Below are 72089 nucleotides of genomic sequence, written 5' to 3' on the forward strand. Positions count from 1 at the left end.
TGTATCAACTTTTTATAATAACGACATGTGGAGATTTTGCGAAGGAAAAGAAATCGAATCATAAATATTACTGAACTTTTTGGACATCGATGTACAATTCTGCGAATGACTTTTTGTCGAGAATAGCTGTATGTGTACAATAGGTAGTAACGCTAGAATTTTTTGTTTTTAAAGGAATAGTTAATACAATTTATAAGGTAGAAACAATTTGACAATTTATTCCAATGGCTATTTTGATTTTATATTGATTTAGTTATTAACGATTTTGATTGTTACTTACTGATTTAACTAATTGTGTTTTTTTTGTTATTTCAATTATTTTTTATATCTGTTTTCCTTGTGTCTATAAAAAGTTAAAGTGTCCAATTTTTTGTGTTTCTAATGTTTTATATAGTCTTAATTTTTTTTTTGTTTCGTTCCACATTAACTATTTTTAGTCTGATACGGTTGTTACAATTTCATAGTAACTAGTTACAATTGTTTTTCGATAGGAATATAATTAATATTTTTGGTAACATTTGTCTTGATTGCATAATGCATTTTGAATTTAATATGCATGTAAGATATGCATCTTCTACTCGTATTCGTTTCTGTCAATAGTCGTAAGACTGTTATTTGCGATTTAAATACGTATTCTTATCTTAATATTGTACATAATCTGAGCCATAAACGGATTAGTGAATCTAGTCATTTTATATGTACATGAAACGTGAAATAATTTGTAAATAGTAATTTTTGTATTTATATAGACATGTATATAGGCATAAGATAACGTGTGATTAAATAATTATGTAGAGATTGAGGAACAGACAGTTTAGGAATATAGATACAGACACCCACGTACTTTTTAGTACAATAGTGAAATATATATCTGTAATATCAAGAATTTATGTTAGCTTTTATAGCAATTTTATATTAAACTGAACCAATTTAATTACAGCCACAATTAGTCATATAATGGCTTACGCAAGGGTTTTTTTTTTATATTTTCCATTATTTGTTTAGTTCGATGTATTGATTTTTAATTTTAATTTTGTTGTTGGTTACCATTGGTCCAAGACCATTGTGTCATATCTATTGTTCTAAAACAACCGAGACCACGTTTTTGTACATTTTTTCTGCAGTGAAAACTGACAGTTATTTAAACTTTTAGCTGTTAGAGAAGCAATCAAATATGTGCCTGTGATTAGAAATATTGATCGTAAGACCAAATTTATCTTCACTGCCAATATTAAATGGATATCTTAAAGAATATGCGAACAATGTAAGTCAATGTTTATACCTAAATAATGTAAACTCTTCCGCGATATTTTATATTTTTGTACATATTTAATGTAAAATCCGGATAATATACATTTATCTGCGTCTTTTCAACTATTTAGTACAAAATATCTGTTAATCTATCAGTTGTTCTTTTACATTTTGATTACAATTTATAGCACGAGATTATTTTGTAGTATTTCATTTTTTCATTTCAAACAGGCCGTAATAGCTATATGTATAAATATTCTGTCAACGCATAAATCTACATAGTAATGTAATGGTCATATAATGACTGAAGAGAAAATTGTAATTATCTTTAAATGTGTAAAATACGTAGATAAGTTCATATTAATATACTTTCAAAGGCGAACACAAACAACAATTATTTGGATCGTTGTTTTAAGTTTTGGAATGGTGTGGTTCGGATGATCCGATGTTACCAAAAAAATTTAAAACTAACAAACATCACTTCCAAAAATGTAAAATCTAATATTATAATTACCGCCTAGACAGCTGAACGGATCTCGACAAAATTTGGCACAGATGTGGAGTAGTTTGGAAGAACACTTAGGCTATCGCTTTTTATTCCGCGCCAACGGAGTCGTGGATGAAAGTTAGTTCAAAAATAAAAATAAGAGTGTAAATATTCAATTTTACGCAGTTTGTACGTTTAAAAATATTAGTTGCACCGCGTAAAAAAGGTTTTATGTCTAAGAGCATTAGTTTGAAAGAAACAAAGTCTTAATACGCATTAAAAAATTTAACCGGCTTCTAAAAAACAACCTCTTTTTAAGTATTTTTTTTAGTAACATCGGGTCAACATTTTGGTGTTTAGTCGTAAGGTGCAGTACATTGGCCTCATCTAGTTAATTTCTAAAGACATAAACTGTGATCATTGCTACAACATAGTTTTTTAAAACCTCGAACACACACCCATGGGATAAGCTCAGGGAGATGATAATTGTCATAATGATCATTATTATCTGATCTCATCACATTAAGATAATTCAGTTCAGTTTCTTGTCTATGGCACTCCCTTAGCGGATTGGGCCAACAAATTAAGATGATTCATAGACAACGTACGTCGCATAAAAAAAATCTTATCTTCTTTTTGACATTGAAATGTTCCTTATCTTTTCAATAAATATCTATAAAATTATTGGAGTATAGATAAAATTCACAAGATGAGGTCATTGTACGGCAAATATTTGCCCATTTTGGCAAATCAGAGCACGATTGAAGTTACAAATTCGAGTAGGTTAGGGCAAATACGGGTAAGGTTGCGTAGAGCACAATAGGTGGGACATATTTGCAATATTAGTAGGTCATAGGTTTTATGTTAATTTAAATAAGGTCAAATATCAAGCATGCTGTATCATGTACTTTATTAAATACTGTAAATAAATGTCACACAGACCAGTCAAACTGAATTATTTAAACATCTTGAATGATTCAGAAACCATTTGCGATAGCATTTTTGTATTACCTTAAGCTAGGAATTGGACGATAAACATTTGTGTTAGAGCACAAATTTGTACAAAAGCCTCAATTAGATCATGTTAATTTTTGCACCAAACATTGTTTATAAATGCATAAAATGAGCAATAATCATTGAGATGCCTTTATAACTTTCTTAATGTAATTATTTCGTATAGAAATCAACATGTAAATAATTATCTTAATATAATTGATTTAGGATTTAAAATTATTTAAATATTAGGATTAGGTATAATAAAAAATATACAAATTTTAGAAAAAAATTGGCTTTCGAATTGATCTCAGAAATCTAGTCTAGAATCTAGTCAAGGTAACAACAACCTTACGTTTGAATATGTAATATAAGTGAAGTTAGACTTTTAAGTTTTATTTAAGTATTACTTATGTATAAAATAAAACTGCCAAGAAACCTTATTTTACATTGCGGATATTCGTTATAAAAAAAACTTAAATTGATAAGAAAATCTAAGAACAAAACTGTCGCAATGTAAATTATTTTATGAATGTTTCTGCAATACAGTTGCGATTTGTAATTTAAAGTAGAAATAATCTGAAAACACAAGCTTACTCTTAGATTAGTCGTGAATACTAAAATTAGTAATTTTAGATGTTAAAATTGTAAAGTAAATAACGTTTTATTTTATCTTCCATGCTCTTATTAGGTTATTTAGCTATAATAATGTTACCTAATTTATTTTTCGACATGAAAACAGACTGTGAACCAAGGATTTATTTTCATATGCAGTTTTCTAAACCTGTAATCTTTTCTTGATTCTATTTTAATATTCTTATGTTTACAAAATCTTTTGTACATTTTAGCTTAAGGATTGCGTGGTTAAGGACTATAGATAAAAATAGGAGCAATAATTTATTATATTTCGTGTCGTTTCTGAATCGATGTTTAATTTGTAAAAGAAATTAAAATAGCAATGTAATTATTGTACAGTAGGAAATGTTGTGGAAAATAAAAAATAAACCAGTACTCTGACTATACATTATGTGTTTACCTTTTGGAAGAATGCGATTGTGGCATTGACCTCTATAAATGGACAGATTATAATCCAACAACCAGCACCACCGACAAAATGGAGAAAGGAGAGACAAAAATTTTACAGTGGTAGAGCCCGCTTTAACATCGCACGAATGAGCCAGCGTGCCCGGTGCAATACCACGACCACACAGAAGACAGGCATGAGGTGGAAACAATCCTGCGTTTCGTCTGATGAGTGTGGTGCGGGAGGCCCAATTTTAGTTCCTTTCCCTTTCGACGCCAATTCTTGAGAGTAAAGGATGGGAAGAAAAAGTGGATTTGACAGTGGCGGAGACGCATAGGAAGGGGAAATATCTTCTTTATGTACGTCTACAATCGTCGCGGATATCTATGGGCAGCGGTCACTTCGCTATTTCGGCGGATTCTGGTGGCCGCTTGCTCGTTTGCCGCCTTTTAATATAAAAAATGGAAAAGATCTCGAACTAATAATAGTGAAAGACATCCATTATTAACATCGCCTAATTATTCAGATCAGTGAATCGTGGAATGAGACTATCTTATATAGAACCGCTATACTTATTATTTATTATTTAACTATCAACCAGAAAGGAAACAATGAGAAATATTTGACATTTTACATAAAATGTCACGAAGATAACAAAATTTATAGTATTTTCCAGTTTTATGCAGTAAATTTATAACGCGTTTGATGTATCTTACAAGAATTAAGGTAAACATTTTTCTATAGTCGAGTTCTATCGATTTTAGATACCGGGTTTGTAGTAAATTATATTTAACATATACCTACAAATAATATCTAAGCTTTACTCTTATTATGTTAATAGAAATTGATAAAACAACTCAAATTAGTGAATATTGTACAACTATAAAAATTATCTTGTTTTAATGCTTATAGCAAAAGTACCTTTTGACAAAACTTATAGCCGTTTTGGAGTTACCTGCTAACAAATTCATCCCAACTAACTTTGTATTAATAATGTTTTATTCGCATTTACTATCTTAATAATATTATAAATGTGAAAGTTTGGAAGGATGGATGGATGTTTTTTAGAGTTTGTAGCCTAAAAGGCTGAACGGATCTCGATGAAATTTGGCATAGATGTAGAGGATAGTCTGGAAGAACACATATGCTTCTTTTTATATTTTTATATTAATACGTAACCATTAACCACGCGAACGGTGTCACGGGCGGAAGCTAGTGTAGTTATATTAGTAAGATAATATTGTTACGCGTGACGGTAGCAGCATCTACTTATAAAATTGAATAAGATTCATAATAAAATAAACTTTGTAATATGTAAAATTTGCTCTACAGTAGTTGTACGGAGACAACACGTACATCGTCATACATTTTATCATATTGAATAGTATATCTCTTCAAAGAAAAATACACGTACTATTTTAATTTACATTCTTGAATAGTCTTTACTTACCAAAAGGCTTATTTGTGTCCGCTTGCGCATTAATATTACATTTTTTATTTTAATCCAATCTCACTAATATAAATGCGAAAGTTATGGATGGATGTTTGTTAGAGTTTGTAGCCTAAACGGATCTCGATGAAATTTGGTATAGACGTAGAGGATAGTCTGGAAGAACATACCTTTTTTTAACTCAACGCGGACGTAGACGTGGTCGAAAGCTAGTCGTTTATAAATTTTATTTTTATTGCGTATTTTTTTTCACAGTTATTCCGACTTTGATAACATGGACACTGCCAGTATTCGTATAAAGTTCACACCTATGGTTAAAATAATTAATGAAAAAAAATTGATATACTCTTTAGAAATAACACCAGAAGTAGTGTATGTTGATAATGTTGATAAAATAGAATGGAAGAAAGAGAATGATTTGATTGAATATATTGTTCCAATGAAACATAGAATTGTTATTAGAAAAGCAACTTCCGAAAATAACGAAGATGAAAATAAGATATATTATTCCTGTGTTGATTTATTGCATACGAGATCTATAAATAATACTGAATTAGGTTCAGGAGATGTTTCAAGAATAATAAGTGATAATGTTATACTTAAAACAATAATACCGGATATAAGAAAAAATGAAAAATGTAAGATTACATTAACCAATAATCACAGACTGGACTTAGAGACAGAATTAGATAAGAAAGGAAATGACTTCTTTAACATAGAAAATGTGAAACAAATCCTACAAGAGAAAATAATACGCGAAACGAGTTTAATTCGTTTAAACAGAGAAACAATGAATCGGAATAAGATAAACAAGAATTGCGCCAAAAAAGGTTAATACATTTTTTTTTTATTTTCCCTAACATTTTTTGTTAAATGTGCCTTAAATCTTAAATCTGCAATCACGTATTTCATGAGACAAAAACATTTTATTTTAAATAAGTCTCAAATCTTAACACAAATTCTTATCAAATTGAATTTAAAAGCTATGTCGCATTCGTGTTTTTTTTTTTTTCAGAAAAATCTGACGACATTGAAATTCAAAATAATAGAAGACCTAGTAATGACAGTAATACGGACAAGGGTTCTGGAGGCGATAACGATGTAGCAGATTCCACTGTTGTTAAACTCCAATCAATAGCGACATTGACCAATTTGAATTCAACTTTCGATGAGAAGTCAACAATAACAACCTTTGTTGCATCTGATAATAATCCAACACCGCCGTTAAAGACTGTGTACCAAAATAACTCTTATTTCAATTCTAAAATGTATTATACTCTAACAACACAAACTTATAAGCTACAAGAGGATGTTGAAGTTGAAACAGATACAAAGACGTATAAAGAGAATCCACCAGATTTAAGAGTTGCTCAATTGAATGTTTTACCTGCGCTTAGATACAGTTATTTTAAACAAATCATGGAAAAGGAAATGTTACCTCTCCGTGTAAAGCTAAACGAATTAATAAATAAATGCATTCCTTTAGGTTTGAAGAAATCTCAATACCTCAAATCTTTCGTTTATTCTAATAGTTCAAACAAATGCAGTTTTAGGGAAAATCAGCTTGCATCAAATCGCGTTGTGTATTCAGTTGTGTTTAATAAATGAAAATGAATTGTAATTTTTTGTGCTGTTCGATCAATAAACCAATTTTTAAATACGATGATTATTTCAAACGTCAAACTTTCGTTTAGTTTAATCTAGAGTTATATTTTATCAAAACAAATGTCAATTAAAATAAGTATGAATTGTAGATTAGAGCAAAGACAATTTTATTTACAAAATTAAGGTAAATAAAACTTTGCTATCAGTAATTACAGCGAAACATGCAGTTCAATTCTAATATTTTCAGGTAATCTAAAATGGTTGTGTCGTAAAAAATCTAGGCTTAAGACAAATTATTGAATAAGAGTCATAATTCCTTTAACGACAATGAATGACGTAATGGATCAAATTATCGAGAGTTTAGCTTTCGAAATAGAAGCAGTACCTAATGAAAATAAAGGACAAATGTCTACTGGGTTAAACAGTGATCCAATAAACGTTAAAATACGAATACGGAACAAAGACCAAAATAAAATTTTAAGACAAGGAGTCATATCTATACCAAATAAAGATAATCCAATGTATAGTAGTGAAAAAATTCAGCTGAGCAACAGTGATCAAACAATTATGTCCTTTAACGTTTTAATGGAACATGAAGAATCTACGAATAAACAAAGGAAGCATAAAAGAAAGTTCAGATTTTTTAAAAGGGGTGAAGTATTCATGTATTTTCTTAATTAAATGTAAAAGTACAAAGAAATCTAATACAGCCCATGACAGATATCTTTTACATATATAATTTACCCTTTTTCTTTATAAATCTGTTAGTAATACATGTTCTGATTTTCTGTCCTTTACTCCAATAGGTAGTTGTTTAGGAAACCAGACCGAGGAAGATCATAATGACTTTCCAGAACGAGGTAACAAGAATAATAAACAGCATTTCCCGATAAAAAGCACGTCGATAAACGACATGAACAAGCGAAACTTCACTTTGACCAAAATGTATGGTAACTCTGATGCAAGCCGAATGGGAAAGCGTGCACACAAAGATATTTTAGGAGAATGTAAACCAGGTAAAAAAATGACATCAAAAAACAAATATAGTAATGTTATGGTGAATATGTTACACTTATTAATCAATATTCCATTAATAGGTGGCTGCTTAGACCCACCATACGGCGAAGACAAATATTCTTATGTACCGAAACTAATTCAAATGTCGAGAATAGATAAAAACTCGAATGAACGTAAATCCAGCGAAGTGGCATCTCAGAAACCATTAAGTAATAATACGAATATAAAAGAAATAGATGAAATAAGTTACGTTTCAGATAGGAAAGAGCAATTTCCTTACTCTACTTATGTCAAATTAACAAACACAAAACGTTCAAATTCGATTATCACTTATCCCTCAATATCATCTAATGAATCGCTTAATAAGGACAATATACAAAAACCAATTCAACACAACCATAATAATAGCAGGATTTCTCATATCTCAAATGATAATGTAGAAACATATTTTATATCGCCAAAGAAAATAAAAATTAACAGTTTACAAGAAAAAAACAGTAATTTAACTGAATCATATGCAGAAAAACATTCATTTGTAAAACCATCGTCCCAAGATCAAAATAATTTGAACGAATTTAGACCGGAAGTATTAAAAAGTAACGAAGATACATATCCAGAGGGTATTGTTGATTCTAAAATAACAATTCAGAGCAATAATAAAAGTTTTGAAAACGTCGATACTAACTTAACAACAGAATTTAGCAGCTTAGCTGATTTTAGTACCAACGCCAAAATTGCCCTGAATCTAACAAAAAATGAAGTTAATTCAAAAGGTTCGTTAACTTCATTAAATAAAACGATACACAGTGATACTCACGATACAAATTCATTAAAAGTATCTTTAAATTCCGTCACCATGTCCTCGGCAAGTTTAAAAATAGAAAATAAAGTTATCAGTGACACAGGTATTGCATATACAAATAACAGTATAGGAATAATAGAAAATAAAAACGAGATAATAAATAAAAAATCTAGCTCGGAAACATTTAAACAAGATCAGAATTTGATCTCAACAAAATTAGATAACGGAATTGAAATTACGGAACGTGAAAAAGACAATAACCATGAAGAAAACGGAGACATATTAGAACCAGAATGCCCACTTCAAAGCGAGGAAAAAATATTAATCAAAGAGATGTCCAGTATTAAGTCTTTAGGCTCAAATCTTAGTTTCAACACACAAAATGATACCAAAAAAGAGATTACTAACCTTGACAAACAATTGATTATAACAAAGGATTCTGTTTTCGATGAAAAGAGCATTAGCAAGGTATCAATCATTGATAATGATTTTGTACAAAACGAGAATATCTCAAACTTTAATCAAGAATTAATAACACCGTTAGCAGCTATTAACTCTATTTTAAATTCAGATTTATCCAATGTAGATACCAATAAAAGTATTTCTTTAACTGAAAAAAATGATGAACCTTATTTAGAACAAAACCAAGAGCAAATTTTAATAGGTGATGAAATAGATTCAATCATTATATCAAATGATAGTATTAATAACGCAAATATACAACAAGAAATCGAAACTAAAAGTTCTTCACTAACAGTTAATGATAAACATAGTTCAATACTGAGTAATGAAGTTGATAAAGCACCTATTGATAATATAGATGTTGACGATTACAACAACCTTACAAGATTGACTGATTTAAAAGAAAGTCAGGATCAGGTACAATTTTCCGATGATAAGGATTTACAAATTAGTGAAAAAACGGACACAGATAATTATTTGCCACACGATACAAATCCCGACCAAACTACCATAAGAAGCATAAAATCTGATGAAAAATCAAGCTTGGACATTGATTCTAAAGGTACAGACTTGTTAAAAGAAATAAAAAGCAGTCTTCTTGCAACTCGAAGTTTAACCGTAAGTATCAGGACAAAAAGTTGATGTTAAAGTGAACGTTTTTATAATTAGTTACTCTTTCTCTTTAATACAGCCTTTATTTCCATATAGAGTCTTCTACAAAGTACCTTTGCGATTTCACTACTTTTTATTGTTACAGAGTATGGAGAGAAATTTAAATAGATATAATACCTTGAAAAACCATCTTAACTCTGAACCTAAAGACTTCGATTCAGGAAGTGCTCCAATTACCAAGGCCAGTAGCCTTGGTAATTCTGTAAACACCGATATTACTGCAAATAGTAAAAGTAACGAACGCATAGAAATGTCTACTGCAGTTAATAACAATTTAGAAAAAGATAGTTTTAATGCGAAAAGTAAGATTGAATCAAATATTTCTCTAACCATTAACGAGCATGTAAAGACGCCTCCGCCAAGGGAACTTCAGCTTGTTAGTGATAAAAGTGAAATTCAATCCCAATTAAGTATAGACGATCCGACAAAGTTAAATGAAAACGAAAATCTGATAAACTTAAACAAAATATTATCAACAAATGAAGCTAAAATACAAAATTCAGATAAAACATTTGTAGAACTCGACGAAGAAAAAATCAATAACGATGAAAAATCTTTAATAGCAAAGTCATCAACAGAATCAGGATTAAAAGTCTCAAAAGATGGGGTAAGTTCAGTAAGCAATCTGGACACTTCAAGGGACAATCAATCGAATGGTTTGCGTCAAACATCAAACACGCTCGTCGACGATGATGCAAATAAAAAAGACAAACGTGATTTAATTCTTTCTTTATCAAAAGATAGTAATTTGAAAGATACGATTTATCTTAATATGGCATTCCAAAGCTTTCATACTGAAAAAGACGGAAACGTTATAAGAACAATAGAAACAACGAACAACGATGTAGAACGTTATGGAGACGATAATATTTTAAAATTTACGACAGTAGCGAGATTAGACGATATTCCAATATCAATACCTATAGACAAGGAAAAAAAGTTACTATTACAAATTACTAAGACTAAAGAAAATGAAGATCCAAATGTACAAGTAACAAAACAGGAATCTATTTTATTTAAACAGGACCCAAAACATAAACTAGTTGTATTTGATGAAGGTATCATTTTAATATTATTGGTTTGTTATATCACTCCTTGAAATGCCCATCACTAGCTATATATATCAGTAGGTTTAGTATCTAAAAGTGATGGGGAAATAATCTCATTTTTAGTTTTCGCAGCATTATCTTAGTGCGTGATTTCATTATATTTGCTTTGGTGATTTTCACATCGTTTATATAATTCGTGTTGTTTTAGATAACGATGATACATTTGCAAACAGCGATTTAGATAAGAAAAATTTAAGAGGCAGCATAAAAAAATACAACACAAATAATACGGAACATGAACGAAATTTACAACTAACTTTAGATAGAGTGTACAACCAGAAACTGTTGCCTTTACACAATAAAATTAAAGATTTAAAAAGTGTTATAGATGGATTACTGAATCAACAATTGGTTATCAAAGATAAGTTAAATAATGATAAACGAAAACGGTTACATACGATGCCTAATAGTTATAAAACATGCTGTTGTATGGAACAGGTATTATTGAAACACAAAATGTGACTAAGAAACTTAAATAAATACATTAACATAGTACGCAGCTGGATCTAACATTGTAAAGTTTCAATAAAATGGTCATTTATCTCGTGGATATGTTTGGACAACAATAGTATCTCAATACTCATTCTGAACTACTTATCTACTAATATGTAAATGTTGTCATAGTATTATAAATACAGTATTAACATTTATAATAATTCGTGTTTCATTTTGTAAAGAGATTTTGAACAGTAACGACTCATTTAAATATATTGTATGAGGAAATTCTGAACAGCGATGTTTATCCCCCATGAACCTAAAAATAGGCGAACAGCTGAAAGATAAGACAGTCGCGTATAGGATTGTAATAGAATGCGTTGTTTTTTTGCTGTGAATTGTTAACGTGATCGAAGTGGAATACAGTAGACGAAATTTGTAGTGGTACCAAATAGATGAATAAACCTTAAAAATTTCAAACATAAGTTGATCTATGTAAGGAGTGTAGAAGAGGGAGGAAATTATTTGTCTCATCATTTTTATAAATAATGCTTTTTAATGATGACAAGCATATTTTTATTATTATATTTCTTAACTACACTTCTTTATCACAACAATTATAAATTAGAAGCGCAGTAATACACGGTGACGACGGTCGGCTGTATGTGTTAGATTAAATTTAATTGTAAAAAGTGAAAAATGAGGTAAAATCGTGAGATTTTTAATATATGATATAAAGGTTTAATTATAAAACGATAAAATGAATCAAATCGGCTCAGTGAGTGAGATTGTTGAGAAGAAAAAAGAAAATGCAGCAACCTTTGATCATGCTATGCATGTTGCAGGTTAGTATTAATATTTTACTAACAGGGATCAATTTGAAGAAACTATATAACTTTATTTAAATGAACCATTGTTATTATCGTCATTGTTTTAGCGTTTAAATCATTTTGACAAATGAATAAGATATTATAGAAATAACCTTATTCTGACGCATCAATTATTTTTTTAGGTCTCGGCTGGTACAACATCAAGTACTGTTTAGTATTGGCACTGTTTCTCATAGCAGCGATAGTGGAACCAGTTGGGTACTCCTACATATTGCCAGCATCTAAATGCGATTTAAACATAACAGATGGTCAACGAGGATTTCTGGCTTCTGTCCCTTACATAGGTATGTCACATATCTTGTATAATATGCTATGCCAAATTTCTTCCAGATCAATTCAGCCTTCTAGGCTACAAATTCTCCATCCATCCAAACTTTCACATTTACAATTTTATAATATTAGTAAGAGTAGTAAGTAATGTAATATTAGACTACCCCAATATTATACCAATTAAATTGTATCACATTTTATCCAAAATTCAGAGATAACGAGATAAAAAGAAAAAGTGTAGTAACAAAAAAAACTAACCGATTTATTGCACCACAATAATTAATTACAACACGTACGTGTACAGTTTTCTAGCAAAGGCGGACATAACGCAAGTCATATATTAGTGATCGAGTGATTATTGTCAATTTTGATACATTGTAGTCTTCTTTTTGTCAAAGAGAGTGAAAGGGATCTCATTATGTATTTACACGTAGAACTAAAAATGCCAAAAAATTATAGGGATAGTACGTAGGGACCTAGGCCGTTAAAGGATTTATTTGAAAAAGCCCTGAACACGTAGCTAATTATTTGTTCTCCAAAGTGTTTATGCCCACTTTCAAGCAATAAGTAAGGAACGATAATATAAGATACCATAATTCCATCTCCACAGATCTTGTAAGAAATTCAAAGATGTTTGTGAAATTTATGAAACAGTAATATATTGTATTAAATCATTGCTGCAGGTATTGTACTAACATCATTTCCATGGGGTTACTTAGTGGACACTCGAGGCAGGAAGAAATCACTGATCTTTAGTTCTCTGGCAGCAGGCGTGTTTATAGTACTCTCTGCGTTTATGCCAAACTTCATTAGTTTTGCTGCTTGTAAATTCTTGTCGGCGTTATGGTAAGGTATTACAATTATTGTAATTTATTAACTACAAGCTGTCGCCCGTAAACTTCTTTAGCGCAAACTTAAAAGAAATTGTCGTCTATTAAATTCCCCCATCCGTTTACCTTCTACGAGCTACACTCCAGTTGAATGCGGTCCACCCGTTACGGAGTTAGCGGTCCGGTCACTATTTTAACAGCACGGAATTAAAAAAATAAGTAGCCTATCAATATGCCCGTCCATGTCAGCAAACCTTCAGTGAAAGTGCCGTCGAAATTGGCTAAGCCGTTTTGAAGATTCTTGTTGTCAACTTTGTTATAAACTTCGTAAATGGTTTTAATTTTATCGATTGTTAGACAATTTATGAAGTCTTATTTGTATTACAGTACAGCATGTCCAGCATCAGCACCGTACACATTTATAGGAGAGCTCGTCCCCCTGAAGTACAGAGACATCACTTTATCTGTCACCAACGCAATGCAGATATTGGGATCGGTTATAGTACCTTGTATGTGTTTTTTATATTATCATCTTGCATTAGCATCTTGCAGATTACAATTTGTACTTTCACTTTCAAAATAATCATAACAATTTTACATTACTTTCCAGTGTTTGCCTGGGCCGTCCTACCTTTAGAATTTAGGGTGGATTTTGGAGCTTACGAATTTCGACCGTGGAGGGTACTAACAATGATGTACGGCTCTTTATTCATCATAGCAGCTGTTTTATTATTATGCGGACCTGAAAGTCCAAAATATCTTATATCTCAAGGCAGATATGATGAAACTCTGGATCTGTTAAAGATGATATACTCGAAAAATAAAAGGAAATCGCCTGACGAATTTCCGGTAAGTCATTCTAGTTTTAAATAGCATTTTTTTTAATTTAACCTTTGCATGATAAAACTTTACTTACGTATGGTTTGCAGTAAATTATATTACCTTAACAATTATTAACAAGGTAAAATGCATTTAATTTTATACTACAAGTTATATATACTGCAATGTTTAGATATTTTCAGATAAAGACACTTAAGATTGAAGAAACTGTTCAAAAAGAAAAACTTGGATTATTTACGTCACTGAAAGTACAATCATTGCCACTCTTTAAACCGCCTTATTTAAAATGGATGGCTCTGAACAGTTCTATCTTCTTTGGATTACTTGCGACGTAAGAATTTTGTTTCCAGATTTTATATTTCATTTCATTTTTGGAGTAGGAAAACTATTTTGATACACAGTGCCCATAAATTAATCATTATCGTTGAAAGCGTCATTTTCAATTTATATAAAAACTAGCTTTCGCCCTTGACACTGTGCGTGTGGTATTGGAAAAAACAAAAGTGAAAAGCCTATGTGTTCTTCCAGACTATGTTCTACATCTATGCTAAATTTCATCGAAATCCGTTCAGCCGTTTAGGCTACAAACTCTAAAAAACATCCATTCATCCATCCATCTAAACTTTCACGTTTATAATTTTAGTAAGATTAGTAAGATCTAATATTAGTAAGAAGTAAGATATAAGATTAGTAAGATAAATGTTTACATCTCTGAAAGCATTTGCGTCATGCTATAGAATTTACAGTAATTAAATTTACAATGTGTGTTCTTTTTAGAATAAATGGTCTTTATATATGGGTACCTGATATTTTAAATCGCGTACTAATGGGTGATAGCGAAGGAGCCACCGCATGTGATGTTATCGCTCAAAGACTCAACACTGTACGTATTATTTTAACTGTATTCAATGAAATCTTGGTAGGAATTAATACCATGTGTATTCTAAAGTAAAATGCGACAACACATGTAGATTTCTTAAAATGGTCACTTAAACTACGGCTATCAAGTGTCCAATCTTCTACAACTTTCAATTCCTGTTTTCTTCCACCGAGTTCTCCCTTTTTTACTTATCTGCTTGCTTATCTGTCATAATGTTCTGAATATTTATGAATAGTGATACTTTTTTTCTTAAGAATGGAATAATAATACTACGGATCACGTAATGTAAATTGATACGAGGCTTTAAGACAGATTACTTCGTGTGTTCAACTCCTTTAAATTAGTACTCGCTTTAATTCTTCTCTTTTTTGTAGACGGCAGACGATTTTCTCGAATGTTATGATTCTCTGGACACAAGCACCTTTCTTATCAACTCTGTGGCGAATTTAGCTTGTGCCGTCATCGCTATCGTAGTCAGTAGTACAGTCAAAATCATCGGCAAGAAGAACCTTCTTATCTCGGTGTTTTTGATTATCGGTCTCTTCTGTGTACTAGTTAATGTGGTGACGCAAGACATTTTGTTTGTTATATTCCTGTCTGCGATGCCTGTGCTAGGTTTAGCGATTGGACCAGTTAATGCATACGCTGTAGAAATATTTCCAACACATTTAAGGTAAGTAGTATGTTTAACACATATAACTAGATAATTACTATTAGTAACTTTGTATCGATTTCACATGAAGTAGGCGGCTTTGCCGTTGCTTCATAGAGGAAGAAAAACTACCTAAACAAATCTCTTTACTGACACAGAAATATATTTACCATTTAACTTACAAATGTAATTAAATCCCGCTATATACAGTCAGTTAGTTTAACTGTACGGTTAAAGCGTTGCCTACATACGTACAGTTAGAACTTAGTGTATTTGGACTTAAATAAACTACTGGCCCATAGAAATGAAATAAGGAAATTTTATCTTTATACGAGAAGCTCATGATAATTCTCATTTGCAGAGGTATGGCAGTCAGCTTATCGATGATGATGGGTCGATTGGGCTCAGTATTAGGAGCTAATATCGCTGGGATTATGTTGAACGCTGCCTGTGAAGTTACATTCTATTTCTTTGGAGGATTACTAATGTGTATGTAGTTCAGAAACAATATGTTTTTTGTTTGTTTATTGTATTTTTTTAATTACGTATATTTTTTTCCAGTTTGTGGTTTGCTATCGTTCCTGATGCCCTCGTCTAAAGCAAAACAGACCAAAGAAATGATTATAACAAAATTGTGAATAAATTCTTAGCGAAGCAAATTGAATAGTGATTTATCGCTAATGATAGTGTAATGTAAAAATAGTCAAGTAACATAAAAAAATGTATCCGAATAAAATTTATTTTTATACTCAATCTACTTTTTGTCTCATCATCCTATACAATTAAAATTCCATACGTCATAATCCTTACAATAGTATAAATCCATGTTCTTTATTTAAAGTTAGTTAGTTTGCAAATATACTACTAATTCTGATAAGAGCAGTTTAAAATCTAACAAAGAAAAGCATGTATTATACAGTGAAGTATGTTTTAAAATAAACTTCGGATATTATTAAAAGGTTAGGTAGGCAGCTATTATTATTTTTTTATAGCATAAGGTGGCAAACGAGCAAGCGGCCACCTGGATCCGCCAAAATGGCAAAGCGACCGCTGCCCATAGACATCCCGCAATTGCAGATGCGTTGCCTACCCTTATACGACGAAGGAGGAGACGCATATAAAGAGGATATTTCCCCTGCATATGCATCTCCTCCACCGTCAAATCCACTTCCCCTTCCCATCCTCTCCTTATAAGAAAAGGGTGGTAAAGGGAAAGGAACTTAAATTAGGCCTCCGGCACCACATTCATCAGACGAAACACGGAATTGCTACCATTTCACGCCTGTCTTCTGTGTGGTCGTGGATGTTAAAGCGGGCACTACCACTTTTAAAATTTTTAAAATAAAATTTAACTATTATTAGTCAAAAGTAGATAGATTAAAAACATTACTCAAATGGGATTGTAAATACAAACACAAAGAAAACGGCAAAAGAAATACCATGAAAGTAAAACAATATGAAACATTACGCATGTAAAATTGCAATGTGACTGTGATTCTATAACCGTAAAATTTGACAGCCGTCACACATGAATTGGAACACATTGTTGTCTCCTAAAATGCAAAGAAAATGTGAAGGACGACAATATCTTTTCTAACATTACGATAGTGGAAAGATTTGTATTTTTATAATCAACTAACTGTTGCCCGCGACTTCGTCCACGCAATATTAAGAGAAGAAGTAGCCTATATATGCCCGTCTATGTATCTATGAAATCGACCCAGTCATTTCGGAGATTACGTGAAACAAATGCACCTTACGGATAGACATACAGACAGACAAAAAAAAATTTAAATGCGATTCTAGTTTTTAACAACGCAAATACATCATCTTCCCGAAATGTGAAATTTTTCTTTTGATATGACAAACAGACACTCCAATTTTATTATATCTATACTAATGTTATAAATAGGATAACTTCGTTTGTTTCATTGTAATGAATGAACTCAAAAACTACTGGTCCAATTTCAAAAATACTTTCACCATTAAAAAGCTACATTATTAATGTATTTTACTTTTGATTTTTTTTTAACCCGCGCGGACCAAACCGCGAGCGACAGCTAGTCATTTAATACTTCTTACTTTATACTTAATTCTACAGTCCAAACGTGTTCTTTAAAATGTAAAAAATGTTACAAGATAAAAACCATGTATAGTTTGTCTTGTAATACGTTTCAGCGAATAATCGTACTTTCGCGAATAACTTTGGAAAACGATTAACATGTAAATACATGTATTAAATATGTCTTAGTAAAAAAAAATTTCATTTTATGTTTTATTTAGTAAAATTAGAAATCCTCTTGGTATGGGCTTAAAACTAGATTTTTTTAAGGAACAACAAGTAATTAATATTGTAAGTGATGAGCGACGTATTAATTAGTCCTATGTAAAAATATTACATACTAGCTTTCGCCCGCGACTCAGTCAGCGTGGAATTGAAAAAAAACAAAAGTGAGTTTTCCAGACTATCCTCTACGTCTATCCCAAATTTCATCGATATTCGTTCAGTTGTTTAGGCTACAAACTCTAACAAACATCCAAACTTTCGCATTTATAATATTAGTAAAGAAGTAAGATACCAGTAAGATTTATGTATGTATTTTGTAAATATTGATTATATTTCCATGGTTTACTACCGTAACATATTTGACAATGAAAAATTACATACAATATTACCTGTGCGCGGAAGGTTTGTCTTCCTTACCACTAACACTGACCGCATTCAGCGCTCATCTGTTCCTTTTAACACGTGACGTCACGAAGCCATCGGCAGAGATTCTACGCACTAGTATCGCAATGTTTTTTAGATTATGCTTATTACATTACACTAGTTGATAAAGAAATCTACAATATCGATACCAAAAACTGCTAGTCATTATTTCATAATAATGAGATACTGTTCGGTGTAATATAGTTTTTACATTTTTTTATATTTTATCGCGCATATCTTTGCTGGCGTCCAAAGCACCATACCAAAGTTCCATCACATTCTGTCTCGTAGAAACTCGTAAGGGACAAATGTACAAAGCATAAACACTTAATACCACATTAATATACAAACACTAAAAATCACGAGTCTATAAAGTGCCAAATACCATCGTAACCTCGATGGTTGGTATTCCACAACGACGAGGTTTTCATGTACCCTCCTACCTCGTACAGCCGAGGTGTGGTATATTCTGTCCTCAGTGGTATTTCCGAGCAGTTACGACGTATGCCTACAAAAAATGAGCGTACTACTCCCTTAAAGGCCGGCAGTGCTACTAGAGTTCCCTTGGCGTTGCGGATGTTTATAAGCGATGGATCCATCAATATCAAGCGACCCGCTGCTTGTTTGCCCGATTTTCCATTAAAAAAATCAACTTAACTAATATGATTCCAAAGAGATTAAACATAATCATATTAGTGCTATGCAACAGTGAAATCCCCAACCGATGGTGAAGGCTAGGTCTAGAGGGGGGAGGTGGAAAGCTACCAATAATATGGCCTCATTGGAAGTATGTTTCATACCTAATCTTACTAGTTAATATTATAAATGTGAAATTTTCGATGGATGGATGTTTGTTAGAGTTTATAGCCTAAACGGCTGAACGGATTTCGATGAAATCTGACATAGACGTAGAAGATAGTCTGAAAGAACACATAGGCTATCCACTTTTGATTTTTTTTCAATTCCACGCGGCCGGAGTCGCGGGATAGCTAGTTTTAAATACAGTTGTGTTATCTCTAGGGCAACAGCCCCCCTTCTGACTGTTCTAAGCAAAGTTCTCGTTATCTCAGTTAATTCATTAACTGAGATAACAAGAACATTGTCGTATGGAAATTTATTTTAATCATAAATTAGCATGACGTTTTACATCTTTAAACTGAACACGAATGAAATAAGCATAGCCTTATTAAATCGATGACAATGTTGGCGAGGTTACTGTTATAAGGTGTAGGGAGTTTGAAGCTTAGAAAGTCCAGTAGTGGACGTCTTTCAGATTAAACCTAACCTTGATTAATTTATCTATTTCTATTAAAAAATATTGCTCAACAAGGAAAGAAAATGATTATTGAGTTTTTGAATTAACGTGTCTAAATTATATGATATGATAAATTAACTTTATAGCTTATTATCTTTGTGTATTTTATCAAAACATTTATAAATTAGCAGCGCAGAAGTATACACTAGCGACGGTCGTGTGTATCATAGATTAACAATTATTATTAACAGTGGATAATTAATTTGTTGTGATTTTTTTTTATAAATGTTCGAGATATTTAGAAAACGAAACGATGAATGGAAATCAAGTTGATACAGTGAGTGAGATTGTTGAAACGAAAAATGAAAATGCAGCTAATTTGGATCACGCTTTACATATCGCAGGTTTGGACACATGTTTTAATGTTGAATCATTCATTTATATCTATTGTTTTTTTAATTCTATACTATATTAAATTATATCTATTTTAATTATGTACTTTCACGTTTATCTAAAGTAAATTTAAATAATGTAACTTTCATATACATAGAAAGGTCATTACGTTATGTTTTTGTATCTACTTAAGTTGTTAAGTTGTTAGTATCTTTGCTATTGTTTCTGTATCCCAATATAATTAGTTATTTACGAAAATTACAATTTATTTTTCTATGTCAGTCAGCAAATCTGATGTACGAATTGCATTCCCTCTCTGTGAATTTATGACCATATGACAAATCGATAAAACAAAGCAACTTTGTACAAATATCAAAATGAACACGTTCGAATCGCCAAGATTTCTTAATAATTTTCTCTGTTTTACGATGAGTACACCAAATAATTACCTAGCTATTAAATATTTTTTTTAGGTAGCATAATTAACATTAACCGCGAAATACGAAATGGAATAAAAAAATGCTTATCATAAACAGTAGTATATGTAGTAACCAGTTTTAATTTTAAGTTTAGGTAAAAAAAATGATAGATTTGAAAGAACGTAAAGTATCTATGTTTTGTGAAGATATCAATAATGTGGTCAAAGACCGATAAATGTGTTGTTTAATTTTTTTTATTATAATTAACTTACTTATTTATGTTATATAAACAATATTATTGTAGAGAAGAACTAGATTTACATACTCTAGTCCCTGAGATAAGCTTGATCAAACAACATCGTCGGTTTTATTATATTGTGTAGATAGATATCTAGCTTGTCTTTGTTTCTTGTAAACTGGAATGCTTCTAGGTCTCGGCTGGTACAATATCAAATACTGTTTAGTGTTGGCACTGTTCCTCATAGCAGCGATAGTAGAACCAGTTGGGTACTCCTACATATTGCCAGCATCTAAATGCGATTTGAACATAACGGATGGACAGCGAGGGTTTCTAGCCTCGGTACCATACATAGGTAAGTTTTTTTTTACTAGCAGGTGCTGTGCACACCTTAGGTTCTTAAATTAAAGTAAACTAAATGTCGTTAGGACCCTACGTTATAGTCATATTTTTAGACATCACGGAGTTTAAATCATTTTAAGATTAAAATATACTTACTAAAGGTTTACTATGTATTGGAATTGTACATCTATTACATGTAACCACAGATGATAAAATAATTTCTTCCTCTGAAAAAGCCAAAGAAACAAGATTAGAATGGAAAAAACATAGATAATGTTAAAAGTTAAATAACATAGTTACTATAGGCCATCTATACTTAAATAAATATACTTTCATAACAACGCAGTATTTAATTTTTTTTAAATACATCACTTTAAATGTTCTGTTTCTTATTATTATAGGTATAGTACTGACGTCATTTCCATGGGGCTACGTAGTGGACACTCGGGGAAGGAAGAAAGCACTGATCTTCAGTTCGTTGGCGGCTGGCTTTTTTGTGGTCCTCTCAGCGTTCATGCCAAACTTCATTAGTTTTACTATCTGCAAATTATTGGCGGCATTATGGTAAGGTATCAAAATTAATATATTTTTATTACATCAATGTAAACCGATTTTCGTGATAATTGTTAGCTCATAAATTTTGGACATTCTAAAATATTTCTAATGAATACGTATTACATTTTTATTTCCTGATTTGCTACGTTTTATCTTATCTACAATTTGGCTTGTCATTTTTTTTTACTTTATCATAAAAATCAGCAGTAGCTGGAACTATCCAATTATTTCCTGTTTTTATCATTCTTATGACTAATCTAAATAATCCTTATGGAGCAAGAGGATATGGATCGGCATTAGCTCAGGGCCCTTCACTTGTAATTTACTGATCGTAAGTTCGAATCCCGCCATGTACAGATGTGATGTTCGATTTTAGTATTTCATATAATTTACTCGACGTTCTTACGGTGAAGGAAAACATCGTGATGCCAGCGTTGTTACTAAAGCCTTGTCACCCCTAACTTAGGGTAGACTCTGAGCCCCTTAGTTGAATTAACGTATCATAAGGGTGTAGGGTGTAAGGATGTAGGTGTAGTATGCTGGTCTCGATGATTATGATAATGATGGCGGATGATAAAATACTCATAAACAATTTGAATTTGGGTCATCACTTACCGATTATGAAAGTCATATTCTGCAAATAGTTAGTTTTTAGTATAGTTATAAATTTTTGTTTTTAGTATAGCATCTCCGGCGGCGGTGCCTTACACATTTATAGGAGAGCTCGTCCCCCTGAAGTATAGAGACATCACTTTATCAGTCACTAACGCAATGCAGATATTGGGATCCGCTTTAGTTCCTTGTAAGTATCTTTAACGTTACTAACAAACTGAACACCTTGAACTTAACCTTACCAATATTTTAAATGCGAAAGTTTAGATGTATGGATGTTTGTTATAGTTTATAGCATTAACGGCTGAACTTATTTCGATGAAACTTCGTACAGATGTAGAGGGTAGTCTGGTAAAACACATAGGCTACTCACTTTTGTTTTTTTAATACCACGCGGGTGGAGACGCCGGCGAAAGCTAGTCTATAAATATATTAGTATAACATTAGTCACATAGTCGATACTTTCAAGGTTTTTTTCATACATATGACTTCAGAATAACTTAGAAATTCCTGCATCTCTTGTACAATTTCAAATCAAAGAAGAATTTTGCCTTGAACTAGGAACTAACTTAATCTATTCTCCACTAAATGTTAAATACATTACTAATGTTTGTTTTCTAGTGTTTGCCTGGGCTATCCTACCGTTAGAGTTCAGAGTGGATTTTGGAGCTTATGAATTTCGACCATGGAGACTACTCACAATTGCATACGGCTCTATATTTATAATAGCTGCGCTGTTACTGCTGTGCGGACCAGAGAGCCCGAAGTATCTCATGTCTCAAGGAAGAGTTGATGAAACCTTCGACATAATGAGAACTATCTATTCGAAGAATAAGAAGAAATCTCCTGATGAGTATCCTGTTAGTGTATTACTTCTATTATCTGCTTATAGCGCCTGGAGAAAATGATTTAGTTTATTCTACGATACTTTACCTTTCTATTATTGTCTCACTGGAAATATATTGTTAGCAAAATAGCAATGGATATAATAATTGGCGTTTATAGCTATTGTGTAAATGATAACAGTTACAGATTCGACAATGCCAATTATTTGTGTGGTTTAGTAATTTCATCCTGAATGTTAACTTTCAGATTAAAAGCTTAAAGACGGATGAATTTGTTAAAAAAGAAAAACTGGGTTTCTTCACATCATTGAAAGTACAATCGATACCTTTGTTCAAACCACCGTTTTTGAAATGGATGGTTCTTAACAGTACTATCTTCTTTGGTTTATTTTCAACGTGAGTATTATTACCAGTTGTTTGCAATTTCTATTGTTTAATGTACAAAGCATCTTTTATGGTTTGTATATTTTGATGTAACTAAATAATTCACTTTACATTATTAACTGTGGTTATTCTTTCCTATCAATTTTCAGAATAAATGGTCTTAATGTTTGGATACCTGACGTGTTGAACCGAGTGCTGTCAGGCGACGGCGAGGGAGCCACTGTTTGCGAAGTCATTGCCCAGCGACTTAATAGTGTAAGTAAAATTATGTTTTGTAATTGAAACTGATTAAACTATCAATTATTACCTGTTTCCCATCTTTATCCCCATGAAATTATTAAATCTTTATTTCATTGTTTACAATTGACAAATTCTCAATAGCAAATGTCAAAATTACCGTTACCAAATAACCTTACTTCCTTAATGTTGGTAGCTTGTAGTTTATGGTCTCTTTTCCACATGAAAGTTATTTTACAATTAACTTACCCCCTAAGTTTAATAGTGTGAAAATATATAGCCTAAACCATGTCATAAATGTAGGGCATTTTATTTAAATAATAATTTCATTTTATTTAAAAAAATTTATATAAAAAAAGCATTTTATTAAAAAATTTCAAGATAGGTACAACTCTAGTATAGTTAACGAAGTTGTTCGTTTTAGTCTAATATTCTTTTCTTTTCAGCAAGCATAAAAATTAAACTCAAAAATGAGTCTTTTGTTTCAGACTGCAGATGAGTTTGCCGAATGTGACGATACTCTGGACACGATGACTTTCCTCATTAATTCTGTTGCCAACGTAACATGCGCTGTCATTGCGATCGTAGTCAGCAGCACCGTGAAGATAATCGGCAAGAAAAACTTACTTATAGGAGTACAGTTTATAATTGGTTTATTCTGTATACTGATAAACGTGGTAACACAAGAGATTTTGTTTGCTATATTCCTATCATCGTTGCCAGTTCTCGGTTTAGCGATTGGACCAGTTAATGCTTACGCTGTGGAAATATTCCCGACACATCTAAGGTGAGTATCTGGAATATAGTATCACGACAACGAATATCGAAGGCGTAGAACTTGTAATGTAAATTTCTGGATTTTTCATACGTGATTTTTTTTAAATCAAACCTTTTTTTTGTTAACAGAGGCATGGCAGTAAGTTTATCAATGATGATCGGTCGTTTAGGCTCTGTTTTCGGTGCTAATGTCGCAGGCATCATGTTAAATGCAGTCTGTGAGGCGACATTCTATTTCTTTGGAGGATTTCTAATGTGTAAGTTGAAAATCCAAATGTACGGAAGAGAGATGTTCATTAAAGTACTATAATTAACAAAGAATATGTAATAGATCTTTCTTTCAAATTAGTAACTGATACTACGATAATACGATACAATAATAGTTTTACCTTTTTTCAGTTTGCGGTTTGTTGTCATTCTTGATGCCGGCTTCTAAGGGAAAACAGACCAAAAAGGCGATAATGACAAAATTGTGAATTAAAACAAATGTAATCTGTAATGTACAAATTTAGTTTAAGTCGTTTAGGATAAGATAATTTTAATGAATAAAATTAATTTAAATTGATCTAATTTTTCCTTGCATCATTTATATAGCTCTGAATTATTCATTCTAAAGAGTAAAAGAGTATCAAATTGAATTTGATTGTCCTACTTTGGTATTTACTTCAAATGAAAATAAAATATTCAGTTGGAAATGTACCTCAAACATGCATTTTAAAAACTTTAAGTATGATGGACACCGACAATTGTCCAAATTTAAAATATGGCACGTACAATGTCAAAGATTGATGATCTTTTTCTTTTTATTACATTAACGAAATTAATTATTAGACCTACTTACAATTCTTAAACAGTTCTTAAATTTTAGGCGTTAATCTATTTCTAGCATTCAGTTTATTTTAAAGTAGTTAGAATGAATTTTACTTAATAATTTTTATTCAACCTCAAAACCTTGATAGCAAACCCGTTTTAACTAACACAAATATACAGCGTTAAAAGAAAACGGTTGTGCCTATCTGCAAAAATAAAAAAAAAACACATTTTTCCTACCATCGAATTTTCACAATGAAATTCGGAATATGGAAAGGAAGAACCTTTTCTGGCAGGGTAGAAGAAAAATGTATTTACGAAGCTGACTTAGATCAAGCCCTTGATATAGCTGGTAGGTTTTTTTTTTTAACTTTTATTGCTGCAATATCAAATAAGATTAACGACTTAGGGTCTTCAAGAAGCGAGCATTTGTAGTTCCTTTGGCGTTGCGGATATCATGGGCGTCGTTGGTGTTTGCGCCGCCCGTTTGCCCCCCTCCCCTTTTATTATTAAAAATACATATTTTATACAATCTATACTAATTTTATAAAGAGGTAAGATTTGTAATTTTGTCTGTATTGATGTAACTCAAAAACTACTGGGTCAATTTTAAAAATTCTTTCACCATTAAAAAACTACGTTATCATCGAGTAACATAGGCTATATTTTTTATTATTTTTAATTTCACATCGATGAAGTCGCGAGCAACAGCTTGTTAATTATAAAATATCAATGAATTTCCAGGTATTGGTTGCTATAACATCAAATACTCTTTATTATTAGCATTTTTCTCAGTAACATCAGTAATAGAACCATTTGGATATGGCTTCGTATTGCCTGCAGCTAAGTGCGATTTGCAAATGACTGAAACTCAGCGTGGAGTTGTTGCTTCTATACCTTATATAGGTAAGTAAGTTTTTATATTATACCCTTAAAACGACATTTTAGCTAATCTCTCCAAAACTTAGTGTCGCTTAAATTATAGTGTGTAGTAACTATAAGTTATCACAAGTAAATACACACGGCTAATAAGTGCGATACGAAAATCAATAATAGCTTAAACGACCAACCTCTGTTAAGACCTGACACGTGAAGAAGATAACTTTATTTGAGTTTTTTACACCAAACAACCAACAGCTCTAAAAAGAAGAAAGTTGGTGGCTCAGATTCATCTTATTTATACAAAATATCACTGAACATTTATTTTTTAGGTATTTTAGCATCTTCGTTTCCCTGGGGCTATCTTATCGATACCTGTGGAAGAAAAAGATCTCTAGTTTACAGTTCTCTGCTTGCTGGTATATTTTCAATAACATCTGCATTTATGCCAAATTTAATATCATTCGCTGTTTGTAAACTACTCGCGTCATTGTGGTAAGTCATACTAATATTATAAATGTGAAAGTTTAGATGGATGATTGAATGTTTGTTAGAGTTTGTAGCCTAAACGGCTGAACGGATCTTCACGAAATTCGGCACAGATGTAGAGCATAATCTGGAAGAACACATAAGCTACTTTTTATACCCGAAATGTAACGGTTCCCGTGGGATGTATTAATTTTGTATTTTAATGTTTACTCGATAATTCTGCAACGGTACAACATATCTTATTGAAATTTGGCACAGACATAAAACAAAGTCTGGAGTACATATGGGATAAGGTTCATCCCCGAAAAACGCTCGGTTCCCAAAGGAGACGTAGTTTTTACATAGTTCGTCTGGTTTCTAATACCACGCGGACGAAGTCGTGGGCAACAGCTTGTTTTAATATGTACGAAATCGGACACGTAATAATATATCTGTTTAGTCTTTATTTTATTTTAGTTTATCGTGTATCGCGGCCGCACCATACACCTATATGGCTGAAATTTTGCCGCCTAAATACAGAGATTTGGCAGCATCGGTTATGAATCCCCTACAAATATTGGGTTCCGCATTAGTGCCTTGTAAGTTTGCCCCTGTCAAAAATATTGCAACAATCTATCTAATCTAATCTAACTATTTTTTAATATTAAATGTATAAATGAATGGATGGATGTTTTTAAGAAATTGTAGCTTAAATGGCTGAACAGATCTCGATGGAATTTGGCATAGATGTAGAGGAAAGTCTAAAAGAACACATAGACTATTCACTTTTGTTTTTTTTAATACCACGCGGCTGGAGTCGTGGGCAACAGCTAGTTACTTTATAATGATAAAATGTCAAGTAATATTACAATTTAAAAATAAATTTAAACTCTTTTTAGTGTTGGCGTGGGGCATTCTATCATTAGACTTCAGGCTAGATTTCGGCGTCTACGTGTTTCGACCCTGGAGATTACTGACATTAGTCTATGGAAGTTTTTTCATCGTAGCTGCGACCCTAGCATATGATGCTCCCGAAAGTCCCAAATTCCTCATGTCTCAAAATAAAATTGAAGAATGTATTAATGTATTGAAAATCATATATTTTAAAAACAAGGAGAAAGCACTCGACGAATACCCTGTAAGTCTTTAAATTATTTTTCTAGCACTTATATTTTATTATTTGGCCCTGAATATTGAATATTTATTATTCGTTTGATTTATTAATCAAAATTTTAATGTTTTTAGATAAAAACTCTAAAAAGAGAGTCATGCAGACTAACAGATAGCTACGATTTCTGCTCTTCGTTGAAAAGTCAGTCAACTCCTTTGCTGCAGCCTCCATACATTAAGTGGATAGCTCTTAATAGTTTTTTGCTATTCGGAATTTATGCAAAGTAAGTAATATTTAAAACATATCTTACTAAAACCCGCACTATAAGAAAACGTATCTATGATTTTTGTATTAAGCGAGAGATTAGGATTAAGAAAGAACAAAAATTCCTTTCGGTATTTACGCCAAAAAACGACCGGTTTCGAAAATGTTCATACTATGTGAGTAAGAACGGGCATATAAAAAACATAGTATTAATTACCTACATAATTGAGGAGTAAAAAGTTAACTAGGTGTAGGCATGTTATGAGGAGGGATTGATCATATGTAACAAGAACCTAAGTAATGAATGTGGAGAGGTAAACCATTAGAGGTAGACCTTACGGGACCTTTCGGACCTTACCTTACTCTCATAAGGACGGAGAGGTAATTAGGAATGTGCTGCAATTTATGTCAAGTAAATTTTACGATATCTTCTTTTGTTTCAGTTTGAGTGGTCTCTACGTTTGGACTCCAGACTTTGTCAATAGAATACTCCTCTTCGGTGGGCTGAACGGTAGTTCTACTTGTGATGTCATAGTTCGCGATTTGCCTGGGGTACCGTTCAATCGCTAAATTTAAGCAACCAAACTTATTACAACAAATGCTGATGTAAACTGTTTACATATGTAAATTTCAATTAATATTTTTCTCTTTCCTTCCTCAGAATTCAATACGTAATCTGACATGTGACGACTCTCTTAACACCAACACCTCTCTCATAAGCCTAACAGCGTGTTGTTTGTGCAGTATTATCGCATTGCCAGTTAGCATAAGCGTAAAGTTTATTAGCAAAAAGACATTGATATTCTTAGTTCTCTTCACTACCGGTATCTCTTGCGTTTTGATAAACTTTGTAAAGAATGGTGTCCTGCTGGTAATATTAATGCAGGCGTTGGTAATGACCACGCTAGCAATAGGACCTATTGGAGCATACACTACAGACCTTTTCCCGACACATCTAAGGTCAGTTTAGTTCAAAACTATCTCTTTTTAAGTTATACTTCTTTAGTATTATCTCAAAATGTTATAATTTTTTTCAGAGGTATGGCCATGTGTTTGACAATGATGGTTGGTCGTTCAGGAGCGATTTTTGGTTCTAACTTAGTCGGTTCACTTATAAACTCGGCTTGTGAGGCTAATTTCTACATCTTCGGCGGTTTATTATTAAGTATGTAACATTGAACGCCGAAGTTTCCTTTTCAATTTACTCATATTCAATTTACCTATTTCTGTTTCAGTTTGTGCATTTTTCTCATTCTGTCTTCCGAATGACAAATCAAAGAGAAACAACAAAACGAAGATGGAAATCACAAAGTTATAAAAGTTAGTGTTTTAGTTAAAAAAAACAACAACAACAGTTTTAAGATTACAGCTTGCATCGCGTAAAAAGTAACATTCATGTACTATTTTTTCCAAAATACATAGACAAGTAAGGACGTCATAATGTATCGACTAATATACCATGCAACCAATCCACTATAGTTAGTGTTTTATTTGCCATTAATACCCAAACACACTTTTCCTACAAAGTGAACTCCTACAACCTATCGCAGCGTAGTTATTAGAATTCCAAACCATAATATTATTAATTTCCTTTAATTTTGCTTGTTTAAAGTTACTTAAAGTAATGTATTTTTATAGAATAATTTTACTACCCCAGAAAAACCGAAGATTGCTAGAAGTAAGCTCTTGCATTGTTTATTTTTTTTTCATTTTGTTTTTTGTTAGTCTATAGTCCGTCTTGACAAATCGTGATATACTGTCATCTGACAGTGACAATGAGAAACTGACATTGACACTACCAAACAATTTCTTGGTAATTTTGATTCATCGTCATTTAATTGCATTGAATACAATAACGAAATAATCTGGAACCTGAATTCCTTCTCTTACTTACAATATGCAAAACCTAGATTCAGACAGCGAAGATGAACTTCCTCCTGGTTGGGTGGAAAAGTCAACTGACGATGGAAATGTCTACTTTGTCAAGTATGTATTTTTATTTTGCTAACATTTTCTATTGCGTAAATGCTATTTACTTTAGAATTACCTTGTTTTAGTTCTGGCACAAATAAAATACAATGGACTCATCCCAGAACTGGTCGCAAAAAACTTATTCCAGAAGATTTACCATTTGGTTGGGCGAAAACTGTCGACGAAACCGGCAAAACTTTGTACGTTCAGCAAGAAACCGGTAATAAAACCTATGTAGATCCCAGACTAGCATTCGCCACTGAAGAGAAGAAGCATGTTAATGATTTTCGTCAAAGATTTGATTCATCTACAACCGCATTTCAGGTATCTTTATTTATTAGACATTTATAATTATAATGTAACTTTTGATATTATCAGAACTTCATCTGATATTTTCACATAAAAGTGTTAAAAGAGGGCATATAAAACCTAACAATTACCTAATTATAAAGTATCCAGAAAGTGACATAACAGTTATCTACTAAAGAAGGTTATTAACTGGCATGTTTTTAGGTCCTACATGGAACAGATTTATCAGGAAAATTTGCCTTAATCACTGGCTGCAATGCCGGCATAGGATATGAAACAGCCAAGTCACTGGCAAGGCATGGCTGTAACATTCTAATGGCAAACCGTAACATGGAAGCAACTAAAAAAGCAATGGCTGATATTGTCAAAGAAACAAATGCATCAGAGGATAATCTGAAATCAATTCATTTAGATTTAGCATCATTGGAGAGTGTAAAAAAATGTGCCATGACTGTAAAGACTATATTTTCAGAGTATGTATTATATAATTTCCTTTGTTCAATATGTTAAAAAAATGGACCAAAAAAATAGGTCTGTAATTTTATAACCTATGGTAATTATTGTTATATAACTGGTTATATATCATTGAGTAGAAACTTTTTAATGTCAAAACATTTTTTTAGTTATCTGGATATATTAATATTGAATGCAGCAGTATTTGGATTACCTTACACAGAGACTGTTGATAAACTAGAAACTACATTCCAAGTTAATTATTTATCTCATCTATATTTTGCTATATTATTGGAGCCACTGTTGAAGAAAGGCTCTAGAGTAATATTTGTATCTTCAGAATCTCATAGGTAAGTGTGACATTTAAGTACCTCAATTTAATACCCTTTAACACTGTAAGTAATTAAATTATTTGAACTTTTGTGAGACATTTTATAACTGATTATTATACGGCTGTTACTCACGTCATAATTTTCACGAGGCGCGACGCGACCGCGATACAACATCATTAGCCCTCGCCCTGAAGAAGGACCCCCACAGGGTCTGAAACTGGTCATTGCCATCACCGGAAAATAGAATGATGTGAGTAAGAGCCGTAAAATAATTAGTTACTGTAAGTAATGTTTTGTGTAACTCGAAAAAGTCAAACTAAAGACAACTATTTTTGAAATGAAAGAGGATAATCAGAATACTTGTAAAGAAATTATGTTTGTTTTTTTATTTACTTGTTGAACATTATTTTTTTTTAGATTTGCCTCCTTGCAAAATGTGTTTGCACAGCAGAGTGTTGCAATGACTAGAGATTCATATAGTTCTATGATGGCTTATAATAATTCTAAATTGTATATGGTTATGATAGCTAAGGTAAGATATTTAATTTTTATCAATCATTGATCTATTTTGTTATTTTTAAATAAAATTAAAAAGTTGATTATACATTGAAATGCAAATCTGAAAATATTGATCAAACCTGTTGTGTTCTAAAAAAGAATTCAAATGTTTCAGATTTTAAGTGAAGAATGGAAGGATAAAAATATATGTGTAAACTCTCTTCATCCTGGCAACATGGTATACACTAATCTTAGTAAATCATGGTGGCTTTTTAGACTATTGTTTTTCATTGTTAGACCATTTACGAAATCAATGGTAAGTCTATCCATTTTGTTCATTGAATCTTCTTACTATCTTAATTAACATTATAAATGTGAAAGTTTAGATAGATGGATGTTTGTTAGAGTTTGTAGCCTAAACTACTGAACAGATTTCCATGAAATTTGGCATGGGTGAAGAGCAGTCTGAAAGAACACTTAGGCTTGTCGCTTTTGGTTTTTTTTTAATTTACGCGACCGGAGTAGAGGGCGAAAGCTACTAATTACATTATTCTACTTACTAATATTTGCTTCCAAGATATGGTAATAAACCGTAATTATTGGTTCCAGCAACAAGCAGCAGCGACAACAGTCTACACAGCAGTAGCTGGTGAATTAGATAATGTTACTGGTTTATATTTTAATAATTGTTTCTATTGCGCTCCTTCGGAACTCTCCCGCGACGAGGACTTAGCGTGGGAAGTCTTCACCTTATCTTTAAGAATTATAGAAGAGCGCATGGGACAAGATAGTGTTAAAAAATATATGGACAAATGCAAAAGTCGTCTAACCTGTGCAAAATAACAGCAATGTGATTTTTATTTACAAACATGTGGTGGAATAAACGATGTTGTATATTGTGACTGGGATAAAATAAAATAAAACAAACAGAAAAATTACTGCTTATTTTAATAACTACCTAAATATTTTTTTTTCGCGACAAAAAAGCAAATGCTAAGATGTAAAGTTAATTCAAAAAATAGTATGCAAGCTACATAGGAGGAAAGCGTGGGAGTGGATAATGACGCAAGCAATGAAGGCTTTAAATGAAAATATGAGGCCACAACCAAAACTCGCCGTGATGGAGAGAAGTTTGATCGTTTTTCTTGTTTCTGAAGGTCTAATTTTTCAAGATATCTAGAAAATCAAACAAATTACATCAATAATTTTTTTTTATTTACTTGTGTGCATTCTATAGATCTGGTTTTGGTTCCGTAGCGAGTATCCGAACATTTTCTTTCGTTGGAAATATTTCTTATCTGTGACAATTAATATGTCAAGGTAAAGTGTCAAGAGTGGATTTGATAAATATTAATTTTAAAATAAATAAAGATTTATTAAGACACACCAAAAAATTGTATATTTTTCTGTTCTTTTTTTTATATTACATATCGTATTTAAATAGAGGGTGTTGTAACTTAGCATCGAAATGTTAGTTCGGACGCTCCCAATGTTTCTGGAATTTTAAATTTGTTATAAGAAGAATTTGTGTATTTATTGAAGATATAATGTTTTTGTGTGTATTTCAATATAGTAAACAAGTGTTTCCCACTAATACATAATGAGCGATAAATCGAACAGAGAGTTTTACGCTTCAGGAGCTGCAGCCTTCAACTATAACAATGTGGTAAGTCTATTTTGTAGCCTCACAGAGATATTTAATAAATATGCAGATATGTAACCAATGAATATTAAATTATTTTTAATATTGAAAACTGTTGTTTTAGCTATATTATAGCATTTTTTGTCTTAGAAAGTTTTGGATCAGTCATTACATGTCAAAAGCAAGGCCAATACTTGCCTTCTAACATAAATTCACATAAATTTGTTAAGCAATTGACATTGTAAAGTTGAACTTTTATATAATTTATACCAATCTTTAGTAAAGATAAACTCTTGTAAAGTGTAATGATTTACCAATATGAAACTTTGTCTTAATTGCTAAAGTTAAACTGTGGTCCGATGTTTGATACCAAACATCATCATCATCATCAACTTGCCCTTATCCCTTATGGAGGTTCGGCACAGTATGTGCTGCTTTTCCATACATCTCTAATGCTACAGCACATACTGTAAAAATGTTTTGGCTTTTGCTACAAGTGTAAGCTTTAAACTTAAATCAAAGTTTATTTATATTAAAGTTAATATACTTCTAGTTTATATTTGGACTAGGTATGGTTGACATCAATTTTGGTTTCATGTACATCTTAGGTGCAACCTAAATTAGAATATTTTCTACATCTATACCAAATTTAATTGAAATCCATTCAGCCTTTTAGGTTAAAAATTCTAACAAACATCCATCCATCCATCTAAACTCTAGCATTTATGATATTAGCATGAAGTATGATAGAATCTTAAATGCAGTGTGTTCTAAAATGCTTTTTATATTTTTTTTAAAAGATTTGACACTTGAAACATTTTATTTTCTACATCACATAAAATTATTTCTGTTACATAAGAGTTGGTTAATTATTGTATTCTATTGAAAAAGAAATTGTAAATCAGCAGTCTTTAAAATAATTTAATGCACACCACTTGATTGCACAAAGCATGTATTTTTTGCCTTATTTTATTATCTTTGATTATAGTTGTAAAAAGATCTGTCGCCATTGTTAATAATTTGATTTAGTCGATATGTGGAGCTGAACAATAAAAGTACTGAATCCCACGACTGCACAATGTGATCTAGGGCAGGCTTTTGACACAAATTATTCAGCACACACACTTATGTATTAATTATGTGTAGTGTTTTGTTCACATATTGTAGCAATGCAGATATTTTGATATTCTCCAAAGGCCTTATCTGTTCTTCATAGCTCACTTAGAATTGAGCTTACTGTTGTTTTTATTTTTTGTTATATATTTTACTTTTTGTGTATGCTTAGTTATATATGTTATTTGGTAGATTTTTAAATTTAAAATTGACATTTTCCGGTGTTCTCCAGTGTTTGTAAGTGTTGTAATGTTTTGAATAGATTTGATGATTGTTCCTTCTAACATGGAAACTTGAATTAACCTAACATCAGTCACTTTATTATTATATCCTAGTTGAGACCATATTTACTGTAAAAAGATGTTCTTTTACAATCAAGCTGAACAATTACTAACATATTATTAATAACATAGTAGGTAGGTTATTCGTCATCCGGAAACTAAGTATTTAAAGTTAGGATTAATTAAGTTTTAAAAGCAATAATTTACCAAATCTAGGTTGTATGTTGTGAACTTTTTGTTAGTAGATATGGTTTTTTTATTGGTCCCGAGGTTGCATGTTGAAGGTGAAATTGCGCGTCGTACCAGGGTACCAGGAGCCGCCTGGCGCTCGCGTGAACTGCGCCATAGTTGCGGTTATATGATTATTCTATATCAAAGATTTGCTTAATTTACGTACCTTTGGACTAGAGGCATATTATTATTTAGTAAACATTATGATAAATTGACCTCCGAGTAAATTTTATAATCAAAGTTTATACTAATATTATAAATGCGAAAATTTAGATGAATGGATGTTTGTTAGAGTTTGTAGCCTAAACGGATTTCGATAAAATTTGGGCATAGACATAGAGAATAGTCCGGAAAAACACATAGGCTACTCAGTTTTATTTTTTCAATTCCACGCGGACGGAGTCGCGGGCCAACGCTAGTAAGATTTTAAGGACAATTGACCAATGGTTTCAATCGAAGACCGACATGTTTGTCAGTCACGTTTACCCATCAAGTGGGTTCTCTAATAAAGTTTGTAATAAAATGTTTGCCGTGCTCTCGGCGACCGATCGGCTCCTATTTCCTAAGTGTCGCCGACATGCCGTTCGCCTTGTGTTTTCACTTCCAACGACCTGTGCTAAACGCGGCCCTTATAAAATAATATCGATTGAGATTTATAGCGCAAATTGATATAATACAGCCAATGATATTTTCGCGAAACTTCGATATCGACTTAAATTTATGTCTTTGCCCACGGATCGCGTGTTGATCGCAAAATTTATCCAGTCCCTTGGTTGTATTCGAAGTTCAGTTTAGCTTGTGTTGTGACACGCTTGCTGTTTTCGGCGTTCTAAGTACTGTTCTATGTATCGTAGTTGTTCGAATTATAATTAGTAAGATAATATTAAAATGGCTGTGTTTTCGATAGTGTTATGCAAACAGCGCAAAATGGAAGTATCTATTTTGCAACTGAATTTTGTTACTTAGTGAAATCAGTGATAGAGTCGCAATGTTATAGAATAATGCGATTTTGGTGATCAATAAATATGGATGCAGTGCCGTTAACTAGGCGAAAGGGGCGTATTACGAAAAAAGTTTGCTTCCCATCAAAGAACATGAAAATGGTGGGTTTAAATTTTATCGCTTGTTTTTCTCATTTCACATGTCTTTTCTACAACAGGCCGTTTTTTACTTTTTTTTTTTAATATACATTTTCATCTCCATGGTTCAAAACATTTTATAGTCTTGGGAACTCGGACCTTATTAAGCAGTCATTGTGTCTATTAAAGAAATAACAATGTAATGTAAGCAAACAATATTGCAGCTTGAATTAATAAAACTGCCAGAGGCCGTTTGAAACTTTTTCCATTAAAACTTTACTATGCGGTAAACTTTTATACGACTCTTACACGATGTAAAATTTCTTTGTTTTCCCATTAACATTTTATTGATGTCAGCATAGCATCAGAGCATATTACTGTTTATAATTTTTCAAGATCAATATCCAATATCATTTTTACCTAATTTTAAGAGAAACTTAATTTCTGAGAAAATTAAATAACGTTTTTTTAAATGGTAAAGCCGCCATTTCGCTGTTTTCTCCGTCGTTGTAAATGACATTTCCCCGACTTCTTTATGCGATACGATGTCAGATTACACATTACATTCATCTCTGACAGTATTTTTTTTTATTTATTTTTTAATTCTCCTTCACTTAGTAAATGACCATGTTTTACGTACTAGGTACTATATTTACAAAAGTTGCGTTTTTGTCTTAATGTACATATTTACGTGTATTTTATATAGTCCTCGACTAATCCTAAACTTTACCTACTCTATCATTCGAATTAAAAAAAAATAAACCGATGATTGACGGATTTCAATGAATGAAGGTAATGAATAATAGTGCAATAAAAATTTAAGATATACGCAATATAGCTGTCTGATATGAAATCCATAATTATTACGTATTCATCCGTCGTCACCTGTGTTAGTGATAGACAGTATCTTTTGTACAAATTTGTAATTATTACAAAATTGCTTTGTTGTGTTTTAAATAAGTTTCATACGATACGATATTGACTATTGCGTAAGTTGCGTTACTTTTTTAATGGAAACTTCGATAATGCCATTACCAGAATTGAATGTAAAATTAATACAATTCGGATATGTTGAGTTATGTGACGTAACTTAAGTGATGACTTGACAATTAATATGTCGGACATTCTGCTTGTTTATGGGCAAAGTTAAGTAATGCACTGGATGAATTATTTTTTTTTAATTAAAGTGTTTATTGATTTTACTTGTGATAGTGATATTGCGATTTTCACGATGTTTACATTTCACCTATCTGGTATTATTTTTATTTAATAAAGTCGACTGTAAGTCCGCTACACACTGTCAGTTTTAGATTAGTTAAAATTAAAGGTGTAGCGGGATTTAATCGGAACAGATTTGTCCTGTCGGTTCTAGACCGAAGACGAAAATTTGCATGGTATGGATCTCTACTTCAGATGACTTATATGGTAATTTAAAATTAACTTATAAGGATTCTAGAAACTTTTGCCTACACTGTTGTCAAAATTTGCAAAACTTTCCCGATAGAAAGTTAAATCATCATCTATCTGTGGCACTACAGCCGCGGCTGGGCCTGGTCCTGGTCCAGTAAAATTCTCCAATTCTGTCTATTTTGGGCCTTTTGCTCCAGCCCTTGACGCCGATGTTCTTAAGATCGCGTTTGACGTCATCTAACCATCTAAGTTTCGGCCTACCACGCGCTCTACGTCCATCCGGCTTACTTTCTAACAGATTTTTAAATAGTTTCTTTAATTAACATGTTGCGTTCTATTTTCTCATTTCATAACTTAATCTATAAATGTACTTTTAAAGGAAACAGAATGTTTCTAGTCTAATCGTGCAATAAAAATAATTGATGTTTACGTGGTACCGACGTTTTCTTATCGCAGAGAACTTAGTGACAATTTCAACTTAACCATATCCTTATTCGTTGTCAGCATCTATTAGACGGTTATAAGTGTTTCCTCTGAACGGGGAAAGTGTTCGAGAAAATGATAGCTTATCTCGATTACGAAAGCTTTGCGAAGTTACCCCACAGTACAAGTAGGCAAAGCTTTACTTCGAGAATAAATCTCTTTATACAAGAAAAGAAAATTTGTATGGGCTTTCTTATTTTTGCGACTGTTAAGTGAATCAAAATATTTACATTATGTGTTTTCCTTTAGCCATAATCGAATACAAACATGAAAGATATTCGGTTATTAAAAAAAATATTTTCCTGTCTTACGTTATTGTTAATTTACACAGAATCGATAAAAAAGAAATCTCTGCATATTAAGATCTGTTAATGGAGGCTCTGAAACGGCTCCATAAATAAACGATCATTTGTGGTAAACAGCAGGCAGTTTGGTAACAAGAGAAAGTAGTTAATTACGCGCCGTAGTATTGTGTGTGTGAATATAACATTCGTTTTGTGAATATACGATGCGGGGTCTTGCTTAGTCCGTCTGGTCGTACACGTGGGGGTTCCTGATTTATTTTCACTCGAAAGTTCGCAATCTTTGTGTTTTTCGGAATTAAGATGTGTGTATTGGGTCTGCAATTTTATATGAAAGATTATATTATTTTAGTATGGTAGAATACCGTAACAATAATTATATTTTAAACTGTATATTGATGTGTCACATGTAGACTAGTCTATAAATAAAACAGACTGCAACTAAAGCGGTAAAATGAAACCGCAACCGGACGGCTGGACGATATCATATTGGAAACCGCTACGGGGACAACCTTCGATCAATATAAGAGATATATATTTTTATATTAGAAGCAGTAAGTAGGGTTCCATAGTATACTACTCGTAGTATAGTAAGCTCTAGTGGCAATTAATGGAAAGGTTGCATCGCGTGAGCAGCTCATATTCATTTCTAGAATAATATAAATGTCGGTCGTCGACATGTGTTATTGCCTGATATACTCGAAGTGTATGCCAGGAATTGTCCTTTACGGCCTGAAAAGGCCAGATAAATAACGTCTCCACGGTTCACCAATCTAACTTATAAAAATTACATACTGTTTAGTTAATTGATAAGCAAAAAATCATGAAACTTAGTCACAACTACAACATACTATATCGAATGATACATCTCCATAAACTAGTTAAAAATCAGATAAAAATCGATTAATCGAAAAGTGAAAACCAATCACAGTTGTACGTCCTTGAAAAGATCGATACGCCATTACGATTGTTTCAAAATCATTACTCAACGTTAGGTAAGGTTCAATTAGATCGTGGGTCGGCTCGATTGATCGACATACAGCTGAAAGATCGACTCGGTAGCGTCCGAGAAACGGGTCCCCGATAACATCTGTTGTCCGAAATACGGTTTTGGTGAGCGAATTACGCAATCGTTGATCCATTGTTCGTTATAATCTTTATGGTAGAGTTACCATCGTCACGATTTATAACGGAAATTAGTAATTTTTAACTTGTTATAATCTAACGCTAAAGAATTTAAAGGTACAACAAGAAAATAGCGACAGTTATAGTATATATTTATTTGCGATACACTTTCCTGAATGTATGAGAGTTTTTTAATAAGCCTTTCTGGTTTAGTTATTTTGTCTCTATTTAGGATAAATGTGACATGTAATAGATGTGTGTGTTATTATAAATTTTCTCTAAAATGTTTTTAGCTCTAATTATTCCATATGTTATTGAATTACTAAAGGATTGTCCCACTAAATATAAAATGTATGTCCACAGTACTCATCGAAAGAATTTCGTGATGGTATCGAATATCTTAATAACCTTCGTTTAGTTACCTGCCGGGTCTATTAAGTGATGACTTGTTGCCTAATCGTGATGTGCCCGAGGTAATGGATCTTGTATATGAATGTATTTTAACACGTCGTTTATTGAGGTTTGGATAAATTACGTCAGTTTTTCTATGTTGGATTCTAGATAGCCTTGTGTATTATTGCATCTAGCTTATGTCGAAGATCAGTTCAATTTGAAAGCTAAAGACTAAAACGTTTTTGATATACCAATTTTATGAAAATTGTAACGTCGGTTCACTCTCAGTGAAAGAGATGTGTCAATAAACATCGGACTCTGTAAATATTTTTACACGTGTACTTTATTAAGACAATAGCGTGACTCCGTCATTGTATAGCAATGAATAGTCTGTTGATTTAATACATTACTGATCTTGATGTATTATAGACATTGTTGCCAACATATCTTATAACAATCGTTGCTAAGGCCAAATAATCGTGTATTTAACTAAAAAGTATTGCTCTTTATTTCGGTATATCTTTGTTTGCTCGAATGTATGCTTGTATTCCAACCTTATAATTTAATCAAGGAAATAATACGGGGTTATATCTATCTAATTTAATACAGGTGTTCGATTCTGAGCAATATTCAAATCTTACGCAAGTAACGAATTATCGGTCTCAATGTATTGTAATTGTTATGTGCTACAGTATAATAATACGGGTAGTATCGGAACCGAGATTTGGTTGCTCGATGAAATTATGCGGATATTTCATTAATCCGAATAAATGAAATAGAACATGTCCCAACTATTCAAAAATATACGTTAAAAATTTTAATTTCTGTTTGGGATGAAAGCTAATCGGTTTAATAGTTAACTGTTCTTTTCAGTGATCTTTGAAGATTACTGTTTTGTTTACGTTTATAATGCTAACTATAGGCGTTATGATCGTATATTATCACGCTTCACATGCAAGCTTATGTAATATTAACATGATAAGTCTCTTAACATATCATTATCAAGGATATCTGTGGCTACGGTATTGTGATCATATGAACTGGTATCACGCAGATCACAACAGACTAGTACTGTATTTTCCTGTATTCATTTTCTAGTCGTTTCAAAGATATTTGAAATTAGATATTTATTTGTAACTAGTTGCTCGCGTATTTGTTTGCGTGAAATTAAAAAATATAACCTATGTTATTCACTGAAGACGTAGCTTTATAATGGTGAAAGAATTTTGGATATCGGCCCAGTAGTTTTCGAGTTATTTCAATGCATACAAAAATACAAATCTTTTTAAAATATTCGTATGGATAGAAATCTACCAGTAAGTTTTAGTAGCTAAGTATTACATGGCAATTCTACGGATCGCAGATAAAAACTCCCTTATAAATGCAACAATATAGTAACAGTTAAATATCTGCTGTTAGATCACAATTGAGTCTCTTCATGTTATCCATTTGATTGTTGAGCCAGTCGTATAAACATAATCTATGCAGTGATGGGTGGCGGCAGGTGGCGACAGCGGTTGGCGTGTGACGACCAGGAAATGCGGGCTAACGTTTAGAAATCTGTTTTCGCTCGTTACCGTTAAACGCATAAACAGAAACACGGATACTGGCTGATAGGAAATACAGCGACATCTTAAAAGCATGGGCGAATCGCCAAGGATACTAAGTTGCGGTGGTTATATTACAATAAATACATTGGTTCCTAGAATTTGTTGCGGTTTTCCAAAGTTAAGCACTGAGATACCAACATTTTTATGTAAATGTTTTGGCAAATGTGCATTACATCGAACTGTTTTATCATAAAATAGTAACATAGATAGAATTTTGATGACGCATGTATTTATTGATATTAACTAAAATAGATTCTATTGTCATGATACGTATGGTCAATAAAGATCTTGACGCACATTAATTGAGTGAATACGTCATAGAGCAATTTTACGTTTTTACTGTTTATAATTGTTGCATGTTTTATGCTGAAAAGAGACAAAAAAAATTAGCATGAAAGGACACTATCTGAAACTGTTATACTGTTAAAGAGTAACTTTTTTTAATGTCTGTTTTATGTACGAATAAGTTTTAGACGTCTACAAAAGGCCATATTACGCTGATCATTGTTAAGCCTTTGTACTACATTGGTTAACACTACATCGCATTCAATTACAGTTCGACAATAGATCAGTCACGGCTGTGCGCCAGGCTTACTACACAAAACATCCATATCGTTCGATGCACGACTTTTACAATCTTTATGTGATCAAAATAACTTCCGTATGCTGAATCATTGCGTGCCCAGTTACGACGTCTTGCGTAAGATTTCCCTATTATTTCATTACATAGCACATTCGCACTTCTATTTGTTTATTTTACTTTATGATGTGAAGTTAGACGAAATAATAACTGGCAAAACTCGGTATAATGCCCACAATATGAATTTTGCTTCGGCATTTTCTTGCAGTAGAAAATCAATCACATCTTGCAGTTCTTGTTTTAATATTTTTGTATCTCTGGCTTGTTTATTGAAATATCCTTAACGAAGAAGTTATATCCTACTATCACTTTGACATTTATAAATCTTATTCAGCAATTCGCAAACGTAGATTTATGATTAGCATGCCCTGCGGCGATGACTGGCTCTTTCCTCATGATATATCAGCCGCCATTCTCACCTCCGACACATCGGAGAAAGTGTTTATCAATACTCGATCAAGCTCTTTGCTCTTACGCCTTCATCGGTCAGAATGCAACGACCTATTGAAATCTCGTTATGGTTATTGACAATTATGTGATATGATGCCTTGATATCGATTTGCGAACGAAAGTGACTCTTTTCTTTTCATATGTTGTCAGTTTTTGTCACCTCAAATTACTATTTACTTTTCCTTTAGACGTTTTCTCGAAGTGTACAGAACATTGAAATTCGAATAGGAACTTCAAAGTTCCAGCAGAGAATGAGCTTGTATTCATTCCATTTTTGATTCTAGATTTGATAGACATTGAATCGGTGCTAATTGAAACAGCAAGGGTCAGTCACTTTCCCCAATTTTAAATTGACAATTGTGTTAGTGGGTCACCCTACATTGCGAAAACGTAGATGTTTATTTAACCAGGTTGACAGAAAATCTATGACTGATTAACAAATTATTCTTTTTCGAGGTTTAATTAATTAGACATTAAAGGACTTAATTAACATACAAGAAATGCAGTAGTTTAATAATATTATAATTTGCCCCGGAAGTATAAATTTAATAAAAGCCATGAAAATGGTGTTCAAAAATCTATGTTTTGAAATAACAAACATTTTTATCCCTATGTCTACAAACTGTGCTGATATATTAAAAGAACTAACTGTTTAAATATTAAATTATTATAAAAATTAAATGCTGACAATGTATTATAACATACAACGTAGACTAGTTGCCTGGGTCAATGTGCTCAGCCAATCTATAAAAATGGTATCTTAATGTCGTTACTCCATGTCTATTGTCGAACATTGTTAGATCGCATTACGAAAGTGGACCGATGTCGAATTGCTTTTCGTCATATAGTACGACCAATGAATAGCTGTCAAATAAGCCACCGGACTTTGCAATCTGGAAAGTAATAAAGTGAACAAAAATGTTTTTATATGCAAAATTATTTCAGTAAAACCCACAAAATTAAAAAGGATTTGGTATAATCATTTCATCTACAATAATATTTAATTACACTGGCATTAATCACTTTGCTAAAAGTTCCCTGTGTAAGGTCAAACATCGCCTACTGCATACAGACATTTTTGACCCGCGGCTGTCTATTGAGACGTCATATGATTACTCTCGCTTCTCGCAAGCGGGTCACCATGTCACTTTCTTCGTTTACAGCAACCAGAAGCGTCCACTTAATGTTAAACATATGTATATGCTATGCTCCTCGACTCGTGCGCTTCACCAGACAGATCTATTTAAAATCCGGTTTAATTTGGCGTGTTTGTATACAACCCGCTCGTTTAATGGCCCCACGAGAAAGGAACGCGTATGTTTAATCACGCCTCGTCTCGATGCCAGCTTTCTTTATAAGTGCATTGTCAAATTTCTCTACGTCATGGTATCGTGTAGACATACAATGAGATATTAGCGTCTATTCTGATTATTGTTTCACTGCCTTGATGAATGATAATGTTTGTGTTTAGTCGAATATAATTAAGTGCAAGATTCTGCTATGACTATAATTGCAGTTTTCTCACTAGTGATTTTCGCAACCCTTCGGTGTACATTTCAAGGCAATTATTTAATATCGTCATGTTCAATCTACGAGACATGTAGGCTTTTTTAATCGAATTGTCTGTAACATATGATTCATGAATTATCAAAAAAGTTAACAATAACACCATAATTATTCAAATTTATTGTTTTAGCTTTGGTACATCCAGAGGAAGTGTGGCAATGCCTACATCCTCTCGACCTTTTTCATTAAGCAACCGAATGGCTGTTATAAGTGGGCAAGTGGCATTAAGAAATGTACGTTAAATGAGTCATGTCGCAGTTTAGCCGTTAGTTAGCAGCGCAAAAATGTAAATGCATCTTACAAAACCATTAAAATTTGTTCGCGTAACGAATTGCTTTATCCTCTCTATTAACTTCAATTGAATGCAATCGCAATGTTTTGAAATAGTTTTGTGACCAACAACTAAATTCTTATTTTTTATTCTACAGAAATTATAGATTTAATACTTAATTGTTTTAACGTTCATATCTCTACTGCTCAGTTGGTGGTCCCCATTTATCTGTTAATCTCAGTTAGTAGATATAGTTAAAAAAAAACCTTGTCATAGCATCGGTAGAATCTTAGCCGGGCACGAGTCTTGTAAATTTACAAACTTTTGACCTTGTCTGCGTTGCGTGTTTATATTGCCAGACAGTAATTTCTAATGCCTCAATATTACAGTCGCAGTGGGTGTACAATTTTGAAGCCTTCATTTTGTTGCTTATTAATTACATCGAATAAGGTTACGCCTATGGGTTTTTGTTTTCAAAAACTTGTTTGTTCTGAGGTTGAAAATATTTTTAGACTTTTAATATTCAACCTTTTGATTGTCATAGCTTTCCTTATCTCAACAATAATTCAATTGTTGTGTGTCTAAAGATGCCATTTATCTATTAGAAAGAAAAATAATAATCTATTCAGATGAACTTCTATCGTGATAAGAATAGCAAATCTATATTTCACACAAGGAATTGTTTTGTCTAACAACCGAAATTCTATGCTAGAGATGTTTATAAACATGTTAAGCGATACAATTGAATCAGGCTGTAATGTTATAGGAAAGATTAAAATAACAGTCTACAGATATATTTTTACAAGAGAGCTGTTGCCTTTTTAATTTGTGCCCTTCAATCATACATTACATTTGGTACATACATTTGTCATAGATGTAGAGGATAGTCTGGAATATCACAGGCTACTCCCTTTTGATTTTTTTATTCCACTCAGACGGAGTCGCGGGCGAAAGCTAGTAGAGCTATAAGGAATTATACATTAGTCTTTCTTCTTAGTATCCAGTGACACATATTCGACAGTATTTTATAATTTAATCGTAACAACATTGAAGCTACAATCGAGTTTTGTTATTGACATGTGCTGACTGACCTCATTTGTTTTGGCACAATATTTATTTCGGGAACATTGCTAGAACAAAACGAGCACTCACATCAAACAATGTCCTCTTTCATCTAGTCAAAGAGAGCAATTAAAAATATTCGTACAAGCACGAAAAATGTTTTTGTTCAACAATTCCATGTCTTTTTTACTACCATTCTGTTGTATTTCTAGCCTTTGCATTGCCTCCAAGATTAAATGTAAGTAATAAAGTAGAAAACATTTTACGTTACTCGAATGTAATTGATATTCCTGACACAGTATATGGTCCTTGTATTGATTGACACAATGCAAATAACATCTAACCTGGTTTATTATTGTTTCTATATGCTTTACGAGTGGAGATCATAAAATAATTTACGTAAAAGCATGAATTGAGTATTCTCTATAGATGTACAATTAATTAAGTTGCTATAAATGTGCACAATGATGGTGTCCGATACTATAATTAGCTTTGGAAATCGTTTATACTATATACGTGTAAGTAGACTTGACCCAGTATTTGCCGCGACTGCCTACCGTGCCATTATTTTTTGTCAAGCCCGCATTGCTTTCAACGTTAATGAATAATTTGTTGTGTTTTTAATATTCATTTGTTTTCGATTTGCATGCATTGTGTATACATTTTTTTTTTAAATTGTGTTCGTAAAACATTCAGTACATTGGTTACAATTTGCTATGTAGTTTGCAATAGCAAAAATTGTTATGCATAGTTTTAAACCAGTCTCAAAACACGGTTAAAGAAATTCTTAATTAGCCTCATTTTTTACGAGAGCAGGTATATGCAAGGATTCGGATTACATAATGCGTTTAACGTGTGATTTATTGCTGATGCTAGAATGGCCATGTGTGTCAATGCTACGTGCTACCCACTTGCACGTTGTAAGGTCGATGTTTGACTGTGCCGGAGGGCGGTATGAAAGCACAGACAAACATCAACACCCACTTTAACTATCAAAATTCAGCTAATACACGTCATTTGCAGGATATGTTCAAGGTATTATTTTTGTTGCTTTGATAATAGACACGGGTTTTTTTTTTGTATAAATATAAAACATCATCCATCATTTTTTTATGTATTAGGTTAAATTTTATGTGATATTTCACTTGTTTTTACAGACTTTTCCTAGGTCAAAAAACTGCACATAATAGCTATTGTATCTACTCCATAGTCTACTGTCAAGTCAGTTCTTTAAAAAAATACATATGTTTTTTATTGTCATATAGATATAATGTCACTTCGCAATCAAAACTAGAGGCAATTTAGTGTAATTTAGTTTTATGTTCGATAATGATAATGAAAACAGTGAAATTTAATTCCGTATATTCATTTAAAACAAGACTGTCATCAAAATAATAACAATGTCGTATTACTGCTTTCTCGATATTATATCATCAACTCCCTATGACATTCCCATAAAACGGGGAAAGTATGTAATCGTGCGGTTGGTGGTATGGCCACCGCCTCGAGGCTGTCACGCCTACGAGTGCACAGAAAGTGAAACTTTTTTGATTTGGAACCTCTCTGGTAATTAATGCGAAGAAGTCTGTTTAAACATTTTAGATTGAATTATAGAGGATATTAATATCGTCTTTTTTTAAATACCCTCAGCCATTCTTTTTGTCAAAGATAACAAAAGGTTAGGTTTAGGATCAATTCTAAACAATAAATTAACAAAAGCTAAATTATTTGACGTTAATTAAGTATAAATAATAGTAATTACTAAGTAAATTAATATATTATATTATAAGAAATATGTTAATTAGTTTTACTTTAGTCTATAAATAATTTTATAAATACGTTATTAGGTATTTAATTAACGCATCAAGTAATTTGTTACTTCAATTAGGTTACAGTTCTTTCGTATCTAGGTCAGAATCTGCAAGTCAATGTGACACTGATGAAATGACATCAATGATAGCCCACTCTAAAAAACTGGATACAACAAATTTTACACAGCTCCAGATGCGGATTTTTCTTTATAATTTAAATAGTTGATTAAAATGTAAATAAAAAGTAAATTGAAATATCCAGTGGAGCGTGAACTGCGTCGTAGTTGAATTAAATAACTTTCAGATGGATCTTTTGTATGGCTTCCCTCGTTCTGTTTGAAGCCCACGTGAGTTGAATGTGACCTTAAATACCCAATTTCATGAAAGTACTCGAGTATTGTTTGATATATACAGAAAAGAAATGTTAGTACTACGTTGTTAATGAAGTTAAAAAATTTTAAATTAATAGCAAAGCCAACATTGTAAATATCACAGACGTATTTTAATGTTAAAAATATGTAACTTTATTAATTGTTCTAAAACACGAAGTTATTCGTTTAAAATGTTTTCATGTTGAGCATTTGGGGCAGGTGACATCGGCGGCAGGTACCGAAATGTTTCAGTTTACGATGCTATTCAGCGAGGTTGCCTTTTCGTCCAAATATCGATCACAATGCAGATAAAAGATTTATGGAAGTTAGCTACAACTTCACGATATCAAATAATCTTCAAATACCTAACTATCCTATATAGAAATTTTATAACGTATGGAATCTTAAATAAACATTTTTAAATCACCATTGTCCCTTAATAATATACGGCAAAGTAAAACTATCAATAATATAGACAAAGTGCGTCATAGACAGTCGGATTACATTTTATACTATTTTTTCAACGTAATTCGGACTAAGTCTATTGTAATAGTGAATTGAGAAAAGATTTGAATCACCATTACATTCATATGTATGCTCTATGTCAATCACTAAATCCACCTGACGTTGAAAAGATAATTGAACGGAAATGGACATCGATGTTGTAGATCAGCACAGATAAAACAATTGTGACAGGTTGGTATATCAGTGACGCTAAGCAATAGCCTACTTTTAGGTGTGGCAGATGTAATTGTGGAATTGCACGTAGTGTTTTTGTAACATTTAACAGAATAAATCTAAAAGTACAGAACTTATATCAGAAAAAAATTAAGATTGGTTTATTTGTTCATTTGCCAATTCTTTATAGACATAATATTCAAATCTAATACTACAGATTTCAGGTACACGTTAAAAGCTTAATACATCTTAGTAATATAAATGTGAAAGTTTAGAAGGCTGAGAGTTTGTGGCCTAAACCGCTGAACGGATTTCGATGAAATTTGGCAAAGACGTTGGAGATAGTCTGGAACACATAGGCTACTCACTTTTTTTCTATTTCCACGAAAACGGAGTCGCGCGCTAAAGCAAGTATTTACTAAATGTTAATCTCACTTTTGTTATGTTTGCAATATATGAAAGGAGTACCTACAATCAAGTTTGGAATTTCACGCCTTATTCGCATCGGGCGTTGTGTAACGCACTGGGGCAATGATGACCGATGTTACTTGCATTATTTAGCATAACAAGTGCATATGCGATTACCTAAAACTGGAGCATGTCTGTCGTTCGGCGCAATGTAATCTCGAAAGTTTATGTGGTCGCATTTGTTCGAAAAGACAACGCTTTACATAACGCGATAGTAACCTACATTACTGCGTGAAATTATTACTTCATAGGTCTTGTAAAAATGTTTTCTTTCTTCAAAATAACTACTTTCATTTTACATAATAGTATTGGCTGGTCTGCTGCCAAATAAGGAGATAAAAATCCAGGGTGAGCTTACTTTTTTTTTTTGAAAATTATACAAGTATCGTGTTCATGTCAATTATTATTGTTAAAATACAACTTTATATACCATTATGTAGTAAACCATTTAGTTAATTGTTTAGTAAATTAATATTAATTTACAAATAATTACTTGAATTATTGACAATCGTATCCTTTTCAATAACATCACGTAGACGATGGCCTCATGGCTAATAATGTCACGTATCCTAAATTATTAACTATTGTTTACCATTTAGGGCATAAGTATGCCAGTTATATACACCAGCGAAATGAAAATATGTTAAAGTTCTATCTAATTATATTTGTATTTGTTACCAAGTTAAATTTTTACAATTATATGATGTATTAAACACAACGTTAACAAAATTTACTCTTTGTACAACTTTGTTATTATTAAGTACTATAAACTCGGGAATACTGAGCAATATCCTAAGTTAGTTGCAACGAAATTAATGTTTAACTTAAGCCTGTATAGTTTTACACAAAACCAAGATTTTAAATAGGGTTTGTAATTTTAAATTTCTTTTTATCATTTCGTTGTTATTCATTCTAGCAATACTAAGATTTTTGATAAATATTTCAATGAAGTAACTCTAGTAGTATCATAAAATAACAATGCGGTCACAGGAACTGTAATATCGAATATCAAAGTCGCTCAGTTCCTCTTGATCTGGATTTCTTGCTGCTTTAAACATTTTTTTTTCTTTAAACGATTAACCCAGTAATTTATATAATAATCCAACGCGTTTGTCTGACTTCTTTCATTTAAATTACTTAATGGCGTCACGCAATATAAGAATTACACGAGCTTGTCACATTTCCATGCTGAAATTAAATATATGTAACTTGTTACGCCACTGGAATTGTGACAAGAATTGCTATGACGCGAACTATGGACTGTATACATTTGTCATAACCGTTTGCTAAATATGCTCTTTACATATAGTCATTTAAACTGTTTACTGATCCAAGCAAAATTGGCTTTTGTCTTTTCCTATGATATGTTAGTATGGAAGAAATCTGAAAGTTTGTCTCAATTGATTGTAGATTACATTTTATAGAATGAACAAAACCTACAATAGATTGATTTTCAGAACTCTCTTCAACTCGGGACTGTTTTCAAACAATCAAGTCTTTAACAGTCGAAATTCATCTATGTAACTGGGAGATATTGTATTAGTAGTATGTTTCCTTTCATTAAAATCAAGAGAAGTCAAATATATGGAATTAGATTGAAACGTAAACGCTTCTGTATTTATCTAGTTCTGATTCACAGTAGAAATTTTTACTATTAAGAAGTTACACTTGTTACACTTGGACTCGTGTGGGTGACCGCTTTAGAGACATTTATCTCGAGGGTCTTCACGCCTCGCAGAGCACGATAAGCTCATATCAGATGTCGTTCCAGTATCACTGTAGGTATTTAGCTCTAAAGGCCTCATATAAAATACGATTTATACAAGATATTGGATTAATGTGGTATCTCTTATTTTTAAATAAATGATACTTCTATTAATATCAATAAAAATCATAGAATTGTGTAATTTTGCTGTGCTAATATAATCTATTCTGATCGTGATATATGCAGTTTCAAATAAAGTGAGTGAACACAATTCTCGTAACTATTACATAAATATATGCATAAGTCGGTGTACACAATCAGCAGCAAAAGTTGCGCCACTTCTATATGACGCTTCTACTTACGATTCATCTAACTTTCGTTTGCCGTTCAACATATGCATAAAATGAAGATGCAGTGTTGAATTTGACGAGAGTATTTCATTGAGAATGTTAAATGTCATTTGCACATGACTATCCATGATTATCCGTGACTATACATTTATCTGACGACAGAAAGTCTCTGGTTATGGATTGTAGATTACCGCATCCTATTGAAAGCGTCGTAGAAGGTCTATGAGTAAACAGCCACAGGCTGATAATGATGAAGATACTAGCAACGATTCCACTCCCAAAGTATCATTAAATTAAAATTATGTAATGTAAAGCAATTTTAAATGTTTCCGTGAAGCTTTTTGTTCTGTCATATCTTAAATTGTCTAATTTATGCCCACCCGTTAAGCTTAATTATGCCACTGTCGCTGTAATAAAGATAAGTGGAAGAAAGGAAGTCTTATCCCTTGCTCGCTAGCTTCTCATTTACGCTTGTTGGTTTTTAAAATTAAACCATCGTGGTTTTTCGTACTAGCAAATATTTTTCACAGAAACAGAAACTAAAGGAAATATGTATTTTATGCGGTTTAGAAAATTGTTTTCATTTGATGAATCAATAATAATCTTCTGTGTGCGTCCAAAATATTACTATTATTTTTACTAAAATGAGATAAAACGATCAAATAAATAAAGAACACATTCAAGTGACCGCACAAGGTTAAACAACTCGTGATATTCAATTATGGTGACGTATGAAGTTTTATCAAAAGACCCAATCTAGTTTTCGTTGATGACTCATAAAGACGTAAGTAGATATGCCACGAAACAATACTAGAACAAAAATAATAAAAAGAAACGGAAGATACGTAAACTTTTCATATAGATTTATAGAACGCAGATATTATTTTTGATAATATTTTTTAAACTGCTAAATATTTTTCTTCTGACCTCAATATACACTAATGTACTAACATCGCAGCTTCCATGAGACGGAAGATAAAATCGTTTAATGATTCAGAGAGATAGTACTAAGACGCCGTTTAAGACCTGAAAGCACCGGTTTTATTGGATCGTTTCCTGCGGCGCACCTACTTGCTATCAAAGAGACCAGTGCTTCTGTAGCTCGTTATAAACAGAACAGCATCAAAGAATCTTCAACCGGACGCTTATATTTCACTGTGAAACCTAAAACGATGGAATGTTTGACGGATTTTATCCTTTAAGTCTGCCGGGTGCCGGGTATCTATATATATTGGTTTCTAGTTTCTACATAGTTTTAGACAACCTATTTAATTGATACTGTCGCTTTAAACTCAGAGCAACACTTCTTGTCAGGACTTAGAACGCGCGCCAATCTATCCATACTTCTAGTGACATTGACAGCTGTCAGCTGTTGCGCCAATTCTACAGCACTGTATTAATTTTGTTCTTAACAATAGTATATTAAACTGCTTAGACACTTTAATAAAAATAAAAGAACGGAAATTGTGTTTAAATGTGTAGTGTACGGCAACACCGTTATCTACTGTCATAGTGTCAAGCCAGCAGGGCAGTCCAATCCGAGCTACCAACAGGAGCGGACGTCACTACCATTCAGTACAATAAGCAAAGTACAAAGTGTACATACTGAAATGTGTGTTTGCAATAAGGTTAAGTTCAATCATTGAATCGGCCTCACCTCGATTAGCTTGTCTGATTGACGATCGATGTGATTCAATGAAGGGCACATTGTCATGTCAGATCCAATCAGACAATTCTGTCCAATGTAGAAGAAAATTTACAATAAAAGTAATCGGTTTCAATTATAATTTCAACAATTTTTCACTAAATGTTGGTCTTATATTAATTGCCATATTAATGAAAGAAATATGTAATTGTTTCATTAGACTATGGCATTAATCTCATGGGTGCATTGAGCTGTGGCGCTCACCGCTCGAAGGATGTTTGCAGTTGTGAATTATAAATAATAGCTTTGTCTAGCACATCGTTAATTCCGCACCATGCTTCGATTGTCGATAGAGCTTGGTGTTCGAACGCTCGTATCACACGATAGTTTACCTACGTTTGCTAGACACGATTCGTTTTCGAGAATTATGATTCTCGATTTAGTTCATTGTGATTGATGCTACATCAAAGGGAATCTGGCATTTTAATTTTTATAATGATATACTTCGTTGTCACAAAAAAACTAGCTACTCTTACCATTATCATTTATAATTAAAAATAACACAATATTCTGTACTTCGGTTCACGTTGTCTTAACATCGAGTAATGTTAATTTTTAGGTACAACACTATTGCACGACTGAGGCTCGTAATGTTTATAAACGCTTTCCTTACACCGCATTAACTTACGAGAACACAACGTAACATGCGTACATTACCACGCATGTTAATATGCTGGAGTGGGAACTATTCAAATTTCATTGCTTTTTAATGCAATTAAGGTAGTAAAATGAGAACATTGTAAGCCCAACGGTAATAAACTCAGTTTGTAGACATTCTCTTGTCGATAAGGGGAGTAGAAAGTATTATCATGATTAGTTATGGTAAATTAGCATAATATGTAACTAGTATTAGTGATGTGATATACAATTAAGTAGCAATAAATGACTTAAGTTTTAATAAAGGAACATTCGACGACCTTCGATTACCTTCAATCATTATATCCTATCGAACGGTGGCGGTTATTTCAGCGGTATTTTGTAAAGGCGTGGTCTTACCCGGTGGATCGATTAATTCAGACGGGTATTTCTTGTTAAATACAACAACTGGTTCGTAATCAATGTTTTGTAATTTGTTAAATGTTTATGAATTCCTGTATCGACAGGCTCTTATTATTAACACACTATTATGATATTATGAATTGATTGGATTTATTTCCAATTCAAAAGAATTGTTCGCTGAATCCGTGTTCTTTTTAATCAAAGAGCTGAAGTCCGCCCACATTTAGTTAGCAGAAAAACGGTAAGAGTAGAGAAACACTTATTTAAATTATTGAAACAAATGTGAATTGATGAATTGTTTAAAAGTTATAACGAAGTGCTATGTCGGAATACACAGATGAACTTCACAGCTCTCTTAAGTATGCGTCATGCGTCGAACGATCGATTAAAAACATTTTCGATTACAACCGGTCCGGAGGCGTTCGGTGACATTTAGCATTAAGCTAACAAACTGGACGACGCGCCAGGCAGACGATAAAGAAAGTTTTTTTTTATAAGCTAGCCAGCAAACTAGCGCGTCTCACCTTCCTACTGTTACTAGCGGTTTCACCTTCCGTGTCGCTTTTGACTATTTTTAGAGTACGATCACATATAATAACTTCAGCTTCATTGCTAGGTAATTTATGGACGTGATTTCAATTCATAGAAAGATATTGAACAAGCAATTCATGGATATAGTCTTCAAGATTTCATAATAAATTAACAGTTTCTCTCATTTTGTATTTACAAGCAAACGTGTTATTTGATTACACTGTACTGTTGCCAAGGCAGACTGAATGTATTAGTTGGTATGTTTCCTATACTAAGTAATAGACACATGAGGTCATTTCGCTATTTAGAAGGTTATAGCCCGCAATTACCTGTAGGTATAATGTTTCTATTTATTACATTTAAATTTCCTATTAGAAATGTGAGTTCTGAAGTATTAAGTAAAATATACCGTTACCTCTTGACATCTACAAGATAATGGATCCTTCTATAAAAATGAAGAAGATTAAGATCAGGTCTCACTTTATTTAAGATTTCTAAGGACCTTATGAATTTGTACGCCAGTAGAAACCTTTACGAATTTCAAGTATCATTAATGTACACAATTACATCTATCAATAGTAAATCTAGGAGACCTTGTCCCCTTAGATTAGTGCGCGAAACCTAGGCGGGCCGTTCACCCGCTCGCCTACGCTGTAGTATCGATTATGCATTCCCTGTCTCTTGTTCAAGGAACTAAAGCTACGCGCTGAGCAACTTTGATGTCTATACGTAGTCTATATCTTTCTGTAACATGTTACCTAATTAGATAGATTATCGAAGTCGTTAAAGCTTACGTCAAAGCTTTTGTTTGTCATCAATATTTTCAATGTTTTGTTCCGTTTTTGAAAACTACAGAGATGTTACAGATCTAATCCAAAAGAGAGTCTAGGAAGGGGCGTATAAACTTCTTCGAAATTACTCTTAAGTTATCTTAACAAGTCTAGCGTTTTTTCTTTAACCTCGTAACTCGTAAGACTTTAGATAATTTGAGTGCTTAGTCATAAAATTGTATGTGCGTTGTTTGGTAGAAGTTAATGATAGTAAACGTATTTAGGGTCGATAAACCTTAGTACGAACATAAAACGAATGTTTACGCGTTCACTTTATAAAGAGTTCCGGTAGTTTTGATTATGTGATGGCTACCACGATTCTTCGATTTGACCCAAACTCTGACATTGTAAGAAGTAGCCCGTGGATATGGTGTTAACAAGTATTATTACGATTAAAGATTTTGAACCAAAATAAAATTACTCACTAAAATATTTACTTTGCATATGGCGATAAGCTTGACTTTATTAGGTCAACAGATGTCATAAAGTTTCCTAATAACTTTGACCTAATAGCTTGATGGATAAAGATTACAATCTGTGTCAAGTCTTGTTGAAATTATTATATCACCCGATGATATCGGCTACTGACAATATAAGATAGCGCAGCGCAATCGAAGTCAGCTAGTGACATTTAAAGGTCAAAATTAATGCTCTACAAAGTATTCAAACACGAAGCTCTGATGAGGAAGTAATAAAGGAACGCGCAAGGAAATAAACAAGGACTAACATAAACACGCATAGTTTTTGCTGTTGATATTTCGCACCCAGGCAATGCTCTTGTGTGTATCCGAGCGAAACGAACCATCTGACAGACTTGACAGAATACTGAAACAAAGTGTCCGATTTCAATTTGCAAATGACCCCTTATATCATTGTATCTGATCAAATTAAACACGCTCTGAATTGTGATGCGAGACATCATGAGAACTTAATTTGGACGTCTCAGAGTTAACTTTCTTTGTTCCGTTTTCACCTTTAGAAATTTTTGTGAAGGTTGTATTACTACATAGAGTTTTCTATCTACCGACTTGTGTTGTTGCTAATTTATTTTTTAAAGTACTTTTTACATTAATACATTATTATTATTTTAATCATTGCTGAAAGTATTTTCCGATCCTTAACAAATATTAATTAAAATACTTCAACATTGTAGATTCTTTAGACCAATCTGTGAGATATAAACTGTTAATCTTAAGATCAAGAAAGTTAGCCGATCTGCATAGTTCAACAAACTCGCAGTTTTGAAAAAAAAGTGCTAAAACTGCTAAGTCCAAGGACTATGTGTATGATGTCATAGGATATCCAAATTGTAAAATAATTATGCTTGGTCATGCACTTTGTGCCGCTCTCTCAGTTCACATAGCGGGTTAACGAGTTTTTGTTAAGAAACAATTTTGGGAAATAAGTTAACGACTGAGAGCACAAGGATAATGAAAAATTCTGTTATTAGTTTTATCATGGTTCGATGTAAAGATTAAAATAAAATTTTATGTAATCTTTAAGAGGTCGGTGACAGTAAATTTTAAATTTTCCAACCTTACATCGTTTTATTGGAATTTATGTGACAGGCAAGGACTATAATATCGCTGCATACTCCTTATAGGAGAAAGTTAAATAAAATTAATCTCTGGTTTTAAGTGAGTCATTATTTAAGATGTTACTTTGTTGATTGTTGATTTTCTAAAAACATTGCACAAATGCTGTACTGTACAAAATACTAATAAAACCTCTTTACTGTATAAAAACTCGGTCTTGGAATTTCTTGTTACGACCTTCTAACAATTTCCTTAAAACGTTAGTTACACCGACACGATACAGCCTGTAGTTATAGGAATTTTAAATTTTGTCGTTAATTACAGGCGCTTAGAAAAAAGGCACACAAAAGATCAGCTTACACATCTGTATAACGTATCCACTTAAATCAACCGATGTTACAAAAGATTAATCGATCGGTCGATTTTATTAAAAGTGACTGCTGGAATTATACTCAATTTCTTTTTAATTTCACTAATATTATAAATGCGAAAGTTTAGATTGATGGATGTTTGTTACGAGTTTGTAGCCTAAACGGTAGAGGATAGACTGGAAGAATACATAAGCTACTTGCTTTTGTTTTATTCCGCGCATACGTTGTCGCTGGCAAAAGATAGTCTTCCATAAATCTAAGCTGATATGTTGGAATGACATTTTTTTATCATTCACAAGTTGAAATGTAATGCTAAATCTATGAATGTATGGTTACGCTTCATTGGTGAGCGGATGCCGCTGGAGAAAACCGGCGAATGCACACGCCCAGCCTAGCTGAGTGCGGTGGGAAACGTGTCCGTAACATTTGAATACTAGATATTTAAACATTACCATGTGAAAAGGAATAAAATAATAATAAGATGAAAATCTACCACGAAAATCAAAATTTTACGTTTAAGTTATTATAATATGTCAATCTTTTCTTCGTTGTGTTAAATTTTTGTTATATGTTTATTAAATTCATACATTCTTGACTTTTTGCTAAGTTTCAATTGAAATAGTTAAAGTTTATTGTTAATAGCGATCAGACAGCTGTATTTACATATGACGTCAATGATATGTATTATGTGCTGTTATCAGTTGTTGTTACAATTAGCAGAACATAAATCTATTTGTGAAACCGTTATCAGTCATAAGCAGGGTTATCTTAATCATAAGCGTTATGTCAGGACTAGGTACTTTTGTTTGAATCAAAGTTTCAGGGAAGGGCAATAAACTTATTTTACATGTAAGGCGATATGTATTCATATATTTACATCGATACATAAGGGTCTGTCTAGTCTAAACGAAACGTGACTCGAGCCGGCCTTGGCGTTCGGTTTACGTTCGGGCCACATCGCCAATCACCAACCATCCCCGATTGTTCTATCTCTTTCGCACTCATTGCGTTTCTCCATTCCATTCGTTTTGAATTTCCATACTCTGTGTTCTAGGAAACTGACTCAGCTGTGCATTGCGGTAAACACAATGTGCACTTTATCTGCTTAAAGGTACGGTGCATTTTTGCATGGATAAATTATACCTTATACGAGCTTTTAGAAACGGTAGATAGTATAGTTCTCTCTCTTTTTTGCCGGTCTCGCACAGCTGCCTCCGGTCAGTACGCTCGAGGTTTTCGTGTTGTGCGGACCGTTTGTGGCGCTGACGATTCGCGCTGTCGCAACTGTCAAATATCCGATACATTGCTGTCATTGCTTCTTACAACCGGATTACATCCTTTAAATATCGTGAAGTGATTTAAACGGTACGCATTTAGAATGCTCTTATTCAAAAGCATTATTGGATTCGTAAAGACCGTTTCGATTCGCATAATTTAACGTCTCACCGCCATTGTTTCCAAAACATTGAAAGTTTTGTATTCATGTCGCCGGCGTGTGGTGACTGCGTTCTGTACAGGGAGCGGTAACAATTACCGGTGAGTGCGTGCATCGATACGGCCCAGTGATTCACGGACGTGTGTCCCCAGTGTAGGATCGGCCGAGGTACGATTGCGCCAGTGAAGGGAGTGACTGATGGGAGTTCGTGTGATTGGGATGGTTGTGCGCCAAGTCGGGCGTCATGCTGTCCCGCAAGGTTTCGACTAGCGTCAGCGGATACCTTCAAAACGGCCACCACGGAGCCCACAGCACTCGTACCACAGGTTTGTCAACATTGCACTCCTCTTACAGTTGTATGTCCGTTGTTAAGAACATAATTTTAAACATGCTATACGGGGGTCATAATTACGTATAGGTTGATTTCTGGAAAATTCTCTCTGGTAATCTTCTTTCTTCCTGTAATTTATTCATAACGTTAATATTTTATGTTTTTAATTCAGTACCGCTAACGTCATTCTATATACTTGTTAAATTTTACCTCAATGTAGGGCTTTCCCAATGGATTATAAGATTTTCTTTTTTAATTGTAATCACGTTAATCAGCAATGATGCAATAAAGTGGTAAATAATTGGACTCTTTGTTTTATTTTTTATGGAAATTGTACAAAAGTTTTATAAGACTGCAAAAAAGTTGCCACTTTTTTATCCATCCAGGTAAAATATGATAATCGCTATCCTATTCTTATCAAATTAATGGAAATAAAGCCAAATACAACCATTAGTGACTAAAATGAATCACATAAAGTATCTATTATCACGCAAATGTAGTAACTAATTATCTACCACTGCTCTAGCTTGAAATTACTTGTTAAGATATTATATCTCATGTCTACAAAAAAAACAGTTGTGGTGATTCCGCAACTTCTACTTCCGATCAAGTGAGACTAGTTGTTTGAAGGCAGAGTTTCCACTGCCGAATGTCCAGTACCAAAAAGTAAAGATGACAATATATTTGTGTACTGATGATTGGGAAGTGGAAACTCACGCAAACATCAAAAAATTTATCACCCCAGATGTGTTTGTTAGCATTCTTGTAATAATTCATACGATACAAATTAGAGTAAGTGCATTGGACGACGAAAGTGATTGATAACATTACGTATTATTGAAACATTTTACCTTAAGAAATATTGTAAACAGTTAGGAGATTAACAATTACACTTGACACTGTCCCAATCCGCTGTAGGAGAGCCATAAACAAGAAATAGAATAGAATAGATTAACAATTAAAAACATTTAATGATAAAGGACTACGTTTCTTGCAGCATTTTCGTTAATAAACCATTATTAACTTTAATATACCATTTTAAAACTGAATATTGAAGTTTATAAACCCGCATTGAACCAGCTTGAGATAAGTGCATTTAAATTATCATCATGCTGTACCTCAACACGCGAACAAAGCCATTGCGTAAGCTAAAAACGCAGACAGGTGTTGTTGAAACTTGTTTTATTAACATAGCGAATGTCTTTAACATGCCCCACCTCAAGGTGCATCCTAAAAGTGGCAACACTTAAAATACAATTAACTCGTTCCTTTTAATAGGGTTACTATTATACTCGTATGCTACAACTGAATGCCCGTTAATATTTACTTGGAGAATACTCGTTTCAACACCTGTATGTCCTCGGAGATAGGTTATACTATCCAAGTGTGAAGGACCTAGTTCTACTTAAAATATAAGGTCGAAATATCTGATATTTCTTGATATAAATCAACCTTGACCGCTATATTTTTACTCGGATTTTTTTTATTTCACAACTTATTGCTAAGGATGTCAACTTTCTCTAAAATACCACACGGCTTATTATTCGATTTGTTATTCTCTTGACAAAAGTTAAACATATGTCTGTTAAAAATTTTTTTGACACCTAAAGATTAAGGCCGAACTCAATAATTAATCCTTAAAATAAATTTGATAATTCTGTAAGTAAGTGCATAAACAAAATTATCGTATTTATACGATAGATCAGGTTTTTCGTTGCTATTATTAAACATAAGCAAGGTTTAAGTCAGTTTTTTTAGGTCCGGCCGTTAGTAATGTGATAAAACTATCGAAAACATTTATGTCGACCCATTTTCCTTCGTATCATTCATCACAGAATCGATAAATCAGATAAGCTCATGTCGTCTTCAACAATCTCTTAGCCATATCTAGTTAGGTATTAAATCATAATAAAGGTACGCAGTTTTGTTTGTTACTCATTTATTTCGTAATAAAATTTATGAAATAATGTGTTTAAAATTGTACATTTCCTAGTTAGTGTAATTGGCTTTTGAAATAAAAATTCTTTCAATCGAATGTTAACCTCTTATAACATGTGTTAAAATTGCTGCCCTGCTTTTTTCTATATCCGTTATAACAAAAAAGTTAACAACGAAAAAAAATAGTATAATCGAATCGAGAGCCTCCGTCTGTCGACCCACTATTGACGTGTACAGGTTGTTCGGTAAAGACGTGTAGCATAAAAGACCACATGGTCTTAGACAATTTTACGATTACTCAAATTGTTATAGCCGTTTTATGATTTTTTGTGGGAAACTGCTTAGACCAATTATTGATTGATATAATGAATAATTTATGTATAAAATTATTTTCTTTAGTAGGTAACTATACAATACTTGAAACGTTTTTACATACGAGTATTTAGATGGATACATGAAGTTATGGATAGATGCTACCGGAACATCCTGTATAATAAAGTCGGCCACCGTAAAATGTTTACGTCGTTTTGTTTTCTTCGTCGTACCCATCTGTCGTCAAAGAATCAAGTACTTATAGAAAATTTATTTTGTGCAGTGAAAACGGATCGAATCAGAAAATACTTTTTTTCGTTTGCGCTATCGTTATTCATGTTTTTATTACCACGTTTTTAGGCTGCTCGTGTATAAGAGCAATATCGCCGTTTTATCGATTTATAAGTTATGTCTGTTTTCTATGACCTCGGCTTTCTTGCATCGATGTTTTCGCTTTCAGGCCTGTATTCGAAAGCGAACGATTGTTTGAATTTCACCTTTTGTTACCTGCGCCATCCTGTTTACTTATAACGCAACGCCTTTGAGTTACTCTTATTACTATGAGTATTTAGAAAAGTTATCAGAGGCATTCTACATAGAAAACGCAGTATTATTTCATTTCAAATGGAAAGTTTCTCGATAATCATGACTCTAAGGTTGTAAATATATATACTCTGTTATTATTTCTATGTAATGGAACACTAAATAGTAGTTATGCAATGGGCAAACCGTTGTGGCACGTGGCGGGACGGGGCCGTTGCAATCGCGATAAGAACAGCGAAACGTGATCGATTATTTGCAAACTGTACAAAGGTTTCACGCTGTGAACTGCACACGCTGTTATAATACGTTTTTGTAACTGGACTTTAAAAAAAATATTTTAACCCGAAAATCAAAGTATGTAACCTTGTTTTAGAGTTATACTAATCCTTAACACAGATTTTACAATTAGTAGACCAACTTGGGATTAAGATACTTTAAATATTGTTTAGTATGTTTCAATTTTTACACACAAATGCAATTTTTATATTTAACAATAGTTTCGTGAATCATACACATCGATTTGAAACATGTGACAAAATAATGCAATGTAACATTAACAACAAGCGATTGAAGCAACACCCAACAATGGATATCTCGAAACCAGTCTGCAGTCAGACATAGCGGCGATTGTCGCTAATGTGCCGATTGGAGATCTGCCTCACGCCATTGTCCCGAATGCAGAGGCGGCCGACGTGAGAGGCGACCTTGTGCCGTCTGACATTGGATGCGGTGATTTCGAATAACGCTTTATTCCGTGAAACGACGAAGTTGTAGCTGTCGTAGGCATAAGAACACTTACTATAGTGACTTACACAAAAGAATAAGAAGATATTGCATAAATAAGTAAAGTTCTTTAATTGACAAAATACCAATTGTTATCTTATTTATCACGTTACTTTTAAATACCATGCAAAAGGAATTATAATTATGTACGAAAGTCTTTTTAAATATTGCTTATGTGATAAGTTTCCTAAGTTTCATACTATAATTTACTCTGGAAGCACTTGAAATGTCTTTTACCTACAAAGTTTTGGGTTAAGTTGAAAAGCTTCGCTATAACTCGCTTTAAAATACTTTAGGAAACTCCTTAGATCTTTAAACCATTGTCTAAAGTCTAGACTACAGAATTTTCTGCGCATTCTTCTACTTCGTTATGTCTACAGCTATGAAAATAGATTGTCACACTCTCAATACTAGATTGTATTCATTCACACGGCGACGTTATACAAAAAAGGACCGTGTCGTATCGGTGGTGCGGTTCTCGCTGCCAATAGGCCGGGAGCGCGTAACTCGGTTGTAGCAACGGCACTTTCTCTGTTATCTCGCGATCGCCGGACGGTTTAGTCTCGGTAGCCGATGCTGACTCGATTAGGGTCCAGTTGATTTAATGTTACAAATAATCGACGATTAAATCGACCGTGTATTGGTCCCTTTCTAATTTGTTAACCAAGATGTTTCTTGTTATGATAATAAATCGGTTATAAAGCATGTGTTACATTGTTTTAATACGCAATTAAATATTTTAATGCACAAAGATAGTCATTTTACGTTATTTTTATGTTTTCTTTTATATTGTGGGTGACGAATTGTCATACAAGTTTTAATGATAACTTTTAATTTAACAGAGAATATGGGAGAATTCCTTACTAACTGCTATTGTGGTCCAAAGTGACACAAAACATTGTCTTTTCTAACGTATGCAATCAATTTAATCGAGCACCAGTCGTGGCACTAAGCGAGGTGACATGGTGCGACACTAGGGCTAAAATAGAAAGTGCACAATGCCCACCGCGGCCCGCCCTCGTTACCCGACAATGCACGCGACTGTATTGTTATTAATAGCTATTTTACATTAATGTGTATACAGCGTGTTGCTAAATTAATAACGAGTCATTAAACAACTGTTTTAAAGGTAAATTAATGCTATCCATCATTAATATTGCTTTTTCAGATGTAATAAAATAACACGTTACAGATTAGATGTACTTTTATTAACCAGTTAATAGTCAATAACTTGATTGAGATATTGTAAATGTATCATAAAATATGGATTAATAACGAAGACGTAAATAACAAGAGAGCTTCCATTATCACAATGACTAATTATTCTGTAGTAAGTTTTTCTTGATCTTTACAAGTGTCTCATCTATCTATATATACATATAATAAAATTGTAGTGTCTGTTGGTAATATCAAAAGAGAAATTCCAAATTTCCAGGAATTCCAGGATATTCCGGGACTAAATAAGTATAGTCTATGTGTTTGTTTTGCTATTGTGTTCATGTTTGTTTTTGTGTATTTGGATTCAGTAGACGGTGTTTAATCCGGGCTCCGACTAATCCGTGATTCCCTTTCATTCGAACACATGTGCCGGGATTAAAGGGAATGTATGAGGTACGGGTTTTGAGTTACGGGTATTTCTGTTTGCATTTTTTGTTAGATAGCGATAACCTTGTAGGCTTATCAAATGTGAGGTATATCTAAATATGATAAAGTCCCTAACGGAAATAGACCCGTAATGATTGCAGGATATATCAATTCTTGACAACGATAAGCCGATGTAGGCTAATTATCCCCGTAATTATAAAACACGAGCTGTTGCCCGCGACTTCGTCCGCGTGGTGGTATTAGAAAACATACAAACTATATAAATGACAAAAAGCTACGTATCCTTCGGGAACCGGACATTTCTAGGGCGTGAAGCTTATCCCATGTGTACTCCAGACTTTTTTTTTTATATCTGTGCCAAATTTCAATAAGATATGTTGTACCGGTGCAGAATGATCGAGTAAACATTAAAAAACTAAATTAATGAATCCCATGGGAACCGTATCTATTCCCGGGATAAAAAAGCCTATGTGTTCTTCCAGACTGTGCTCTAAACCTGTGCCAAATTTCATGGAGATCCGTTCAGCCGTTTAGGCTACAAACGCTTACAAACATCCATCCATCCATCTAAACTTTCGCATTTATAATATTAGTAAGATTAGTAAGATAGTATATGTAAATATAAGCATATGTTCGTCCTGAGCATTTGAAGCGTACCGAATTTGATGAAGGACGAAACCAAGCGAACGTAGTAAGTGTCACGTCCGATTGCGTCCGACGAGGATGTCGTTCATGCAGAACGTCGTAGCTGAGCCTTGCCCACTGGACCGCTGCTCCGCACTGCCAGTCGATTACATAACCACAATTATTGACAACTGTTAGTTTGGTTGGTAGTGTTTGATTTTTTACTGCAGTTTTCATGTTGTGGTTGTCCTACTTTCTATAGTTACTATGACACCAACTATTATTGTGGTATTCTTTTTAAGTTAAAAACAAATGTGTTCCTAAAATTTTCACAAATAACTAAGCAAAGCTTGAAATTGTCATTTCACCGTTCAACTTCCTAGTTAAAAATAGTAGAAGTAGTATCGATTGTCTTCGTTATTTTCAATATGGCACTTTGAGTCGCTTATAAAAGTATACACGAGGGACTTAACCTGTTTCGCGTTTGTCTCCGATGTTTACTTTTCTCTTCCTATTACCGTAAGTTTCCTGACATTTGTGAATCCCTAAAGCATGCAAACTCTTCATGTATTTTCTTTTATTTATTCATTCATTCATTTATAGTATAGTTTCGTACACTCAATGCAAATCGCATCTTTGGTTGGTATCATTTTAATAAGTGTCTAAAAAAGATGAATTATCTTGCAATTATAGTAATTAGTATCTACTGTTATTAATCTACTAGATTTACTTATATCGATGCTGGCGCCATGCATGGCTTTGCTTGTAGTAATCCAACCTTGTCATCGAGGTAATCACGTTTATGCCAGATGAACAAATCGTATCACTGCATTTATTCAACAGGAAAAAGAATAAAATCTATTGACGGCCTTTAAATCTCCACAATAAAGGTTACAAAGATAAAAAAATATTATTTAATACTAGCTTATGCTCGCGACTCCGTCCGCGTGTAATTAAATAAAAACAAAATTGAGTAACCTATGTGTTCTTCCAGACTATACTCTACATATATACCAAATTTTATCGAAATCAGTTCAGCAGTTTAGGCTACAAACTCTAATAAACATGCATCTATCCATCTAAACTTTCGCATTTATATGATTAGTATGATAATGAATCAAAGATTTTATTCTATAGCAGTTTGATGGATACTTGATATAATTATCTGTCAGCTTCAAATAATGGAAACAGTTTAAATGTTTTGCTTGAATCCATTTGCGAGTTGAGTTTATTCCACAGCGACTATTGACCTATTTTGTAATACACATACAAGTTTGTTCATCTACAATAGAATACATTAGCAACTGAATACTGCAGGAATCAACGAACCGATTGACTTTGTCTTTGAGGAAGGTCAATTCAAAATACCTTAATATCTTTTTATACGTTTTGTAGAAATTGAAATTGCTACAATATTGGCTAATGCAGTTTCAATTTTTCATGTCCATAATTTGTTTATTTATTTCAATATTTAAACTAAAATTACCTATTTTATTAAATTTAGGGTTGCATTGATGGAAACTTTTTTTTGAGTGGTCTTATTTCAGCTGTTTTGTGCTCTTCTTCTTTTATTGTATTCATCATCATCATCATCACCAGCTCACTATAAGTCCTCACCGAGGGGCTCGGAGCCTACCCTAATTAAGGGGTGACTAGGCCCATAGTCAGCTGGCCCACTGCGGATTGGTTGACTTCACACATATCTTTGAATTTTTTCGCCGATATATGCAAGTTGCCTTATGATGTTTACCTTCACCGTAAGAACGTCGGGTAAATTGAAATTATTATATTCATTGCGATGAAAATATCTGAATTGTACAATTTTGGTTTACCTTGTTCCGATTATATAACACCTAATTGCCGTAATGTACCTATATAGAATTGTCTGTCATTATTTTGTACGCAACACAGTATTATAATCATTATAATAATTACCGGAACTGTGTTAGAGGCGACGTCAACCGAGCTGCAAATAACTGACAATAGGAACGTGACGCAATCTTGACAATCGAAATTCTCAAGTAAAATTTAACGAATAAGGGTGAGTTGCACCATATCGCCGGTTACCGTTAAAGTTAAAATTATTTAAAATGGTAATATTTGGAATAATCTTAAAATTTACTAAGGATGAGTTACATTAACTAACTATAAACCTTAACCAGCACATTCCCGATGGTTACGTCTTCGGATGTTCATGATATTCGCTACACCAGTTTTGCGCTGGTCAAAATGACGTCATATTTGACACTAATCATAACCGCCCGATTTTGGGCGGTTATAGTTAGCGTTACGGTTAGTGTCAGTTCGGTAGTGTCAACTGTCACAAGCTCTTATCTTCAAAAGCACAAATAATGGAAAAAGTAATGGAAAAAGAAAATATCTACTATTATCCTATACATAATCCAGAAGAATAAAGTCTTGCGTGCTCGGAAATAATGGATTTCCAAGATGGAACTCGAATTTTGGCCAAACATTCAGTTTGGACAAATTTCGAGTGTCTAAGGCCATAGCAACAGCGCTTGTCCCTTTTCTCTTATTTAAAAAAATGTCCTCTATAAAAGGTCAATTTATAATATGCATTGACAGGACAATTTATAATATGGAAAATAAATAAGATGCATTTATATTTGTATAATTTTATTGCTTCATTTTTGCTACATATTTGAGTAGTAAAGTAAATACAGTTTCAATAATGGCCCAAACTAGTTTATTTTCACAAGAGTTTGCCATTTTCTCCATCTTCGTGGGCAAAAAGTTTATTTCACTATAAAATAGCATGCGTATGATACATAAATATAATCGGCGAAACATGAATTTCCAAACATTTTAATTAACGTAAATGTCATTCTTGACACCAACTTGACACTTTAGTGACATTCAGGTTTAAATGTTTCCATTGTAAAAACGAAAAACACATAAAACCTCTGTGAGAATATGTTTTTGCACTTGTAACCCTATTATAACTTTTACGATAACCAGCGATTTGATGCAACTCACCCTTAAAGTGCTTGTAATTAAGGTCTGATCTTTTACGTGACGTATCTATGTCATTAGATCCCTTTAGTAGTAAGCGATTAGCCACGGTCTTAAGTGGAAATGGTACCTACATTACTAATAATAATACTGGTACTTACCGACTCGTATCTCGTCATACTGGAATAAGGGCTTTAAAGTAAAATTTATGATTGTTTCAATTGAAAAATTTACGCTTTACGATTTTGTTACAATTGTAATTTTTAAGGATTTTGTGTGAAGTTTAGAGTTAATAGAATTATTATGATTCGTAATTCGTATACATGGATAGTAATATAGTTGTGTAGTGTTGGCCAGTCTCTAGTCACGACATTACTACATTCCATTAAATCTAAATACATTAAAATATCATAACTAATTTGTAATTTGATATTTTAGCGTTTATGTAAATGTATAAATAAATATTTCTATGTAGAAAGTTGTAAACAGTCAATTCCGTGAAGGTCGTATTATATTGACGTTGTTACAAACAAAATCACCTTTACAACTCTGTACATTTTATTAACGATTTGTTTCGTTTCAGGTAAGTTTTACTTCGGTCATCTTTGTCTTCTAAAGAGAAAATCTTGTAAGTTACCACTAAATTAGTTACACAATATAGACGGAATTCCACGCTCTTTATTAAATTTTATGCTGCTCAACATAGTTATAAACTAATTATTTACTTTATCGTTTTAAAAGTTTATTGTTAGAGATAATTTTCAATCAATAAAGATAGAAGCAATTTTGGACAACTTACATCAGAATAATATAATTAATTTTAATAAAGACTCAAGAGCTGTTCGAAAATGAACTTTGTTCCAATGTGATGAAAGATATATTAGAGTAAATTGTCCGCGTTTGTAATATTATTATCAATGCATATAACTGTCACCGCGTATACAAATAAAACACAAGTGTTAATGTGTAAGTTAAAATATCAATAACATTAAAGAGTACATTTAAGTATGTGAATTACACATTCTAGAAGCATTTTATAGTGTACTAAAACAAAAACAGTAGCTAGATGTCGGTAGCGGAGAGTATAGAAGCCGGGCCACTAACCCATTTATTGTCGGTGGGCGTAAATTGAATTAAGCCGAAGCGGCGCGGACAATTCAATCGTGTACGGGCTTTTATTGTAAATAGTGGCTCACCCGCACGCTCACCCTCCGGCACAATGCCCTTTTAAACATCACAAAACGAACGCTAATCCAATTTGTATGAGGCTGACGATATTTAGTAAAAATCATGTCCCTTTGGCACCATAAATTATTAAATTTAAATGTAAAAAAGTAATGGTTTTAAATTAAATTAGAAAATACATGGAAATTTCAAATTGAATTTTGCTATGTCTCAAAGATTTTTGAATATGCCTATCAGATGGTCATCGGTTAAGGCTAGCATTTACAATCTACTTTTTTCATAGCCCTATGAGCTTCATAGATGTCTGTCACGTTATAACACGCTAAAGTTACAAATCGTAACAGAATAAGCAGTATTTCAAAATCCTTCATGCCTCGTTGATCGTACTGAAATATTAGATCTGTTCGCTGGCACTGTGTTGTAAATAACAATTCTTAGAATGCGCCTCGGATGTCGACTAAAGAATGATAAGAGTCGCTTTGTGCAATAAAACGCGAAATCTCGAAACCACGCGATCTATATGTAAATGAATTGTCTAAATTTCATGTCGACCGGTTCACGGTTTGCGTGAGGCGAGACATTCGCGGAGATGTGCACGTGTTTATGTGCGTCGAATACCGGACCTCACGTAAATCTAATAACTTTCTATTTTTTGACACAAAGTCAGCTTATCTACTATCTAATTATATATATAGAGTAAATAATTTAATTATCAACTACCTTTTAAATTTTTTAACTAATTCTCAATTTTACTCTAAATAACACTTTAAAAACCGAACTCCTTTCAAAATAAACAATAAAAGAGGTTGCGTCCAAGATGCAAATTAACAGTTGTAAGAATTAATAAGTATACTTTTTTTGTCATCGCTCTTTCTTTTGTAAATAAAAAGGTAATGCGAGATTGTTCGTTGATTTAAAGACAAAGAAAGAACAGAAACAATCAACAAGGTTATTGTGAAAACATCACACGTCCCTTATCTCGCAATGGCAACTAAAAATAACGCAAGACATATAAAGTATCTAATCTAGCACTTCAATGTGTCTGTTTATGAAAGAAATGCCTTTATCTACGACATTACCGATAAACTGAAGTAAAAAATAGCCAATAACAGGATTTAATTCCATCAGTCTGTCCTTTCTGACATTAGCGCAGATAGCCAGTCGTTTGCTATTTCTATATATTTGTTTGGATCACTTCCACTGGGTTTAATTCCATAGCAGTCCAGCGATGGCAGAGTAAAATGGCTAGTTGTTCAGTGGACAAGCTGATTTACGACAAAACAAGATTCGTCGTTTATAAACCGAGGTTATCACGAATTCGTAAGAAATTTTTCGTAACGCTTTCGACAAAATTGGTATAAGATTTATGTACCGCGCTTACCGGACGCTCATACAAATTATGTCGATGACGTTGCAAATTACACTACTGTCACACAAACATTTGTGATAGCCCCCTACATATTTAACAATCATTTACCAGTGCCAAGTTCAATTTATCTTTCTATACTGTTGTATTATTGTGAAAAGTTAGAAATTCCTGTTATCAACCGATAATGGCGTACATCTTACAAAAGCCTTGATATTGCTATCTAATTATTCCATTATTGAACTAAAATAATCCTTATCGTTTGATTTTTATTTTGCATAATATTTCGACAAATAACAAATAATATCAACACAGTATGACAAATACCTTTATCTGTCCCTGCAGTCACACGTCAATTGTTTTGGATTGACACGCGTCATGTGATATTTGATAAACAGATTATATATCCATCGGAATCTTGCTTACATATTCTGTACGAGCAAATAAAATACTTGGATCTTTTAACAAATTATTAAATACATAGCTCAATATCGTTTTAATAATTAAGAAAATTAAGAAGTTGGGAATTAGAAAGAGATACGTCGGTTTCTATTTAGATAGTAGATGGACTACATCCACAAGCTTTTACTATGGCTACAACTGATTTTGTGGACATACCTCTTAATCTCTTTGCTTGATTTGATATCTGGTATTATAACGTTTAAGATGAAGAACATACAAAAAACTAAACGTTTTTTTGTGCGTTACCCGGTTGTGACGTCAGGCAATTCGTGCGGCGACCGTGAAGCCGCTTCCGCCGCAACTTCCGTCCCCCACCACAAATTATCTCCACTGTTGTTAAATCTGATTTCCAATTCGTAACCAACGTTGACATTGTACGCTATGGTACAAATCAAGTATTGTGCAAAGGTCTGTTAGGTCTAATAGAACTTGTTTCCGATATTTTAACTGTGACTGCTTGTAGCAGTTACTATATTTAGAAAAGATACATTTTAAATTAGAGATATCGATAATTGAAATGTGACAGCATATAATGTACCGTTTTCACGGGGCATCGACATTATACGATAGTTTCCTTAAGATTTTAGACACAAGATTTTATTGGTATTTGAATACTCATGGTCAGGTCAGGCTCCTGGTACCTCCAACAGCGAATTATACCAACGACAAAGACACGATTCATGTCTATTAACTTAACTACTTAAGGAAATCTGCGTTCGCATATATGTTTTTGTACACTTTTTGTTCAATTTAAATAATATACAGAGGTATGCTTCCTACAGTCAAATCCAAACCAACACTGTTATGCATAACCCAGAATAAAATATTTACATAAAAGAATCATAAAGATAACATTCCTAATTAAATATTAATGCTGGTTATATGAAAATAAACTAAATTCTTTCACAACATCGGTTATTTAACTCTTATCCTGCTTTAGTGTTTACAGAATCTAGAATATTCTATTGGATCGGGATGTTTTGTATAAATATTTTGTCACGTGTCCTCTAACAGAGATAGAAATGAAAACAAGATCAATTCGTAAAATAAATGTACATTTCATATTGAATCATCAAAATAAATAACTGTGGTATCAGTTTTAGCATTCCCTTAAAACAATACAATTATACGTGCTCAGACATCTAACGGCGGTACTACAACAAACAAACAAAGCGTCAAATGGAAACTATAGAAAGTCGATACGGACGATATCAAACCGCGAGAAACTGGAACTCGATGCTAACGCAAACATTGATATACCAAGATGTTGTTACACCGCCTCTTGTGACATATTGGCAAATACTCTGGATACATGTTTACAAGAAATAAACATATTTTTATAATTCACGATTCCAATGATTTTATCTCATTAATTTCAGCTGGAATACTATTGGATTCGGAATTATTGTTTGTATTTTTTGGGATGAGGACATGTGTTGTTAGTTATTGTATCAAGTCTGGTGGTGAGTCGTCAGAAGTCGATTCGCGTACCAATACTTAGTTCGTGTGCGATTAAAAAGTAGCATGATTTTATAACCCTCAGGCTAAAGACAGAAAAATATGAAGGTGACAGTGATCTTGCGATTTACTAATTTACATACTTTTATCGCAACGTTAATGTTAAAAATGATGTAATATAATGACCCTCACATTTTACGTTCACTTTATACTTGAACGTCTATTTTCGTTGGTTACATTGGTTAAAGTCTACTCGCACTTAATTTTCTATAAATTGTTTCAATATGTTTCATTTATATCCTCCAGCTTGCTTGACTTCTATATTTAGATTGTAACGTTCAGGGAAGCATCTGTTTACTCCCTTGGAACAGAACGCCGTCGAGTATCGTTTGTTTTTAATAAGGGAGACGTGTTTCTTTAATGAGACCATCGTCGTCAAAATCGAGACAAGATCATTTACTATTGAATTTTTTACAAAGTTTTAACCCAAACTTACACAACTTAGGTTTATAAATATGAATTTGAAACTCA

General features: G+C 32.8%; 5 protein-coding genes across 5 annotated transcripts; all 5 read left to right on the top strand.

Annotated features, from left to right (window-relative positions):
- The first annotated feature begins 4346 nt into the window (after positions 1–4346).
- On the top strand, positions 4347–11494 carry LOC106102057 (uncharacterized protein MAL8P1.12-like). The gene is made up of 6 exons (XM_013281464.1): positions 4347–4481; positions 7058–7462; positions 7617–7826; positions 7908–9709; positions 9849–10821; positions 11021–11494. The coding sequence occupies exons 2-6, from the start codon at positions 7138–7140 to the stop codon at positions 11332–11334; spliced, it is 3624 nt and encodes a 1207-aa protein (XP_013136918.1). The 5' UTR covers positions 4347–4481; positions 7058–7137; the 3' UTR covers positions 11335–11494.
- Positions 11495–11920: 426 nt separating this feature from the next.
- Positions 11921–16422, top strand: LOC106102055 (synaptic vesicle glycoprotein 2A-like). Its single transcript, XM_013281462.1, has 10 exons — positions 11921–12152; positions 12320–12481; positions 13151–13313; positions 13685–13806; positions 13908–14146; positions 14320–14468; positions 14915–15020; positions 15392–15690; positions 16031–16158; positions 16231–16422. Exons 1-10 carry the CDS (start codon positions 12068–12070, stop codon positions 16305–16307), a joined length of 1530 nt encoding a protein of 509 aa, XP_013136916.1. The 5' UTR covers positions 11921–12067; the 3' UTR covers positions 16308–16422.
- A 3388-nt stretch (positions 16423–19810) lies between these two features.
- LOC106102054 (synaptic vesicle glycoprotein 2C-like) lies at positions 19811–25001 on the top strand. Its single transcript, XM_013281460.1, has 10 exons — positions 19811–20038; positions 20878–21039; positions 21428–21590; positions 22262–22383; positions 22815–23053; positions 23286–23434; positions 23572–23677; positions 24148–24446; positions 24566–24693; positions 24836–25001. Exons 1-10 carry the CDS (start codon positions 19948–19950, stop codon positions 24910–24912), a joined length of 1536 nt encoding a protein of 511 aa, XP_013136914.1. The 5' UTR covers positions 19811–19947; the 3' UTR covers positions 24913–25001.
- A 1077-nt stretch (positions 25002–26078) lies between these two features.
- Positions 26079–29550, top strand: LOC106102056 (synaptic vesicle glycoprotein 2C-like). The gene is made up of 9 exons (XM_013281463.1): positions 26079–26152; positions 26458–26620; positions 27071–27192; positions 27493–27731; positions 27839–27987; positions 28412–28520; positions 28630–28928; positions 29006–29133; positions 29204–29550. Exons 1-9 carry the CDS (start codon positions 26107–26109, stop codon positions 29284–29286), a joined length of 1338 nt encoding a protein of 445 aa, XP_013136917.1. The 5' UTR covers positions 26079–26106; the 3' UTR covers positions 29287–29550.
- A 187-nt stretch (positions 29551–29737) lies between these two features.
- LOC106101983 (WW domain-containing oxidoreductase) lies at positions 29738–32469 on the top strand. The gene is made up of 7 exons (XM_013281374.1): positions 29738–29954; positions 30026–30263; positions 30453–30721; positions 30872–31051; positions 31451–31565; positions 31707–31847; positions 32141–32469. The coding sequence occupies exons 1-7, from the start codon at positions 29866–29868 to the stop codon at positions 32372–32374; spliced, it is 1266 nt and encodes a 421-aa protein (XP_013136828.1). The 5' UTR covers positions 29738–29865; the 3' UTR covers positions 32375–32469.
- The last annotated feature ends 39620 nt before the right edge of the window (positions 32470–72089 follow it).

The sequence above is a fragment of the Papilio polytes genome, unplaced genomic scaffold (genome assembly GCF_000836215.1).
Source record: "Papilio polytes unplaced genomic scaffold, Ppol_1.0 DF823934.1, whole genome shotgun sequence".
In the NCBI taxonomy this organism is placed as follows: Eukaryota; Metazoa; Arthropoda; class Insecta; order Lepidoptera; family Papilionidae; genus Papilio; species Papilio polytes.

What these genes read in the sequence shown, in the direction of transcription:
- LOC106102055 (XM_013281462.1), top strand. Translation starts at nt 12,068, where the DNA reads ATGAATCAAATCGGCTCAGTGAGTGAGATTGTTGAGAAGAAAAAAGAA. An exon ending in TCGCTCAAAGACTCAACACT is followed by an intron (nt 15,021 to 15,391) that starts GTACGTATTATT and finishes TCTTTTTTGTAG; the next exon opens with ACGGCAGACGATTTTCTCGA. An exon ending in ATATTTCCAACACATTTAAG is followed by an intron (nt 15,691 to 16,030) that starts GTAAGTAGTATG and finishes TCTCATTTGCAG; the next exon opens with AGGTATGGCAGTCAGCTTAT.
- LOC106102057 (XM_013281464.1), top strand. Translation starts at nt 7,138, where the DNA reads ATGAATGACGTAATGGATCAAATTATCGAGAGTTTAGCTTTCGAAATA. An exon ending in TTTAGGAGAATGTAAACCAG is followed by an intron (nt 7,827 to 7,907) that starts GTAAAAAAATGA and finishes TTCCATTAATAG; the next exon opens with GTGGCTGCTTAGACCCACCA. An exon ending in ACTAGTTGTATTTGATGAAG is followed by an intron (nt 10,822 to 11,020) that starts GTATCATTTTAA and finishes GTGTTGTTTTAG; the next exon opens with ATAACGATGATACATTTGCA.
- LOC106102056 (XM_013281463.1), top strand. Translation starts at nt 26,107, where the DNA reads ATGACTGAAACTCAGCGTGGAGTTGTTGCTTCTATACCTTATATAG. An exon ending in GGGTTCCGCATTAGTGCCTT is followed by an intron (nt 27,193 to 27,492) that starts GTAAGTTTGCCC and finishes AACTCTTTTTAG; the next exon opens with TGTTGGCGTGGGGCATTCTA. An exon ending in CTTCGGCGGTTTATTATTAA is followed by an intron (nt 29,134 to 29,203) that starts GTATGTAACATT and finishes TTTCTGTTTCAG; the next exon opens with TTTGTGCATTTTTCTCATTC.
- LOC106102054 (XM_013281460.1), top strand. Translation starts at nt 19,948, where the DNA reads ATGAATGGAAATCAAGTTGATACAGTGAGTGAGATTGTTGAAACGAAA. An exon ending in TTGCCCAGCGACTTAATAGT is followed by an intron (nt 23,678 to 24,147) that starts GTAAGTAAAATT and finishes CTTTTGTTTCAG; the next exon opens with ACTGCAGATGAGTTTGCCGA. An exon ending in CTTTGGAGGATTTCTAATGT is followed by an intron (nt 24,694 to 24,835) that starts GTAAGTTGAAAA and finishes ACCTTTTTTCAG; the next exon opens with TTTGCGGTTTGTTGTCATTC.
- LOC106101983 (XM_013281374.1), top strand. Translation starts at nt 29,866, where the DNA reads ATGCAAAACCTAGATTCAGACAGCGAAGATGAACTTCCTCCTGGTTGG. An exon ending in CATCTACAACCGCATTTCAG is followed by an intron (nt 30,264 to 30,452) that starts GTATCTTTATTT and finishes GCATGTTTTTAG; the next exon opens with GTCCTACATGGAACAGATTT. An exon ending in ATATGGTTATGATAGCTAAG is followed by an intron (nt 31,566 to 31,706) that starts GTAAGATATTTA and finishes CAAATGTTTCAG; the next exon opens with ATTTTAAGTGAAGAATGGAA.